The sequence below is a fragment of the Glandiceps talaboti genome, chromosome 2 (genome assembly GCF_964340395.1).
Source record: "Glandiceps talaboti chromosome 2, keGlaTala1.1, whole genome shotgun sequence".
NCBI lineage: Eukaryota > Metazoa > Hemichordata > Enteropneusta > Spengelidae > Glandiceps > Glandiceps talaboti.
In genome coordinates this window covers 7,456,856-7,528,100 of record NC_135550.1, presented here as the reverse complement: position 1 = coordinate 7,528,100, position 71,245 = coordinate 7,456,856, and the positions used below count along the sequence as shown (strand labels likewise).

The following is a 71,245-nucleotide window of genomic DNA, read 5'->3' as shown; positions in this document are numbered from 1 at the left end:
TTGCTCTAAAATACTAAATAAAAAGAACAGTAATGGCCATAAATAGTAGATTCAGTGACAGGTTTATTGAGAATTAAAAAAAAAAAAATTGCATCCTCGCACCACTTTAGACAGAATGTACTGACCAGAAGCAATACTGGATTATCTAGACTCCAAGTATTGCCAATGTTTGGTCCTTTTGTACTATTATTTTCCCATGAACCATGATTAATATGTAGAAATAGCTACACAGTTTTAGTTATCTCTACTCTTTGGTTTTCTCAATATTTTGGTTATCTGAACTGCTTGGTTTATCTGTATTCTTTTATCTGAATGATTTAGTTATCTGAATTGCTTGTTATCTGCACCTTTTGGTTATCTTGATGATTTGATTATCTGAACTATTACTGTAGTATTATTTTGGTTATCTGTATTGTTTGGTCACCCAAAAAAATTTGTTTATCTGAACAGTTTTGTTATCTGAAGTATTTGGTTATACGTACTGTTTGGATATCAGAACTCAAATAAAAAGAAAGAAAATAAAGACAGATTATGAGCAGTAAACTTTATAACTTCTTTACTCTTTCAGTCAATTTTGTGAAATGAAAGTTGATTATTGTCTATGAGTTTAATCAGTGAATTGATAAGAATTGTTATATTCCTGTTTATTTTCAGTCTATGTCGTGTGTAGGTTGGGAAATGATTCCCAGAAAGCTGTGCGTGTACTCCAGGACAAGCTGTCCGATTTACCAGCATTTGTTAGAGACATCAGAGGGGGGCTGATGGCCTGGGCTAAGAGGATTGATCCACAGTTTCCTCAGTATTGAGAAATTCACAAAATCACGTATTAGGAGAGGACACATGATGGTTGAGTCTGTCTTGCCAAACTGTGAACTGTGAAACAGTTGACTGATTGCAAGTTTAATAAAGCCCATTGAGGTGGGAATTTAGTCAGTGATTCAAGCCATTTTGTGTTCATTTGTTGTTGAGGAATACAATTCCTCCTTTGTTGTCATAGAAACCAGAAAGTGAAATGTGATATACTCTCGGAGTATACTTATTAAAGTGGCCATATGGATGAGGATTGGTATTTATTTTGGGGATTTTTAATTTACAAAACAATTTTATTAACTTGAAAATTCAATGTGAAACAGCATAGACTAAGTTTGTGTTGGTAACGCAATACATTACAAAAAGCTAAAAAAATGTGTAAAAGGTTTGTTATTGTACGTACAAACATTTTACATTCTTAATAATCTTCTGCAATTTATTGAGTTACAAACACAGATTTTGTCCATGTTGTTTCACATTGATTTTCAATTAGAAAGCCATGATAAAATTAATTTATAAATTAAAAATCCAAAATATATACCCAATCCTCATCCATATGGCCACTTTAAGGAAAATTCATTGAGATTTCAGACATCAAAATATATGATATATGTTTTTCACCATTAGTACTACTGTGTATTGACACATGACAAAATATTGAAAATACTTGCATTAAATCTGACAAGGTTCTTTTTGAAGACAGACGAGAAAAGATCAGAATGGTGGAAAAGTCACTATCTAGGGATTTGCACTAAAAGATTTATTTACCTTTCTGTCACTGGTAATCACCAGAACATTTCGGCAAACATGTATTTTTACCAACAAAATAAACTTAAGATCACTTTCAGATTGATTTACGAAACAGAATTTATCATGTAATGTACAAAACCTGTGACCTCCTTGGTTGACCGCTGACCTTTATGTCGTTTAATATAGAAGAAGACAACTAAATGATAAATCGCCATGGCTACAAGATGATAGCGTTTGCAGTGACAGTATATGTTAGTCCTGCCAACAGAGAGTGACAACTCAATTCTGTCAAACAACTCAGTTTTGTCAAATGAAGTTATAGTTGTCATGTGGTAAATATTTGATAACTCTTCATTAAAATTTAATTTACTCGATGGACTGTGTGTAATGTTTTTTTTGTAGTAGTCACATGTAATGGAATGTTCATTTCATTAATTTTTTTGCAAGGCATCCCATAATACTTGTCGCAGAGCGTTGTCTATCAGAACATTCTTCAGTAGTCGCTACTGTGCACATAGCCCATAATATGCGGTACACTGACATCAGGATTTCTTTACTCCAATTAACCATTCATACAGGACACAAGTTTCATTGGCTAATACCGTTTACTCACTCTGTCTCTCTTTTTCCTGGAATATTGAAGGCCACTATTCACATTCCACATCCAATGTTTTACACAACAAATATGTTATAGTGACATTGACATTGCATTTCAGCTGATGACTGTCAACTTGTCAGGATGTGGTTGACAACTTAATCTTTGATAAGATATTGACTAATGGTATTGACTTATAATACAACCCAGGTTTAATAATGGCTTACAAATGTCAGATATACATTTCATATGCAAACAAATAATGAAGGGGGGGGGGGGGGGGGGGGGCAAATTTTCTATCAAACCCCACCCACCCCAGGTCATGAATAATGACAACTCCCTAATAAGTGAGCCCCAGTGATAAATCAAAGAGTGCCAACAAAAGGGAAGTATTTTTGAGTTTTGGACCTGGCACAAAGATGAATTTTGTACCTAGACAATCACATGCACGTGCACACGCATATATGTATGTGCGTGCGCACACACACACACACACACACAACATGCACGCTAGGACTGGAATATGCACCAACACTATTTTTGACTTTTCATATGTAGGAACAATTTATCACAACAAGGTTAATTACAAGCATTGATATGTTTTCAGTTTTGAACATTCATTTTCACTTTGACATTATATCTGAAGGTGAATTCCAAAATAACCACAGATGACTTTATCAACTTAATACACATCTTGACCTTGTATCGTACATAGACAGTATATATGTGTTGATTTTGTAGATCATTGCCAACAACCTTCTATCACTTGTTCAACTAATAATACACACAATACTAATACAATCTCATTCAGACTTATGTTTTTGGAGAGAATCGACACATTGAAAAAATTTTTGCATTAAATTATTATTTTTTTGAGTATTATTTCCGAAATCATTGTTCAACATACATACAAATTACTTCCAACAGAGCAGTTTCAGTCTCCAATTTAATTTTTCTGATCTGAGAGAATGTGTCGGTGAGAGTGTGTCGATCCCCATGTAATTTAATCATGGCGCATTGACATATAGAGTTATAGGAACTGACACAAACAGTTTGCAATGTAGAGATTATTGAACGTATGAAGACAAATTTGTCCATTTACTGATTAGACTGGGTAATTTGACAGGAGGGAAAATTGTGCACTTGTCACTTTCTGTACAGTCCCATTCAGATTTAGATTATTAATGTGGTCTTCTTTTGCTCAGTAGATGTCAAACCAAAGTAACAGTGTGTTGAACTGAAACATTTACACCTCCTCACCCGTCGTAGTACAAATAAATGTGACATCTACAGGGTATAAACCGAGTTCATTTGTTTCTGGGGTGTAATTTTTGCTACATGTATGGTACACATTACTGAAGCATACTTACTGTCACTTGCAAGTGATTGAACTCAAACCCAGTATTTAAGACATGACTTGTAACGGATGATCGCACTATGTTATACAAGCTCAATAAACACACTTTGTTCATTTAGGGAAGGGGTGATTTGCTGAACTTCATTTTCGCACTTCTAACCAAATTTAGAACACTTTCACAGCTTCAATGATAACAGTTAGGTCCTGTGGTTATTATTCAGATGTTGATAAGTTCACAAAAATTAACTGCTAAAATGTGATATACAGTGCTGCGTTTCTGCTCATATTTTAATGTGTTTACTATGTTTTATATTGCATTGACCGTAGTGATGTGACTGCTACAATTTTCATCATGGTGACATCATAAACATGTTAATGTTGCACTTGTGAATGTTCGTTGAGGGGGAGGGGGTTTTGGTCAAAACAAAAGAAGTTTGTTTATTGAGCTTGTGTGACATTGTGCAGTCATCCCTAAATGATGTGATAACGTAATTATTCGTATTAGGGTGCCTGTACTTATAAATTCCATATTTCTCATTGTAACACCTTAAAAAATATGAGTTGGTCAGTCAGTCAGTTAAAAAATAAGTGTACTGAGTACATGATTGTGATACTTTCAATTCATAGTTTGAATGATGTAGAAATGAGAATTAGAATAAGGAGGAAACTTGACTCATTTTTACAAATAAATTTCAATTTTCGCTGAGATACATGCTCGTGGGGTTGCCATCTGACAATTGAATTGGTGACATTGAAAATGTTCTTCTGATTCTGCTATAGAGGTTATTGATTTTTATTTTTTTAAGTTCATAGGATTAAAGAAATATAGGTTTAGTCGGGTTATGAAAAACACAGAATTATTAAAAGTAAGGCCGCCTTAACAGAGGAAACCCTTAATCCGCCATCAACTGTTCAAACAACACCAGAAGACAATTGTAATGTTATAGAAGGCGTGTATTGACATTAACATTACTGTGGAATACTTTCATCAAGGTTTTGCATATGTCTTTTCACTCGATGAGTAAAAAATCTTCTAAACTCAATCAGCTTGTCCCACTATAATACACTTGAGAAAATCTAGCACATGCTTACTTCTTCATGATATTAGCTTGTTTCACCCTACGGCTATTTGCACCCAAATGACACCGAGTTATATTTTTGACATTTTCCAATTGCATTATCTTAATAGACTGACCTACTAATAACTAAAAGGTTATTTTGTAGGCTTAACTGTAATAGAATGAACGAAGTGAGTTCCTTAGCAAAAAAAAAAATAATATTAGAACAGGAAATGATAAAAACAACTTGTGATTCATCATCATCATCATCTCCTAGAATCAATACAGATTATATTAGTGTAAACATACTTTGCATTTCACCATCATTTGAAAGTAATTTTACAATCCTGCAGTCATGGATACTACTTTCACACTAAGTCAGAAAAAAACCCAGCTAGAATCTTGGACCAGTTTCACACACATAGCAGGCTACAAGTACTTTAAAAAAAAAAAATTTTTTTAGGTATCTTTGTCGTCAATCATTATTTGATATATCTCCAAATACCAAATGCTGCAGATATTGGAATGATAAAAACTGTGAGATGTAAACAGCTTAAGGGCCATCACGAAATAAACAGATTTTAATTAAAGTCATTTTTCCGGTGTACAAACAGCTGGAACAATACAGCTGAATTAATGTGACCACAATGTAAACAAAGTAATACTGAGTACATGCAGAGATCCTGAAGTTATTGATATTGAATCCAGGGTCTTTTATGGTTCAAGTTGTGACATACATATCATAGTTGTTCAATCTACAGTCCATGGCAATGCACCACATGACATATACATTTCAAGTCTTCGGTTCTATATGTCAGTTAACTGTGTTTTGATCATGTCAGTCATAAAATAGTCTAGATCTTGGTTTCATCCCAGCAAACATGTATTAATTACACACACAAAAAAATAAAATTACAAGAGAACTTGATGACTTATCAATCCAAAACAAGAATTCTTACTACCGCTATCTAAGCCACTCCATGTGTATTAGTTGCGCACTATAGGTATAGAGTCTATGGAAATAGCAATAAGTCTTATCACAATTTTTATATCACAATATCTTCACTGATATGGAAATCTCTGACATTAAAAATACCGCCAATGGCGTTGTAGCACAACTGTACAGTTTTTGAAAGTGTTTATCCATATGCTAGTCCATGCTAACAATAGGTGTTCATTTGCTGAATGACTATTCAGTTGCCTATCCAACCATGTTGCTATCTTTGCGATATATGCCATCATTTGGTTGTTGCTATGGGCGTAGTCATGTTGTTAGATATGTTTGCATACATTTTTGTATGTTTTTGCTCACTTGTGTATGAATTCCTGCTATTATCTTTGCAATATATGTGATCATTTGGCTGTTGCTATGAGCTTGGTCTTGTTGCTAGGCATATTTACATACATTTTTGAATGTTTATTCAATTGTCTATTAATCCCCATTGTTATCTTCACCATATATGTGATAATTTGGCTGTTGCTATGGGCGTGGTCTTGTTGCTAGGCACATTTGCATACATGTTTTGAATGCATATTCATTTGTCTTTCTATTACTATTGTTATCTTTGTAATATACGTGATTATTTGGCTGTTGCTATGGGCGTGGTCTTGTTGTTAGGCAAATTTACATACATTTTTTGACTGTTTATTCAATTGTCTATTAATCCGTTATCTTTGTGAAATACACGACCGTTTTGCTGTTGCTATGGGCGTGGTCATGGTTGCTAGGGTATTTGCATACATTTTTGAATGTTTACTCACTTGCCTACCAGATGTTGTTATTTGACCAAAATATACTGCCATGTTGCGTGGTCATGGTTGCTAGGGCCAATGTTTTGAAGTAAATCTGCAGAATAACACTTTCAGAAACATCTCACCAAGTTTCAGACTCATTGACCAAGTACTTTTTGAGATAGAAGTTTTTGACCAAAAACGAACATTTTTACACCTAATTTGCATATCACTCATGAAATCATTGTATGCATAATATTTCTTCGTCCATACATCCCTAGATGCATTCCCATTAAATTTCAGGCAAATCTGCTCAGTAGTTTTGGAATTATAGATTTTTAACCAAAAAGACACATTTTTAGCCCTAATTTGCATATTACTGATGGAATCATCATGTCATGAACAAATCTTACTTTACACCCCCTTAAGAATGTTCCCACCAAATGTCACACCAATCAGCCCAGTAGTGTTTGAGGAAGTTTTTTGACCCAAATCACACACCTGTGATGCAATCATTTTGATTTGAACAATTTCCCAACTGGACACCGAAGGTAATGGACCCACCAAATATGGCAATTTGTTCAGCGTTTTTTTACTTTAAGTTGTTTACACACACACACAGACAGACAGACAGACACTGGGTGATGCCTATAACACTACTGAACCTCAGTTCAGTTGTGTTAAAAAACCACATATGTATGTGTTTAATAATATTATTCTAATACATAGGTTTATACACATACCTATAACCCTCATGTCACAGGATATTGAGTCAAATTTATCTTTTGCAAGTATAAATAAAGTAAGTAGGTACAGGTCACATATACCAGCACCTACCAAGATCTACCAACACAATTCCAAATGTTTCACTAATTTTAAGCCATGGTCCAAATTTATAGACAAATTGTATCATCTGACTGGATTTCAAAAATATAATTTTGAGGTGGCTTGTTTCCATACAAGTGTCTCTTTATCAACTGGCATTTAGAGTGACTCATTTAGAGTGACTTGACAACATGGAAATGAAATTCAAACTTGGCACAAAGATGACTCCCATACTCTGTGGCGGCCATTTTGTTTTACAATTTTCTAGTTGACATTATTACGTCATTTAGTCCATCTTTGTCATTACGACTGAAGAACTACCAAGGTGTCATTTTGTTCATCTAGGAAAGTTGGATCTAATATAGTTCACAACACAAAATAAAGTCATTCAAGAAACAAAATTTCTGAACAAAGCACTTTAAAGACAAAAGAATACTGTTTTGGCAATTCTATTATTCCCTGACATCTTGAATTCACAACATTGTAAAAAGGTATTAAATATTCATTTTATTGCCTTCGCCCCAATTTCTTCAAGTTTAGCAGGATTTTGTATAATTTAATATCACTCACTTTCACACATCCCTGTCATGGCAATAAATCTATAACAAACACACTGGAAATAGGAGAATTAGTTGTTTTCATTCATTGCAAATCATCTTTTATACATTTTTCAATTGGGTTTGAATATTTTATTTGATTACAGACAAAGCAATCTATCATTTCCACACTTAATCATCTCTGGAATGTCAAAAAAACCTTTCATGAATGTGTAGGATTTTACTGTCAGGAGACCCCCCAAATGATGTGTATTACTTTGTAGCACAATGGATGGGTGTATGACCCCCCTAAGTGATGGATTTTACTTTGTGATGTACGATCCCCCGAAGTGATGGATTGTACTTTGTAGTGTGATGTTGTCAGAAGACCCCTGGTGATGTTTTACTTCATAGAGTGATGGATTGCTCTATAACGATGGATTCTACTTTCAGTGTGATGATGCATAAAACTGCCGTAATAGTAGTGGATGACTTGTAGCATGTCAGAAGACTCCCTAGTGAAGTGTTTGTTTTGAAGCACAATGATGTCAGAAGACTCCCTAGTGAAGTCTCACTTTGTAGAATGACAGTGCTGTAATCAAACAACAACAACAACAACAACAACAACAACACAATATATAATTATCAAAATTCTTTTTACTGAAACATTGGGTGATAAAGGGTGATTTTTGTATGGCTTACATTTAGATCTCTACACGATAATCTTGCAGCAGTCCACTTTAGAATGATTGTAACAGACGCTTGCATACTTGGTTACTGCAAATGTAACCACATAAACAACGTGAAAGTACAAAAATACTTCCAACAGTTAAGAGGTAAAAGATCAAACTCATTCAAATCTTCACATGTATAGAAATGAAGATGACAAACCTATATAAAGTAAGTTTTCAAGTACATATCAAAAGTACAGTAAGAATACATTTTAAGGACAAAAAAACCATGTTCTTGTAACTCAAAAATTATGACAATGCATGACGACAGCGTTACATCAAATTACAGATTTTCTATGCACAAATCGGCTTTACACCATTGACGACTTACAAGTCTTACTAAATTGCACACTTTATAATAGCTAGACTATACTCTTTTTTTTTTCTAAAATAGATTTACCACCTTGTAAAATCTTTTAAATAAATTTCCATAATAGAGCTGTTTAGCGTTGAGTAGTTTGAATTCATGGATTGGTTGGTTGTAGCAGTATAGATTGGTCCCTAGCTTTACTTCAAAGTTTGAACTCCATACTGGTCTGAGCTTTGAAATACCAGTTTCAGTCAGCTTGCACTTTTGTCATGGTAGAAATAACATTTTATGATCATCACAAAAATTTGGCCCAAGATTTGACATCAAGAAAGAAAGCAGCGTTGTGAAAGATTCTCATATCAAACAAGCCACATTAAATCTAAACACGACTGCACCAATATCCATACAATTTATATGATGAAACTTTCATTGTCGTAACACCATGTGCCTCTTTGCGAGAGCGATACAATAAGATTTTTTCATCGTGTCAACAGAAATATAATATTCCAACTTGAAAGAATGGAAAATTAAGGCAATTATGATCACTTTCAATTCACGTGTTAAGAGATCCTTGTCTTCAAACCTTTTTGTGACTCAAGATTTTGCTCTCTCTTTTGAAAGTAGTTGATAAGTAATATTCACTATATATTACTGTATTACTTTACATGTGAATTTATTCAGATACAACTTTTTCGTACTATTTTTTTTTTTTTAATTACATTTTTGCACTTTGAGATAAAATTTGAGCTTTGCACCCTACTTTGCATATCAGTGTCATGGACAATTTTGTTACTCGACTTTAGACATAGTTATCTGGAAACACATTATTTGGTACAAAAAAGTACTAAATGTTTTCTCAACCAAAATACTACAGATTTTTCTAAAAAGATTATATGCCATGATTAATATAATCATTTAACTTCTCTCATTCCCACAATGCAATGTAATGCAATGTCAGTAGAATCCAAATGAATTCTGGGAATAATTATCAGAATAATTTTAAACTGTACTGGTGGCAATGCTTCAGTTTTGTTTAAACACGATTTGAACTTACAGCATTTTTGTTGTCAAATACAAATTCTTTGGGTTGATAATGTCAGTGCACAACATGAAATAATTTGAACATCGTCTACGTACCAAAAAGAAATGTCTTTCGAAAATTCAAATTTCCTTTGACAATTATGTAGCTCATTTATATTTTATACATGCCAAAAAAAAATAAGTACTCCAAAACAATGTGGGGGGTGAAATCAAAATGGTAAACTGAACTAAAAAATAAAGTAAAACTGGTAAAGTGAAAATTAAACAAAGTAAAGTACTGCATGTTTCATGTTAGTGTTCACTGGCTCTGGGAATAATTATCAGAATAATTTTAAACTGTACTGGTGGCAATGCTTCAGTTTTACTATGTGCAGTTTCTATGCTACACTTCAAGCAACATTTACAGTAAGATCACAGTTTCTTGCTACATTTAGTCAGAAAGACAACTTGGCACAGACACGTCCGCACCAATGCTTTGATACTGCACTTGATGTCTGCATGATACTTCATTCATTTTGACAAAATCATGAAAATGTAGCAAGAAACTGTTATTCATTCATTCAATCTTGCTATCTTAAATTATAGTATGTGCAGTTTATTGTTGCATGTTTTCTGCATGGTTGTATCATACAGAGCCAGTGAACACTAATATGAAATGGGTTGTATGATGGACTGAAGATACAAATTTAAAAATAAACACCAATGGCATTGTAGCACAACTGTAGAGTTTGTGATAATTTAAAAAAAAAACTGTTTATCCACATGCCAATCCATCCTTGTTGCTACCCATGCAATATGCACTGTCATGTTAGTGTCGCTATGTGCAGTTTCTTAGTTGCTGGGTTATTATATATCATTTTAAAAAATATTTAGCTAGTTGCCTAACTACCCCTGTTATTATCTTTGCCATACACATCATCATTTGGTTGTTGCTATGGGTGTGGTCTTGTTACCAGGTAGACATGTATTCCACTTTTTACTATATACCTCATTGCCTAACCAATCTTGTTATTTTTTCAATATACACAATTGTCACTTGGCTGTTGCTATGGGTGTGGTCTTGTTGCTAGGCAAACATGGGATCATTTCTAAAATCCTTTTCATATATAAGTTTTGATCAAACTTGAGAGATTTTTAGACCTAATTTGCATATCACTGATTATTTGCAAATCACTGATGGGATCATCATGTCATGAACAATTCTCGATCTACACACCCCTAACAACATTCCCACCAAATTTCAGACCAATTTGACTCAAAATGCACATTTCTAATGCAATCATTTTCATGTGAACAATTTTCCATCTACACACCCTATGTAACATTCCCACCAAATACCAAGGCAACTGGTTGACATTAAGTCATTTACACACACACACACACACACACACACACACACACATCTGTGCACACAGACAGACAGACCGACATTTCACCATACCTACAGCACTATTGAACATCAGTTCAGCTGTGTTAAAAACAAAATGCAGCCATTGATTTGATTCAAAGCAAAGTACAATCGACTGAAGTGGTACATATCCTTTTTTAAAAATAGGTTTGACTTTGATTTGATTCTAAGTAGCATACATGTAGAAGAGTAGACTAAATGGTAATTTGTTTGAAATTACAACAAATGCTTATTTGCACTGACATACATGAAGCTTTTACGGAGTCCACTAAATCTATAAAGATATTGTTTGGGGTTGCCTTTTGAAAGGAGGCTGCCTACATAAATATACAATAAAAATATAACAATCACATTATATGTACATTATTGCCAAAATGTCCACAAAATTAAGAAAAAACTGTTTCACTGAATGATGCAGGCTTGTGATTGGTCTCCATGGTTACCGGTTGCCTTGGCAAAGCAGATGGCTTGCATCCACTCCTGTTGATCGTTTTCGTTTTCTGCATGTATATAATAGACTCTACTAGTATCCTTTGGCTTTAACCTAAAAACGTAGGGTTTCTTGTCAATGTGTGCTTCTGATATCTCCGTGCCATCCAAGGTAATGCATTTAGTGGCATTCTGCAAAATAGAAATAAAACAACGATTAATCTTTGGATCTCTCTGTCACATCTTGCGTGGACACTGAAGGATACAAATGATTTGTTTGTAACGATGTGTGTTTTCTAAATCCCCAGTGAAGGAAGAGAACTCGTGTATTCAATTTAAAACTAACTACACGCCACATGATATTTTTCTTTAGTTACATAAAAAAAATACAGCGCCTGTGTTCAAAAAATGAATGGTTTGACACTGGAATCTAGTAATGCTCCGTCAATGAAATTCAGGTCAAAATATTAGACAAATCATAGACAATTTTTTCCACTATCTCTGGACAAATAAAGACAGAACATATAAATCAAATTCAAATGACTGTCTCTATATCATGCTGCAAAAGTAAGGATTTGCGGATCTATTGTGTAGGATTTATGTCAGAACTTATGCTACCACTTGAATTTAGTCTAGCAAATAATGGGGAAAAATAATAAAGACAGCCACTAGTCACTTGAGCTTCCTTTCAATGTGTACTGAGTATGTACTGCACAGGTGTAATTTTAAATAGTGTAGATGAATGCAATTCACTGCCCTATCCTGCTGTGACAGTATACATGATATGCCCATATGAAATATCCTCTTAGTAAAACGATCTGCGACACATTACACTGTGAGCCATTATCATGCTAACAGGACAGTACATACCTACATACTAACATAACAGCACATGACACTAGTTCATCAAAAATTGAAACAACACCAGGACAAAAGTTTAATTTCTGGATGGAAAGGAGAAGTATTTTCAAATGCATGTCAGACAATGATACATAGCCTGATAGGACATTCTCGTGAATGTTCCAATGAAATGCGAGAAGTCACAGTGTTTTTGATTATGCATGACACAACACATACAACAATGCAATAATCTGAAGTGCAATCATAATATAGGTATCTCTTACGAAAGTGAAAACGGTTATAAATGTTTACAATAGTGGTTTAATAATTATGAATGATCCACATAATGTAGGCGCACAACTGATACTATTGATAAGTATTTCCTAAAATGTAAATGTGGATGTCATATTAAAGGCTCACTACCGATACTATTCCTGAAATGTAAATGTGGATGTCATATTACAGGCTCTGACACTACCGATACTATTCCTAAAATGTAAATGTGGATGTCATATTACAGGCTCTGACACTACCGATACTATTCCTGAAATGTAAATGTGGATGTCATATTAAAGGCTCACTACCGATACTATTCCTAAAATGTAAATGTGGATGTCATATTACAGGCTCTGACACTACCGATACTATTCCTAATTTGTAAATGTGGATGTTATATTACAGGCTCTGACACTACCGATACTATTCCTGAAATGTAAATGTGGATGTCATATTAAAGGCTCACTACCGATACTATTCCTAAAATGTAAATGTGGATGTTATATTACAGGCTCTGACACTACCGATACTATTCCTGAAATGTAAATGTGGATGTCATATTACAGGCTCACTACCGATACTATTCCTAAAATGTAAATGTGGATGTCATATTACGGGCTCTGACACTACCGATACTATTCCTAAAATGTAAATGTGGATGTCATATTACAGGCTCTGACACTACCGATACTATATCTGAAATGTAAATGTGGATGTCATATTACAGGCTCTGACACTACCCATACTATTCCTGAAAATGTAAATGTGGATGTCATATTACGGGCTCTGACACTACCGATACTATTCCTGAAAATGTAAATGTGGATGTCATATTACAGGCTCTGACACTACCGATACTATTCCTAAAATGTAAATGTGGATGTTATATTACGGGCTCTGACACTACCGATACTATTCCTGAAATGTAAATGTGGATGTTATATTACGGGCTCTGACACTACCCATACTATTCCTGAAATGTAAATGTGGATGTCATATTACAGGCTCACTACCGATACTATTCCTAAAATGTAAATGTGGATGTCATATTACGGGCTCTGACACTACCGATACTATTCCTAAAATGTAAATGTGGATGTCATATTACAGGCTCTGACACTACCGATACTATATCTGAAATGTAAATGTGGATGTCATATTACAGGCTCTGACACTACCGATACTATTCCTAAAATGTAAATGTGGATGTCATATTACAGGCTCTGACACTACCGATACTATATCTGAAATGTAAATGTGGATGTCATATTACAGGCTCTGACACTACCGATACTATTCCTGAAATGTAAATGTGGATGTCATATTACAGGCTCTGACACTACCGATACTATTCCTGAAATGTAAATGTGGATGTCATATTACAGGCTCTGACACTACCGATACTATTCCTAAAATGTAAATGTGGATGTCATATTACAGGCTCTGACACTACCGATACTATATCTGAAATGTAAATGTGGATGTCATATTACAGGCTCTGACACTACCGATACTATTCCTAAAATGTAAATGTGGATGTCATATTACGGGCTCTGACACTACCGATACTATTCCTAAAATGTAAATGTGGATGTCATATTACAGGCTCTGACACTACCGATACTATTCCTAAAATGTAAATGTGGATGTCATATTACAGGCTCACTACCGATACTATTCCTAAAATGTAAATGTGGATGTTATATTACGGGCTCTGACACTACCGATACTATTCCTAAAATGTAAATGTGGATGTTATATTACAGGCTCACTACTGATACTATTCCTGAAATGCAATACCACTTGGACAAAGACAAATAACGAGGACAAAACCTGTGTTGTGAATCAATGTTCATACTATCTCTACACACAGCAATATGTTGTCTATATGGTGAAAAAGAGGAGACAGTCTGATCTGTCATACATGAAATAATGTTGTAGTACTTGACAGAGATAATGTTCAACTTCTAGTATTTGACCTCGGAAGATAATATACAAATGTACATGTACATGCAGTAGACATCTATGTTCTCATCCTTCTAAACTTACTGTCATTTATTATCAGATGGGTAGCATGTGCAGTTTTCTAGATTCAAGTGATTTAGTAAGACATAATGGCTAAAGAGAGGCTTCTATTATGACTCATCTCAGCACACCACAGACTCAATTTACCAGGCCAAGTATTCCAAACTGGCCTCCTTATGGGTCCTCTGAAATTAATCTCCCGAAACTAGCAGGAGATATAATGAATCTCAGACGAATGAAAGTTATAAAAGATACTATACATCCTGTGGAGTGTCTGCTGGTAGAATATCCGATTAGGATCTCCATATTTTATAAGTAATCTATGGCTGCGATGAGACATGATACACTAATTACAAGTTCTTATGACCCAAATGCACCATAAAGACAGCGTCCTAAATTGATGTATTGCTACCTAATAGACTGTAAAGCCATCATGTTAAACCCCCTGTTGGACTATAAAAGACAACATCATAAAATCATTTATCCATTAGAGTTGTCTGTCTGTGTGTGTGTGTGTGTGTGTGTGTGTGTGTAAACCAGATGTGTGATGGCTTTCTGGGTTAGAGCTACCACTTTGCATGGTAGTATACACTAAGAAAAATGTACTAAGTAAGGGTAAAATATTGGTGAATAAAATTCTATTAAAAAGAGGAGCAGAAAAATGTCAGAAAAAAAGTCTTCTAATATGTAACTTTGGACTGTTGTACCAACGTTTTTCTACACATGTACATGTACTAAAGAAGCATTCTGCTTAATATTCTAAAAATCATCTTCACTTGAATGTTTTCAATCTCATACATATCAACCTGTGCCTACACTCAAAATACATAAGTTCCATTATTTATAAATCCCTATCGTTCAGAATGTTTTCATTTGAAATTAACACGTTTCACTCTTCTCCCTGCCTTTCATATGTGATTGGTTTATGAGAGTAGCACGGCTCTTCCGACTACAATCTATATACCGTTTACCTTGACAAATGACAGTAGCATGGCTCTTCCAACTACAATCTATATACCGGGTACCTTGACAAATATTTCAGGGGGGACTGGATACCTATGCTGAGGATAATCTGAGATAAAAAGGTATTAAAAATAAAAAACGAATATTTATAAACAGTGGATGTAAGCTACCAGAGAGAGAAACATCAGTATCTTGTATCCTAGGATCTGGACTGCTGACCTGTGTGGGTTCAAGTACAAAAATGTAGCAATGATAAAATTGTACCCCCCTCCACTCCCACTCCACTCACCCATATTGTAATGTGAACAATTGCAGACCTACTCCAACTATAGTTAACAATTCGTCCTTCACATACCAAATTTAGGTTTATCTGATCTTATAGCTATTGCTCATTTATCTGCTGAAGATTTCAATATAACTCTGCTGTACATCCTCGTCTCCTATAAAATTGTATTTAGGATGTACTAAATATATACGCAAATTTACAACTGTCACATATTTGATGCGACCCTAAGTAGTCGTCATAGCAACAGATGATCTCATATGTTGCTATTTAGATTGGCGGAAAAAAAACATTACTTTGCAATTGAAATCTGAAAATCAAATGTCAAGATTTGATAAATATGAAAAATTGAGAGATGGCTATCAATCATATTGAGAATGATGCTACATCCATTTGTATATATATGCTGTAATAGGATAGCATATGTTACATTTGTGTATGAGATGAGTACTCACACACACATGCTTGTTCTGCTTGTAGACTGGTTACATCAGGGGTGGAGTGGGGTACATACCTTGGAAAATTTGGGGTATATGGCTAGAGAAACAGCAAATCGAAATGTTTCAATCAGGACAATGGTGGGAACTCCTTATCTGACAGTCCCCCCATCCCCATCCTTAACCCACCCCCATCCCAAAAAAAAAAAAAAAAAAATTTGGATTCACAAATGCGAAAAAAGTAAACCCCTTGGCAGCACATATATCCACACATGAGCAACTTTTTCAAAGAACCCCCTCCCCCCTCCACAGGATTACACTTTACAGCCTTAAATTCTATTGAATGACAGACAAAGGCAGGAAAGCCCCTCTATAAATCAACTGCCATCCCTCTTCCTCCATACTGAGTATGAAAAGTCAACAGTCAACAAATTAAACAAATTGTAATTTCTTCTGCAAACAGGAGAGCTGTACAAAATTACAACATGATACAAACAAATGTCATCTATGGTGGTAACAATTTCTGGTTACTAACTTGCACAATTTCAATCTGAAATAGAACATTACTGCCTAGGCACATCATAAAAATAACGAATATTTGATTTCTTGGTTGACACCGTAACTTCCGCTCCACGGAGACATGCTTGACATGCATTACTATAGGTTTAAAATGTTCTGTGTTAAGAATTTGTGATATATATTAGTGTGCAGAAAGATGAGATTGCCTTTGACAATTTAATTTAAACCTGTGATACATGGTATCTGACAAACAAGGATTCTACTTTTAAATAATAATTAAAAGTTATCAGAGTTTCTCCAAATATTCTACAAAATGGGTTGAAAACAAAAATATGACAATTGAAAGTTGAAGAAGCAGTGTAAAGGAGGAAACAGAGTAAACATGACCACTTCCCTATCAGAATATCCCAGTATCTGTATCGCTGTAGATATAAAATCCTACTACACAGTATGTACAGGAAAATGTCGTTTGTCCAAATTTCCCACTCTCTTTTACCAGATATTAAATCTGTCAGAACATTGGAAGAACTTACAGGAAACTAAAGCAGCAAACCATGTCGGTGTAAAGTACACTCCCAGTAATCAGTGTAACATCACCACTGTGTTATTAAGATGATGAAGTACTCCATCGGAAATGAATTATTCATCAGAAAATATTGCACTGACTGGGTATTAAAAGAGTGATTCATTTATTGAAGGCATGTCTCTGTGCTTGCCCTAATGGGCACAATGAAGGACATGCTTTGTTAACTTGTTCATAGTCAGTAGAAGCCAGACCATGTTATGGTTTCGTAACTTTCTGTGATTAAAAACAGTTGGGGGTTTGATGGTTTCTTTCCTTGTGCCTGACTATAATCGTATGATCAACTCAATATTTATAACCTACTCACCAAGTCAATTACTGGTTGCGAAATACATTTGAAACCCTGAGTCTATTAACACAATGAATAAAAGGCAAACTATTTTCTTATTTGGGTTTTAAATAAACTGGATTTGGACAATTTGAAATATATTATGGATATTAATTTTTGTTGCCTGATTTGACACTTTAGTTAAGTGTCATAAAAATGAAATATTATTTCGATTTCTTGATCAACACTATGATTTCCATGCCACATGTACAATGCATGAAGCATACAGAGAATTAAAGTTTAGATATTTTGAGTCCAACATTTTAGTAAAATGCTATTGCAGGTATCAATTCAGCCATTTTTAACACATCAAAACAATCAGAAATTATTGTACACTGCCATGACAAGTGCATGATAACAATTTTCATGTCAAATGTCGTTATTAATGGTATTACTATTGTTCTTATCAATAGAAATCCTTCAGCATGGCCCCAGATTCCAACCTATACTGTTTAATTCAGTGCTAACGCTGTCATATTTGAAAGTAAATCAGTTGGTGGGTTGGCCTCTACATTCCATCAAATAACCATGCAAACTCTTGCCATTGTATCTACAAATTGAGGTCTGTAAAATTATCATTCATGTCATTCACATTTCTAAAAATTTTAATTGCTATAATAATAATAATATAAAAACATAATTATATGAACATAACAACAGTTTTGAAGTAAAGAATAATTTCTATTTTTATAAAAGTTTTATTTTTTATTAATTAATTTATAATTGATTTTAAAAACTAAGAAATAGGAAATGATGAGTACACTCTTAAAACAATTAAAATGAATATTTGTCAGACAAAATAATAACATTTCAAGTAAAGAATTGTTTCTATTTTCACCAAACTTAATTCTTAAAAGAAAATATTTTTTTTTTACAAATACATACACATCTTTACCAGAAGTAAAACAACATATACCTTTCCTGACAGATACAAGATAGATGTAAGATCATCCAAAGTAATGAACTATTTCTATTTTATCAAATTCTATTATAGGTTTTTTTTTAAAACATATATAAAACAGTAGACATCCCTAACACAAGTGAAATTACAAATCTTAAAATTGAAGACTTGTTTCTACTTGTCAAAATTTTACTTTTTAGAGAAATTAAATTTTAGAAAGAAAAAAACACTGTGTAATATAATTTAATATCATATATATATATATATATATATATATATATAATTGACTGGATGAGTGAGGACTACGCACCTCACGAAACAGTTCTGTAGGGTCTATAGCATATAATTTGGTTCAAATTTTCAAAACCTATATATATATATATATATATATATATATATATATATATATCTTTTAGGAGTATACTCATCATTCTATATATACATCTCTAACAGAACTAAAATGACAGGTATTTTTCCTGCCTGACAAATGCTATCATTCTGATCAGGTAAATAAAGGAGAGGCCAAACAAATTTCCAGATATTTAAATTTTCAATCACAAAATGTCAAGGGAGTTGACCCCCCTTTTTATCTTTTTGGTGTATTGCCAGTATTAAATAGGTTGGAGACATTGCAGGAAATGAGAGATATGATGTCAGATGACAATATCCAATACGCACCACTCCCAGTATTATCAACAAACACCTTGTTAATCTATCCATCATCCACTGCTTGACTAGGACAAGCAAAACATCTGTCAAATCAAACGATTAAAATCAAACCTGATAAATCCCCTTACACAATGTCTTACATGACAGTAATGTCATACCACTGTCGTAAACCAGAGCCCCTTTTACTACACCATCTATGACACACTGTCAAGACCAGGGCTTGATTTTTTTTTAATGTTTCACAAAAGAAAAATAAGCTCTGGTTTCTGTATACTATATTTTACTGTTTGCTATATGTCATTTATCTTTATACAAAATTGTTTCATTAATTTTTCTATATATTCATATAATGCTGGCACATCAAAAGAGAATTTACTAAATTTTCAAAACAAAATTGGTAAGAAACAGTAACATCAGTAAACACCTGGTATAGGTAAACAAACATGTTAACATTTATTCTGTGATGCCTGGCCTACTGTAAGTACTAAAAATCAAAATTTAGAATCTATAAAATAAAAAAATCTTTTCACGGATATCAGAACTTGTATATATCTGAAAGGAATTGTATGCTCTACATAGCATAGTAGTGTGTGGAACATTTAGCATGTTGAACTATAAATCTGAGCATGCATGAAATGTGTTCACTCACTTACACACTAGAATGCAAACATACTAATTTCATGAGTAAACACATGGTATGACATTTAAATAACAAAGGGGTTGAAAACATTAAAATTAGCAGTACACCTGAGGAGTGAAATATAGTTACCACACTGGCACTATATTCTAATTAATATTAACAGAAAATTTCACAACTTATGAATTATATTTTTACTACTACTGACATAACATTTATACTGTATGCTGTAATAACATGAAGTATTGAATGCTATTACATATATTATTACTCCTCAAAGATTGTTGTTGTTTTTCTAAGAAAATATCACAGGCATCCTGCTACTACAACTTACAAGTGTATCAATAATACCCTCTATACTAGAAGATGATGGGGGAAATATAATCAAAGTCAATATGTTTGTTATATCATGGATGTACTAATACATCCATGGTTATATTTAATCTGTAAGGCTGGAGAAAAGGAAAACAAATATACGAAATGCTACGCGCCCCTATGGTATTGAACATGATTTGAACGTTGCGTGGTGATTGTGGTGATGGGTAGTGATAATTATCCGCGCTGATTACATGTATTTGCACAGGCAGCACAACTATGTCTACACATGTTGTTTATAATGTAGTATGACGTTGGTATACACCCAATGTTCGCACATCGCAACGTACGTTGACACATAGACCCTCACCACATCACAGCTATATGAAAAAACATGGTGTTCTCAATGCTGTAGATAGATAGCGTACAATGGCCCACGACAGTTTAAATGCGATCACGCCACGGGTCAGTTGACATAGTAGTTCAGTGGCACGCTTTACTGAAGACTTTTGCCTAGAAACCACGATACAATTAATAAAGGTCGGAAATAGATTAGGTAATTTCATTTAGAATGATATCTCCAATAAAGCATTACGGGAACTAAACTGTAGTGGTGTCGCCCATAGGCTAGGCGGCATATCAATAAGTGTACGTCGAGTGTTACTTACGTTTTCCGTGCATCCGTAATGCAACTGCGTTTTCTTCAGGCAAAACCACTGTCGCTCCCATTTATGTGTTAACTTCGTCCTTTTCATCAACCAGCCAGACTTTTGGTATTCTGGTTCGGCAGGTTTGTCTTCTGCACTACTGTTTTCGCCGTTCACGACATCGTTTTCACCACTTTCAACATTAGCAGCAGACGAAGCATCGTTTTGTTGTTGTTGCTCCTGTTCCGCCATCTTGATTTGTCCCTGGGTGGAGCTGTATGTTTGTTTGTGATTACTGTATTTGCATGATATCGCTAGCGTTGTAACCGTGGAGGTGCGTGTAACATCATTTGATGATGATGACTGATGACGATGATCGCTGATGCAAAAGGAAAAAGAAAAACAATTATTAAAAAGTCACATATATCAAAAAAAAAAATGACCAATGAAATCAGCCCGAGATGAGATACTAATGAAGAGGGACGAGGTAACTTGTATCAACATATATTGTTTTCAGGCAGTAAGCTTACAGAGGTTATTAGTACTACTGGTGCAGCCAACGGGCAGATTTGTGGTTTTCATTAATAATAATTACGTTGTTTCAGACCAAAAATGACGATTTTCATAGAATTGCCCCCCCCCCCCCCGAAAGTTTCGAGGTGGTTAGCTGTTCTTCTTATGTACCCTGCCACTGCTGGTGAAGGATATCTGCCCTCCCTCTATAGCTCTCCCACTGTTTTTCAAATTGCCCGTCAGCCCATTGCCTGTGCCACCCGATATTGTAATTGATTTATACCCATGGGCCACTCCCAACCAGGAAAATTTTTGCGCTTTCCACTATATATACATGCACCAACAATTCATTTTGATGTACACAATGTATATTTATACCTTTACATGTAATACATACATTATCATGCCCCCCCCCTCCCACACAGTCAAAATCAGCTTCCTCACCCCAATTCCTCGATCCCTGTTTGCTCCACTCCAGCTACCAATCGGAAAAACAAAACTTGCCCGCCCACTGAAAAATTGCACAAGAACAGCTTTTTGCAAGAATAGTTTCGTTGAATGCACCTGTACGTTCTATCCTGTGGTTCATGAAATATTCATTTTTTAAGATTATTTATTCCAGCTCTTCATAACTTAAGAATTTCAACGAATTATTAGGTCGTTGCATTTCATCATATCATGTAGGGTTAATTCTTTTAATAATAATATTTTCGAGAGGAACTTGTGAGTCAAATTAAAACGTGGTTATGAAACCTTTAGTAATTTTAATTACAAAAGCTCCGGTAGCAAACGTGCGTGCCAAGTTGTTTGTTTCATCAATTGTACTTGTAATACTGTACAATAAAAGCAAATTCGAGTAGACCGTAAACCAACGCAATAATGTAATGCAATCACACATCGGTATGCACCACTCGTGGGTTTATCATGTAAGCCTAAGCCGAATACCGTTTATTTCCAAGGACAGAATTTTCAAGATATGTCAGTGACAACATGTATGTCGGAGTGTGTAGCCTATAATACTTAAAACCGATAACAAAAAAAAAAATTCCCCACGAAAACAAACCCGTTTGACTGAGAAAGTCGGTTTTAAGTTCCTGGCAAGTGTGTTTCATACATCTATAGCTTTGTGAACTTTAGCAGCAACCAATCTGTAAATTTACTGTCGCATCATAATTGAAGAGTTTTACACAAAATATTTTCATGGTGTGGGTTCTCAATACGAAGATGCTGAGTATATTCAGTTGTACAATAAAGTATGACGGTTAGAAGTGGTCGGTGATGTAGCTATTCATCGGTATGTATTAGCACAAAGAGTTCGGGCTTAATTAGTTATGTATTTGAAAAAAACCCACACATGCTTATATCAAACAAACAAACAAACAAACAAACAAACAAACAAACAAACAAACAAACAAACAAACAAACAAACACACACACACACAAAAAAAAATAAACAAACAAACAAACAAACAAACAAACAACAACAACATATAAGCACTCACAAACATGAACGACATGATAAAAATATCAATATTAACAATGTTTCTATACAACAAGAATTACAAAATGTTTTCCTATGTATGAAATGGTCACTACTGTCATACCCCTGTGACATAATTATAAGATTTGAATTAACCCTCGGTAAAGTTTACTGTTAAATTTATTTTTTACAGATGTAAAAAAAAGAGGACTACCTTTAAAGTGGCTTATGAAAAGTGAAAGACAATATAACTTTTTAAAATGATCGTTTTAAAAATAAATTTCTCTTCTTTAATAATAGTTTCAGCGTGCACGCTATTATGAAACCGGTTCAAAACTGCGTCACGGTGAACGCGGTACGAGAAAGAAGTATGTTGTACCGCGCGCCGTTCGGTCTTGTACCAGTAAATTCGTTGCAAGTTATTGCTGTAAACTTCATGAGATACACGGTTAGAATGGCTGGAGACGCAACGGTCCCTCTGCAGTCGCATTTCCCGGCTTTTTCCGGGCAACATTTCACAGATGTTGATAAAGTAGCTGATGACACTGACGATTGGTTAAAATGTTTTGAAGAAGATATTGGAGCTGAACTGACCGTCAACTCGACAGTTGGAGACAATTTCATGGTGCCAGATAGCACGACAATAGCAGACGACACCAAAGAGAAAGTCATACATTGCAGGGTGTGTTACCGGATTTTTTAAAAATTTGTAGGCAATGAGCAGTAATATATACACCAATGTTGTGCATCTACGGTAATAATATGAGAGAGAGAGAGAGAGAGAGAGAGAGAGAGAGAGAGAGAGAGAGAGAGAGAGAGAGAGAGAGAGAGAGAGAGAGAGAGAGAGAGAGAGAGAGAGAGAGAGAGAGAGAGAGAGAGAGAGAGAGAGAGAGAGAGAGAGAGAGAGAGAGAGGGGGGGGGAGGGAGGGAGGGAGGGAGGGAGGGAGGGAGGGAGGGGGAGGGAGGGAGGGAGAGAGAGAGAGAGAGAGAGGCAGGCAGACAGACAGACAGACAGACAGACAGACAGACAGACAGACAGACATAAAGAGAGACTGATTCCTAGGCCTTCTACACAGCTTCTTCTTTTTTAAATCCAAAGTTAAGTCACAGGCAGCTTTGATAGAATAACTTACGTTTAGTATTTCTACTTAAAACCATTTTAACTTCATTCAGTATACATTTAGTTGTGTTTGAAAGTGAATGAAACCGGTTGCCTCTGGGTTTTGAGACGCAACAATTTGATCATCGATGAAGCAACTTCTCATGTTGCATTTGTCAGTGAACAATAATAATCACATGAAACAATAAAGTACTAGTATGGAATGAAAATAATTGGTGTAAAAGTGAATAAACAATAACAAAACTTACATCCCCAAACACTAGTTGAAATAGAAAAGATATACGTGTAAAGGGAACTCCAGGATTATAAAGTAATACTTGGAGAAAACTTTAAAACTGTGTCAATTATATATAAACGAAGTATTATTCGTCGCTCCATAGTTTTTTTTACCATTTAAAATTGAAGAACTCAAGTGGATGAATCGAAAGGCTGGCTGGCTGTCTGGTTGGTTGGTTGGTTGGTTGGTTGGTTGGTTGGTTGGTTGGTTGGTTGGTTGGTTGGTTGGTTGGTTGATGAGATATATGTTTGATAGAAACTACCGATTTGCTAGGTGAGACGATTGCTAGTTGTATGTGCCTCAAGGCTATTGGTCGAAATGACGATCAAATTTCGATCTACATTACAACTCGTTTTTGTCGTCATTTTCAGGACACCTACACAAGCTTGTTATCAACTAAAGTGTCTCGGTATCGAGAAAATGGGAGAGAACAAACAGTTCAGAGAAGGAACACAGTCGTCCCCTTTAAACATGTTAAAGTTTCTAGTCGAATGCATTCCTTACAGTCGGACACAGCCATTACAAATGGGCATTCGTATGCTGCGAAGCCAAACTTTCGGCTTGTACAAAATAGTAGAACAGAAGTCGTTGGAGTTCAACAAAAGAATGCAAGGACAAGAAGAGCCGAGGTGGTCAAACATGAGGATGATTTGAAAAATGTGTTCTCTAGCTCACTATTAGAGTCATTTGAAGTTGCACAAATTCTTATAGATTTGCCAGAGATAATCAAAGAAAGAGATAAACTTCGTCTATCGGCCAACAATAACAACGTAAACAAACAGGTAAGTATGACTACGAATGGTAAAAAGGTAAAAAAAAGTTTCTGCACGTCACAAAAGTTCAGGGTCGTGGAAATAATGATAAAGAGTATGTAGGTATTTTTTTTATTTAACGAAATATCACCATGACCATATGATGTTCATGTTAAAGCATCTTGTACTTCGAAACATCATATGGTCTTATATCTAATGATTTCCTCGTTGTGTTTTATGAGATCGCCGTGTTTAAAGTTCCGCCTTATCTTCAAAATGATCTAAATTAGCACTTAGCCCATACAATAGTTATCATTAATTTGAATTTAGTAAATCGAATACATTTCTTTCTCGCAGGATTCAACTACAGGATTCAGCAGTAGGTTGCCATGCCAAAGTACTAGTTCTGATACAAGTGGACCGTCCTACCCAGATACATGTACAAGCTTAAGTGACACCGATTATATAAATTGGTCACCGCATCCAAGTACTAACTCTCTGGGTACCGATGGATCACCATGTTCAAGTACTTCTGCTGACTGTGGGTCCCCCTGTCGAAGTCCAAAGAGTACAGGACAAGGAGGGCATTTACCAAGATTTGATGAAGAAATCTTTGACAGCATTGTCGATATGATTCGATACCAAGAAGGTTGTTATGAAGAACCAAACGAACCGGAGGAATATCCCAATTGGATAGATGCAGTTAAACATTCCTACAAAGGGGTTCTCCTTGATAAGACAACAAGAGTAATTTATGATAAAGAAGGGGGACTTGAGTTACAGAATGACAAAAAAGGCAAACGGAAAGTAAAACGAAAGAAAATTTTCGATATATAACGCTACTGGCCATGGTTTGATGGGTAATGCGAAGTGGTACTAGCGTCTCTACTGCGCCATCAAGTTCGATCTCAGACCACAATATAAAGTGATTTCGCTAGTTTGGTCCGAGGCCATTCTCTCAAACCAGAGCTGTTATTTCTTCGTGACACTCCGTGACACTGCGAAATCTTGTGACGGTGAGTTTTGGACGGTGCCGTAAAAGAGGCCATATAGTTTACGACGATGCCCGAGGCCTGATAGTTGAGATAGAATTGAAACAGCGCAATACTGTAACAAATGAATCCCAGATTGGGATAAAATAATTTATTACTAACTATCATTCTATAGTGTCTCGTACATTTTGTCATTTGTTTGTTTGCGAAGAGTGTACATGTCTTCATCTTGGTTGTACAATACAAGCTTAGAAAACTTGATTATTATCTCTCATATTAAAGAGAAATCACCGTGACGTGGTTTCATACATTAAACACATGATATTGAAATATATATAGATGAAGATACAAAATAAAAATATATACACGATTTTGTCTTAAAAACGAAATACGAACTTTAAAAGACTCCCAATATACACAATTAGATACACACTACAAATTACAAATTTACCATCTTCTAAGAATTACACTGCTTAGACCACTGTAAAGTCAGATATATTGATAAAACAAAGCAATGTAGAGTAAATATATATTGTAAATGCGTACATATGAACAAATATTCAATTTAGAATCATTTTAATTATTTTGTTTGATATGAAATAGCTTGTTATGTATCTTTCGGTATGTTTCATTTGTCGATACGGAACTTCCAGTAACACAGTAACACAGGGTAGAACTTCAAGCACACATCATGAAGAAGAAAAAAAAGACAAACGACATTTTTGCCCAATATTTGTATGTTAGAGGGCGCTAATCAGTTTTCCTCAAAGAACAAAGGGTCAACTTGATAAATACGAGACATTCAGAATGAAATATTGAATTTGTGTTAATTCCACTAATTTTCGATATTAAATCATAGTACATGTTGGCAAGTAAAGAACATATTTTTTAGATGACAATTAATGCAGCAAAGTAATTGGAAAGTAGGCGGTAAAAATTGCATCCAAATTTGTGGGAGCCAAGTGGGGATGGGTACGGGAGATCGAGATTCAAGGACTAATTCTGGTGCTATTTTAAGGACTGGTCAGTTTCTCCAGCCTGGGGGCGGTGGATTCTTAAATCGGGTCGACAAAAAGTCACTGACCCCCCTCCCCCCATCTGTAAAGCCAAAAACAGGCTGACCCCGTATTAATTCTAAAACATGAGGACCCCCCCCCCCCATATAATATTCACATGGCGGGTATTTTTTGACCATGACTCAGTGTGGACTGCTTGACTGTCTTGCAAATACTTTATAAGATCCCGGGATAGCACTATCATATAATTATAATTATTGACTACACAGGGTAAATATATTCAAAAAGGAGTTAAATAGCATCTTGACAGTGAAAGGTAGCTTGAGAAGGGAATATGTACATCTCTTATGGGGGGTCTCCCCCTAGAAGCTCTGGAGGATTTTTACTCTTATTCTTATTAAAGCCAATATCAGCACATCTATAATGTTAGTATCATTTGTAGGGGAGATTTGAAGTTTAAGGCAATTTAGACGATCTTGGCAAACATTTCACATCTTTAAAAGACAACATCATCTCAAATTAGAATTGGGTGAAAATATTTAAGAAAAGTTTAATATGACAGTAAAAAGGTTGTTGGTGCATCTGGTTGTTGGTTGTCAGGTTGAATGCATGAGTGACCTCTGGGGGTGAGGGAACAATCCAAAACACAATGACCCCCCCCCCATCCACAATTTCCAAAACAGCATGACCCCCCTACTGCCAATTTCAAAAACAGGGTGACACCCTACCAATCCACAGGGTCCGCCAGGCCGAAGAAACTGGCCGGTCCCTTAGCATGTCAAGGTAGTAACAACACTAGGTAAAATTTGAATCAAGCTACAAGGGAGTAGTGTGGAAAGTATATGGGAAGATTTATTCCCTCTTCAGGGTCTAAATAGTAATCCAGTTCTGGCTATTATTTGAATCTAAATTTTTATGTTGGCTTGACGTGTAATAAACGATGACGCGGAAGCTAAATTAATGTTAACCTGTTACCAATAATAACATGTTTTTCCATGACAAAGCAAATTTTGGTAGAAAAATCGCCTCCGCCCACAACTGCCTCATGCTTGGAAGGCCTATACCATAGGGGCGTGTAATATTTCATAGATTGTTGTTTTCCAGGTCTACAGACTAAATATAACAACCTTTTGACTATATATTCCAACCTGTAAGGAGAAAAGAGTAATATTTCTACTAGTATAGAGATTGATACATTTGTAGCACTAGGATTCGTACGATATTTTCCCGAGAAGACGGAAATTTAAGCAATAACCTGTGGTCTGTACAATTGGCCTGTACCAATTCTCTCTCATACGTCGTCATACCCATACAGCTTTGAAATTGCCTATTGTTCAGATCATGCAGGACTGGGCATGAGTGGGGTAGAGCCCTCAACGGCAAGAGTCTGGGTAACCGAGACTCATGACACATGTGACACTGACATGACAGAGCATGACCGAGACCGGGGACCGAGACTCGGACTCGACCCAACAACGTGTACGTGTAGGAGTTACACCACAAACGCTAGGGTCGGGTACAGAATACGTACGTGCATGATTGATGATACATGCAGAATACTTGTACATGTTGATCAGGAGCAGGGGGACCCACTCGTTGCCATGACGCTAGACGATGCAGAAAAGTAATTATTTTGACTGAGATGCGCTGACCCATGAAAGTAGAAAGTGTAAACTGGGTGAATACCACGTTACTTTAGTACGTCCGTGACCCGATTCAAAGCCACAATGGTAAATTTAACATTACGTACGAAATTTCGGATAGTTCTCGCCACGGGCATGTTGCTAACTGGATGTATTAATACTTTGACAAAGAAAGCCCAAAATGACTTCGTGTAAGTATATTTTATAGTATTAGTTTCAGAAAAAGGAGCGTGTAATAAATTATGGAGAGAGGGTTGGTTGTCGGCGTTCTAGCTGTTGAACCACAGGGGGCTCAGGTTTAGTTAGTTATGTTATGTTTACGAAAAAACAAAATAAATAAACAAACAAAACCCACACAGCACAAACATATAAAAACTGACAAACATGAACGACATAGTTATTACTTATCGATATCAACAAATGTTTCACATTCACTGTGCAGATATTATTTTCATCATCATATTATACATATGTTGTAGGTCAATGACCTGTTCATAGTAATATTGAATGTTACATAGTGAAATCAGTCCAGTGCATATTTTCCTGTGTGACGGTATTGGAAGTAAGGGTCAGCAGGATAACCGTAGAGAAACGGTTTTGTTGTCCAATGCCTGTCCAATCTTGACTTGAAATAGTTAATGGTGGGAGCATTTACTATATTGTCTGGTAAGCTGTCCATGGCTTGAGAGGAAATGACGTCGAATTTCTGGAGAGGGTGTCGTTTGTTTCTTTAATTTATATGGGTGACCTTGAGTAACCTGGTTGGTATCCAGCTTCAGTAATGTAGATGAGAGATTGCATAGACCATGAATTAGTTTATAAACTTCGATCATGTCACCTCTGACCCATCTGTAAGTTAACGTCGGAAATTCCATTGAACAAACTGTCTTTCAGGGTATGTCAAATCATGTAGCCCAGGTATTAATTTACTACCATTGCAGGAGTTATATAGAAACGCCTGTGATCAGAATGTTGTTTTATCAGTGTTGGACAATGAAAGCTGGCTTTGAAGGTGCCAAAAAAAGTCTACTTCTTATCACTATCAAACTGACAAACATTGATACAAAACCAACACCGGGCCCCTCTGATGTAGGTTCATGCACATACATGTACTTGTCTGTGGTTCACGCGACTCTTTTATCAGTTTGTCTGTGTCTGTGAAAGTTAGTCATGTTGTAACGAGTGTAAGCTTACATAATACAACATAATAGTCTGTCTGGTCCTAAAAATAAACTTTCAGTGTATGATAGATTATACGTTGAGTTTTGGCTGAAAAATCACCAACACAAATGACAATACAACAAAAAACATATACACGGCATTCAAGTCTGCTATGAATAATTACAACAGATGTGATTGTGGAGTTTGTATTTTAGCAACTCTGCTTGTGTACGGTCCTTTTCGAAATCTCTTGAACGGATTTTGAAATCTAAATGACAGAAGTCATCTGAGTAAGAACTGGACCTAAACAGGATAATTGCTCATCACAGAAATGGGTGCTAAAACTTTTCGTTTGACCATATCATTTCAAATAAGGAGGTCTATGTAATGAACGAGCCGTCTACCAATTTATTAATTAATGTGTTAATATTTAATAATGATAATCTTTATTTATACTGTATAGTTCTTTAAGTATATAAACACTTGTGTCCCTAGAAGTCCAGTGACGGCCATCCCTCATGGGTTCAGTGTTAATGCAGGAGGAAACCGGAGTACCCAGGGAAAACCTGTGTTGTTCGGTAGAGTCAAAATGAACGACACACTTCTTACTTACAGCGTGGAACCCTGAATGGGGTTTGAACCCCGACCGCAGTGGTAAGAGGCAAGTGGTTTAACCACCCGGCCACTGACAACCCTATTTAGCTTTTTACAATTATTAATACAATTTTGATGATAATTTACAATATAGAGTGGCTTTAATATTGAACCAAAGCTAGGCGGACATGAAATATGATGACACCTTCAAGTAGTGGTCGTCTATTTCAATATGGAAAAAGCCTAAATGAAGACTACTAGTATCATTCGTCAACAAATAGTTACAGAATTGGAAGTCTGTAGATGTGACAAAACATTACTGGAGTGTGTTGGTAGTTTTTCAAGGGTAGTGGAGAAAATGTCTGTCCATGTCACTACAGGAAAGAGTGTGTGGACAAAATTTTGTGAAATTGGTGAATTCATGTGAAATTGGTGAATTCATAGACCATTGATGGATGGTCTATGTTATAGCATATTAACGATAGAATTCGACTTTAGTGCAAAATTCAAAATTAATCAATGAGCTTACACTCGAATTTTGTGTTACAACATGACTAACTTTCACAGACATAAACAAACTGATAAGAGAGTCGCGTGAACCTACATTGTACATCAGAGGGTGTTGATTTTTGTATCAGTGTTTGTCAGTTTGGTAGTGATAAGAAGAAGACTTTTTTCGGCACCCTCAAAGACAGTTTTCATTGTCCACCACTGATAAAACGACGCTCTGATCACAGGCGTTTCTAAATAATTCCTGCAATGGTAGTAGTTGCACATCGTTGCACAGACTCGATGGTGTTAATTTGATTAGCCTTATATGGGGTCCAAACTGAAAGAGCATATTCTAAGTGAGGTCTAAACAATCCACCATATTAAGAAGAGAAAGATATCCTTATCCAAAAAGTTGAAAGCTTTGTTTTAAACATAACTAGCTAAGCCTGAGCTCCCTGTGGTTTGTGAGGTTAAAATTTTTATTCGTTGAGCAGGACTCTGTGTATGTGTAGAGTATGCCCTACCAAAACAATTATACAGCCTAACCAATAGTCTTGAGGGATGGCCAATGTTATTACAGCAATCACAACTGATGTTTTTAATTTTTTTTTTTAATTTTGCTAGTTAATGGGGATGAGCATAAATTAAAAAAAAAAAAAATCAAAATGGCAGTTAGGATAGCTGATATTAGTGTTAGTCCTTCAGGTAGGCTACAGGTAAGCTAGCTAGTTAAAACTTATATAATTCCTCATAGAGTCATACCATGCAAAAAGACTACACACTTACCAATATGTACCAACCAAACCATTTTGAATGGTGTATATCATTATACCAATGTTCATGCTATCAGGAGTTCATTATAAAGAGGTTATGTTTGTATTATTTACAGGTTACCAGGGGTTGCTATGCCAATAAGTACAAACAGTTCACACTCAGAATCAAAACCACATCCATTTGATCATCCTTGGCTTCAAACTGGTTTCTTGGTTGTAGGTAAGAATGTTGCTATTAATTCTTGTAAATCAATCAATATTTTTTTCTTATTTAAAATCCCCAGGAATTATCTTGAGAATGATCATTGGAAGTGAGCTCAACCATGTGGAATATCATATGCTTTTCAATTAGTAAATAGAATAAAATGAATAATTCTGTACTGAAAAAAAAAAAATTATGGTGTATCTGTGTCTTGGCAATCGCGCAAAACTTGCGATAATCGGTGTCAAATCATGAAATGACTCCAAAACCTATCATTTATGGAAATACCTTAATTTCTGGAGTGGCATTCCCCTTTTACAAGAAATTATCTATAATCTGACAAAATTGGTCTCAGATTCAGAATCAGATTCTTGTTCGAGGGCAATATGAGGCTAGTATCATATTGAGTCTCAGATTGAGTCTCATGTACATGTAGTCTTATACATTGTATATGGAAAATCACAATGACATCTGCAGATGAAATCAGCCAAACAAGGATTATTACCATTGAGACTACATGAAATGGTCCCACTTTCCACCTACCATAAAATATTACTTCTACATCACATTACAGACTTTTAAATAAGACTGAAATCTTTCTAAATGGCTGCATCACAGATAAATCATCAGAATTACAACATTGGTTTGATTTTGTTAGTTTTAATATTTGAACAAACAACTTATTGATGGACTATATTCAAGCATCATAATTCAAATTGTGTATTGTTTTTCTATTGAAGGGGAAGCTATTTGTTTTGTTGCTTTCTTGGTACAAAGATGGTATGAAAGAATTAATCATAGAAAAAAGGTAATGAAAACTGTTTTCCATTTGTTAAGGATAACCTTATGACTCTGATGGTGACAACATCTTTACACCAATACAGGGTGACTTACTATTGGGTAGTTTGGTTTACATCAGTGCAGAAATAAACCCTCATCAGTCTCTTTGTTAAGGGCAGTGGTATAAGCAGGTAAATTCTACCAGGTTCCGCAGTAAATTTACGCGGGTTCTACAAACAAAATTATGGTACATTGTATTGGAAATTATTCAACTTTTACCCATTTCCCTCTTTTTGTTATCAGGGTTCCCAAACTTAGCAAAAACATTGCTCATTAATAGTCACACAAAGTATAGACCTGTTGCCGGTTCCAAGATGCATTGCGTGTCTCTCCATACAATGCCATGTATTGTGTATGCGCTGAGAGGTTTGTGTGCACTACTCAGATGGTTGTCACCTGACCATACCCTGGGTTTACCTGTAAAATCACTGTCTGTCACGATGGTGTTTAGTCTTTGTTCTATAAAATCACTCATAATCAAAGAGGTCAACATGTGTTTCCATAATTTCCTGATGAAAATGTTATTTCAAACGTAATATAGACAAAACAAGACTAAATGTAACAACATAAGCGACATCATCTTGCTCAATGCATCTTGGAACCGGAAAATTGACTATACTGCAAAGTTACAGAAAGCATAAGGTAAACTTGGATATTTTCACTTATTTTGTGAGAATAAAAATACAAAAACAAATATTGGCTAGTTCCCTTTTTGTATATATGAACACAATGTACCAGTATTGTAATGAGTGAAAATTAGTCTTTGAAAACTAGCTGAAGACTGTAAAATCAAAACATTTTCTAGTTGCAAAAATATGTAGATTTACATTATTTCTCAATCTTCAATTTGATTCTACTTTTAGTATACATTTATTGCAAAACAACAGGGCAGCCATTTGGTTCTTGGAATATTGCATTGCATATAAGTCAAAAAAAAATTGTTTCTGGTCAGGACAGTTCATCTAAAATGGTGTGACGCATTTTTTAAAAATAAATTCTCAACAAACCTGTCACTCAGTCTACTATTTATGGCAGTTACTGTTCTTTTTATTGAGTACTTTTGAGCAAGTGTATGTGGGGCAGATGTCATTTACTTGTTCATGATTGGCTCTGCAGTTGTCTTCACTGAAGTAGGGAGGGTTATTTTTGTGTTTCCCCACAGATATGCAGACTGCATTGGCAGGACCAAAACACACACACAAAAAAAGACAGATGCAGGGGTATTTAAGTGAAGCGCGCTGACCAGAAACAATTCTTTTTTTTTGGCCTAACTGTGGAAATAAACTTTTTATTTTTGTCTTATTTAAGTTTCTTGATAGTAATATTCAAGACACTAGTGAAGAACTGTTGGCAGGAACAGTTACACCATTCAACCAACCCAGGTATTAGTAAATAAAGATATCATGCTTATCACAAAAATAATGAAGAAAAAACCACCCCAAAACAATCTCATAGATGCAGTATAGCTGTAAAATAACTTTAAAATTCTGGAAATGAAGAGGTTATGATCAACCTAAATGTTTTGTACAACTGTTGCCTGTAATTTGGTGGTCTCAGTGGAACACTTTGCATTAAACATTCATGATTCCTAAAGAGCTCATTTATATTCATTCTGCATCTAATGAATAATTTTGTCTGCAGAGACCCATAATGCAATGGTGCATCACTAAAAGAACAATAGAGGTGAAGAAGAGTTTCAGTTTGGTGTTTCTTGGCAACAGCACAAAAATTATGTTTTGGTGAAATCATGAAATGACTCTCCAGAACCCAATGTTTATGAAAATACAGGTATTTCCAGGAGTGGCAGTGACTAGTTGAGAAGTCTACATCATCTAATAAGATGCTAGTTACATGTAAGGATTCTTAATCCTGAAATCAAACACTATTGATGGAGTCTCAATTTGAAGCTCTAGATATCATAAGATGCTAAGTACTATGAAGAAGTCTATAACTAATCTACTAGTTAAGGAGTGTCAATCTTTGAATAAGATACTATCCCCACATGAAACATTAGATAAAGAGTGTCAGTCCGGAAATTCAATACTTTTGGTTTCAGTGTAGTCAGTTCAAACTCATGTTTCCTATCATTGACTTTATTTCCAGAATTTGTCAGCCTGTGATCTTGATACCAGCTGCTCTTCACCTTCTATCTAATTCCCTCGGAGGTAAGCATGTTTACTATATCTTCCATTTCCATATAATACAACTCCATGATTCAGTTGTCCACAGCTCTTGAGCTGCAAGAAGTCTGTCTCTGATCATTCATCAGCAAGCCTCCTTGAAAATATCCATTACATTCTTTGGAGTTTCAAATATTTGTCTGTGAACTGTAGACATCTGTCCATGAGCTGTCTGTGATCTACAGACATCTGTTAGCAAGCAGCAGAAGTCGTTTTCCCAAAATTTATGAACCCAAGAAGTCTGTGAACAAAATTCTGCACCTTGACAGCTTTCTGAATGTCTGCATTTGAGGTGTTGGTAGTCTGGAACAAAGCTTAAACGAACATGTGACAACTCAAAACTGAGCTTTCAGATTGGTAAAGGATGCCACCAAAACATCTCTTCAATTTGAATAAAGCTGTTGGAAGAGTTCCCAACCTGCAAGTTGATAAATGCCATTTGATCATGTCATAATAAGCCATGGGTAAAATGATTAATTAAAAAAAAGTGTCTACAGTGTGTTTGACGTTTCTGGTATCATTTTTTAAGTAGTGTTATTTTCTTCATTTAAAAGTAACTATCATTTACTAATAATTTCCTGCAGTAACACACAAGAAAAAGAATTCTTACAAAGAACATAATGAATGGTTTCAAAATGCAAATTTATTAGTTATTACAATATTCTATCAAACTCTGTATATCTTTTAGTTGTGTCATTGTTAATAATTACATGTATACTTTTCACAAAGATTTATTTTTTGGTGGAAAATATTTGGTTATATTTGTAGGTATTGGTTTAGTACTTGTCAGTGCTTATGTTTGGCAGATGTTACGTGGCTGTACCATTATATTCACAGGGATATCTGCAGTAAGTTAGCAATTCTATCCTTCTTTGATCCTGTGAGCATCTCTATCTGAGGATTCTGTTCAACTCTTGTATTAAAGGGAATATCCAGTCAGTTCTGCTTGTAGTACACTTGTATCGGTTACTGCTATTAACATACATGTTTTTGGGCAATAAAATAGCACCTTGGTAACTTTAATACTCAACTTTTAAATCTTGTAAGAATCCCAACGGCACTTGACATAGGCTCAGCCATTTTGAGGGTCTTGTAAGAATTCCAACTGCACTTGACATAGGCTCAGCCATTTTGAGGGTTTTCTGCAAGGGTTTATGGGAAAGCTAGGTGTGATGACATCATAAAATACAACATTATCTTTGTCTTCACAAATACAAAGATGTCTAGATTGTAGTGAGTAAGAATTAAACTTGATACTACTAATACTTCTTGTCTCTCATTTACAGAAAATTTTCCTGAAGAGAAAGTTGTTTTGTGTTCATTGGAGTGGAATGGTGGTCACCATGGTAATAATTATTCCTCTTTTTCTTGAAGGACTAACATTGTATAAACTTTCATTTCAATAGTTCACGGATTTAGAGTAAGGAAGCAAATGTCAAATCTGTGTTTTCAATCCAATTCAGAGTTGGACTTTTCAAGTCAACTACACACCTGTCAGCTTCAGAGTTTTTCATGTTTAAGCTGAGTAACATAGAAAAATAGTTTATGGAATCTTGTCCTTTTTAGTTTGGACTATGTTTGGTTGGATTATCTAGCATATTTGAAGAGGATAATAGCAAAAAAGCTCATGAAATTACAATAGGTAAGCACTGGTCAAAAGAAATTACAGTTTAATTGGAAGCTATCACTACTCGTATCTTGTCTGTGTATGGAAATGAAAGACTTTTCTTGCTTTAAAACCAAAAGTATTTACCAACTAGTTTGTACACAGTTGAGTCTATACTTACTACCTTATTTCACTGGCATTTTTTAGTCATTACCTTAATACCCTCTTTGCCCCTCATATGCTTGTTGAATATTTGTATTTGGAATTTAATTTTCTTTTCAATTATGCCTTATCTTTCCTATGAGATACGACCATGGTTTTGGTGTTGATTTTTAAAATGAATTCAATACACAACATCCAAAGCAACCAACAAAATTACAATCTTAAATATAACTGATGAAGTGTGTACTAAACATTCCTGTCATACACTCATTTTTAATAGCCAAGTTAAAGGTTGCAAAAAAAAAAGTCTTCATACAAGACATACCCCCCCCCCCCCCCAACTGGTTTGTTGTATGGTAAAGTTGCAAATTTAAATTTGACCGTGAAGATAAAGGTCAAGGTCAAAAGTCTCTGAAAACAAACATGCTTCAAACGATGTGGGTGTACGCATCTGAATGGTGTCTCTTGTTATAAAACTTCCAAGACCATTGAAAAGTCAGAGAAATGAGAGTGCACAGATGGATGGATACATACGGTAGACTACACTGCATTCTTAGTAAAATAAAGATATTACACACATCTTAATGTACAAATTTGAAGTTGAAGTTGTCTTTTCCACAGGCATTTTTCTTATACTTGCTTCTCAAGTCATCCAGGCTTTACAAATGACACTTGAAGAAAGTGTTCTGAAAAAGAGAGGCTATCTACCTTTACATGTGAGTATTGAACAATAATCTTTGTTTTATTTCTTGTTCAGTTTTTGGACTGTTGTATTACTGGTTAAGTGTCCCAGTTCTTAATATGCTTTTTGCAGAGGTAGGGTTTTTAGTCCCCAAGGAGGGTTGGGGGAACTGTTACGATTGGCTCTGTCTGTCCTGCCATCTGTCCGTAATACGTCATTTCTCAGACATGCAATATATGATTTCTTTTAAATCAGGCACAAAGGTGACAACATATGGGCCATATGTACATGACTTTGTTTCACGACATTTGCAAAATTGACCATATGATGGCCATATTTGTAGCTAAAAATAAATGATTACAGCATAACTCAAAAACTGAAATCCATAGAGACTCCATTCATGTGTCTAGCCCTCATAATCGCGTGCAAGCTTTTTTTGTAACACAGTGACCTTGACATTCAGGTCAGTTATCAAAATCAAGCCATTTCTTGTATAGACAGTCTGTAGTATTTATGTGTGGCTAATATCCTTGAAAATCATGTCTAAAGATAATGCAGAACAAGATAAATATACACATGCATTACATTTAGTGCTTATAGGGCATTATCTGACTGGTGGCCATATTTGTAGTGAACAATCATGATTTACTGGATACTTTAATACATACAGACTCCATCAGCCATATTATTAGGAGTAAACTTTCCTTTGAGACCTTGACCTTTGACCTTCAGGGTCAGTTATTGAAATCCGGCCATTTCTTGTATATCAGACACTTGTTAGTATTTACTTGTTGCCATTAATTTCTTTGAAATCATGTCACATGACTGAAAGTATTTGAGGGGCTGTGTTCTACAAAGACCTGTTGAACTCAGATTATGAAGTTTGCCTACTTCCTCAAGTAAATTTCCAACTGTTCATTTTTACAAAATGACAGACAGTAGTGGAAAATCACAGACAGTGAGACTGAAGGTGGGGATGGGTAGTGAGACAATTCACTTGAAAAAACATGACACCTCTCCCATATGCTAGTTGTCATCACTTCATGTTTTAGATAGATGGAATAGTATGTGTGTGATTTTTTACTTTTTTTTTAGTTATCACTTTTTGTAGTAACACTAAGAATTGATTTTTCTTTGACTTACCGGTAATAAACAGATAGTGAGCATGAAAGGAATATATGGTATGATCCTCATGTGTACGGTAAGTCACATGTCAAATTTTGTCTTAATTTCACTTATAATATTTTAATAATAAACAAACATATCCTAATTGTGCAGTATTATATGACTTTTATACCATAGACCCTACACGTATAGACCCTACACGTGTAGGGTCTATTGTTATACATGTTATCCAGTGTCATCTATCATTTGCCAAATTATAACGGTTGTCTACATTTTTGGAGTGAATTTTATATTTTGACCAACTTGCTTTCTTTGTCATTTCTGTTTCAAACACTTCTACCAATCTTTGTACTACATACCATACCACAGTAGATACAGCCATCGACATGTTTGTTGTTTTTTCAGATAGTTCTATCAATCTTGTATATCAGACCACAGTAAATGCTGGTCTCATTCCTATATGACACGTTACGATTACAACGATGACATCTCCACTCATGTATAGGGAAAGTCGTTATTCTAGCACAGAAATCTGTGCTACCCCCGACTGTATTCATATAAACGTGATGATGTTACGCATCATCTCCACATGATTTTAGTTTCAGACTGGAGAGGTAGAGTTTGTTTAATGAGCAATTGTCTAAAGGAACTAACCACTTTCAACTGCCTGTCAATTTGTGATGGATTACTTCTGACTTGTCGTTTACCCTTCGGCCAGTGGGGGTAGTACAGATTTCTGTGCTAGAATAAGGACTTTCCCTATACGCGAGTGGAGATGATGGCAGTAATTGTAATATGTCATATAGGAACTAGACTAAGTAAATACAGTCATCGACATGTTTGTTGTTGTTCTTTCAGATAGTTCTACCAATCTTGTACTATATACCAGACAATAGTAAATACAGCCATCGATTTGAAGACAGTGTAGATGCCTTACTTCAGATACAGAGTGATTACAGACTTCTTGCCCTATGTCTTGGTTATATATTATCAGTTGCCTTTTTTAATTTCTTTTCCATGAGTATTACCAAGACCATGACTGGTGAGAAAGTTCTCTGCTAGTACTAACATTTGACTCATTTCATTAGATGTCGTTGTAATGTTTGGATTTTGTATGTTTTAAAAAGAGCATCCAGAGTGTGTTTTTACTAAAATCTCATGAAAGAATTGGCCACTTTTTACCACCTCTGTACAACGTCTGTACATTCAGATACATTTTGTATTTTCCAGAGGAAGTCAAGTTGACCTTGTCATCATCATCTTCATGATCAGATAGCAATTGTCTCAATACCTTCAGGAAGTTTTATACCTAGAGCCGTCAATCATATCTCTGTACCTTAGTCCTACATTTATAGAAGTAAACTTACAAACTATGCACTACTGTTTGACCTTGACCTCCCTCTTCCAGGTTAAGTTCAATTATTCCCTTTGCAATTGTTCACATTGGTACACCGTTCAAGTGTCTACACCAGCATTACCACTTTGTGATACTAGTATTTGTTTATATTTAAAATTTAGCATAATAATGGCCTGTATTGTCTGTATACTGTGTATTTGCATTGAATTATAACATTTTACAAATTGCTAGTGATATATTTTGACACCAAATATTGATGTCATTTCAGCTGTACATGGAACTTTGATTGATGCATGTAGAACCATAGTGGTCTGGGTCGTCAGTTTACTTATCTTTTACTTCATTGATGAAAACTTTGGTGAACCTTTCAACACAACCTGGGGAATTTTACAAAGTAAGTCTAAGGTTGCCATGGTGATAACTTTGCTGAGATTTTCAACTCAGGTATTTTACAAAGTAAGTCTGGTGTAGTCTATCTGCTAGACCTCAGATGTTCTTCTGATAAAATACGACACACGGCCGAACAACACTATCGAGGATGGAACATCCAAGGTCTAACAAATGTCATCAGGATATAAATAACTGCCAATCAGAGAACCGTATTAGCGACAAGCACAAACAGAGGACAATAGCTAATTTTTCATGCATATTCATCTTAAGGAGGGACTTGTAAAAATAACCACCAATGCGTTAACTGAAATGTGTGAATGACAACGTCTACACACTCATCAAACTCACAATTACCATAAACCGATAAGACATCGTAATGACGTAAATGTGTTTGTCAATACTTGCATGCAGAGATTCCCCGCCATAGGTTAGTCTTGCTGCTAGACATTCAGGCTTTTCTTCGATACTACCATGGCATTGACTATGACTGAACGACTCAGGAAAGCAATCGAACACAGCAAAACAAAACATTCGCTGGACATCTTAAAGGAGAAGCAGATTACAGCCATCACTGCCTTTTTGCGAGGTGAAGATGTTTTCGTCAATCTGCCAACTGGCTATGGAAAGTCTGTCATATTCCAGATAGCACCCTTTTGCCACGAAGCTTACCACCAGACGAACTCCATGGCTATAGTGATATGTTCTTTGGTCGCACTCATGAAGGACCAAGTACATGCCCTCCAAAGACGTAACATAGACACCGTCTATTTGGCAGACTGTGGGTCAAATTTGTTGAAGGAAAAGTTGGCGGAAGGAAGATGCCAAATCATCTTTGCAAGTCCAGAATCTCTTCTTGAAAACACAGACATGCGAGATCTAATGCAAGCACCACCATATTGAGATATGATATGCGGAATATTTGTGGATGAAGTTCACTGCATCGCTAAGTGGTACAGCCCTCACTGCGAACTTCGTTCGCTTATAGTATCGAAAGAAAGCATGACTAAGTCTGGGGTTGCAATGGTGATAACTGCCAGATGAGGAATTTAACAAGTCGTTACCAAGTACATGTATTTCCATATTGATAACCATTGTTTTGTTCTCTGTGAAGCACTCACATTATAATGAAATGGATAATTAATTCCAACTCATGGACCACTAAGCCTCAATATTAACATGACATTTTCAGTTGTCACTTTACACTTGGAGAATATATTGCTCATGGTTCCAAGAATCAATAGAACAGTAATATATATTTTATTTTGGAATCATGGTAAATTTAGATCAAATGAATCGTTTTGATCCATCCAATATGGATCTTGAGCATGCAACGATTTGATTATTCATTGTTCATGTGACTCTCAGTCAGTTTTGGAGAGAGACATTAATGCTGAAAGTTAAATCATTGCATGATCAATGTCTGTAGTAGATGATCAAAATGTTGCATTTGATCCCAACTTACCATGATTCCAAAATAAATATTTTTTACTGCCGGTCCTATTGATTCTTGGAACCATGAACAACATGTTCTCCAAGTTTAAAGTGACAAATGACAATGTCAGGTTCTGTTCCAAGAGAAAACTTTTGAATGTCACAGTCATTACTGTTCCAAAGTAAATATATTGTACAGTCCCACTTTTAAACTTGTTTGGAATTTCTCAGTGACAACTGACAAAGCACCCAAGTAAATAGTTTACTATATGCATCAGAACTATATGATAAATGAGAAATGTCATGATTTAGAGATCTGTTGTCATTGAATTCTGTTTTGATTTATGATACCATTGATATTACAATATCATATTACAGCTGTCATAGAATGATTTCTTCATAATTTCTCTCCCACAGTTGATGGATTTGTGTTTCTAGTGATAGGCACACTACTCTACAATGAAGTACTAGATACTCAGTGGATCCCTGGATGTCGACGTAACAGGTCACAGGAGAACCAATCTACCAATGAGAGAACAGATCAGAGTCAATCTACCAATATGGTAACAGAACAGAGCCAGTCTGCCAATAAGGGAACAGATGACAATCATGTATATGTAAATCAGCAGATTGAAAACCCAGGTGTTGGATATAGGAACACAATGAATGTCAATGCAGACATAGATGTTGAAGATGATGTTGCGTTGCTGACCAAGTGATGTAATGATATTGTAACAATGGGGATACTACTGTTGTGATGCTGCCCCGTTGCTGTGGTAATGAGGTGGTAATGAGATGGTGACCCGTGTGCCCTCTAATGACAGCCAAATGTGTTGTTATTGTGAGTCAAAATGATAAAAACTGATTTCTTGAGTCACCCCATAGTAAGAGATAGGGGAACACCAAATTTTGGTGCGTCACTAGAAATTGTGTGTGCGTCAGTGGTGTGTCAAATTGGCTTAGAGGGCATACTGATGGTGACAGTGTTACAGTAGAGAGAGTCTATTGTCATGTAATGGTGTGGTGATGGTGATGATGGTGACAATGACAATGACAACATCGATGATGATGGTAGTGTAACCATAAATGTACACTGAAGTTGAGTAATGGAAGAGCTGTGTATATTAACAGCAAAAGTTAATCTTGAAGCCAACTTGCAACTAATAAGGACTGGAGAAATAACTTAAACACAGGGCACTCAGGCTGAGTGAGTTTTGTTTACGAAAAACAAACAAACCAACAAACAAACAATAATAAATGAATAAATACTGACAAGCATCAACAACAGAGTAATTACAAATCATTATTTGTAAGGCGATGCACTCTATCAAATGCTTCAAGGCATTACTAACTGATGGCTTTGCAGGACCCCCTAGCTCAGCCATTTTGCATACTACTCAGAGCCATGGTTGAGGGCGCTGCCCTAATTTCATTACACTATACATAAATATGTGTTGAAGTGACAGAAGTATGTGTACATTGGACATGACTAGTGATTACCTGTATTTACAAAGTTCATTTACAAATCGTGTACATACGATTACAAACTTTGTACAGTGTAAGATTTTTTGCAATTTTATGGCGTTACAAATACAGACTTGGTCTATGTTGTCTCACATTTTTTTTAAAGTAGAAAAACAGTCATTTTATGAATTGAAAATCGAAAATAAATTGTACCAGATGACATACCGCCCCCAGTGGTCATTATGGGGATAGTCTTGATGCTTTAGTTCAGATCAGGTAACATTCCAAAGCTTCTTTCTTTTGTTTTACTTTATCAATTTTCAATTACATTTTAGAATTATTTTGGTCTAGGAGTAAGTTAACTAAATCTAAAACTAAATCTTTCTCTGAAGCAATGTATATTCAATTCAAGTCTTTTTTCCTATACATATCTAATGCTTTATTTGTTTGTGTCAAAATTGTTTTTGTTATAATAAAATGTCTTCAGGGTAAATATCATATACCAATGTCGAGTTGAGTACATTATAGCCTGCGAGGTGACGTTAATTTATTCAAAATGGTGTTGACTCATTAATAATTCATATAACTTAAGCTTAATGCACTGGCCAAGTTCAAAAATGCTGAAAATTTGATAATCAGATCACAGTTACAGACGAGTTCTTTGGCCAGGGGACTTAACTAAAGTAATAAACTACAAATTAATGTAAACTTCAATGTGTAAGGATATTATTCTCATCTTGAAAAATTAGTGTAATGTATGCCTCTTGAATTGTTGTCATATTCTATTTGTATAGTCTATATACATTATAACAGGTTTTTTGTACTTTTCTATTTGTTTTATTTTACAAACGGTATAGTCAAATCTATGTGAATACTTTGAAAAGAAAAACATACAAAAAAAACCTGAAAATATAATGAATATTTTATTGAGTTGATGACATACTACAAAGTTAAATTCAGCACATTAATATACATGAGAATTAATGTGTCGTCAATGTCATCAATGTATACCATAAAAACCTGTATTCAAAATGTCTGAGTAGCATTTAAGGTAGGGTAGGTGTATTCCCCCACTGCCAACTCCTCCCAACTATTTCACTTGTGCCCTAAAGCTATGCTCTACACAGGGTAATAAAGTATTAACAAATCCAATATATTCCTTTAAATATCCTTCATCTTAAGTCTGTGTACATTCATTCTCACACTAGGCATATTTGGCAAGATGATTACTATGCATTTAATGAATGAGAAAATACTGGAAATAACATTGCATTTACAAATATACTATTGTACATCAATATAAACTAGTTTTTATCATACACGACATATATCAAAAAAGGTTACTTCTTCCAACAAACTAAATATTGAAAATTCATCTGCTACAAATTTTCTTTGTTTTGTTTTCTAATGACATACCTCTATAAATCACATAGGTCATGCAATACAAACTTATCTGTATTGCATTCTAATGCCACACATATACCTCTATAAATCACAGACCATGTAATACAAACTAACTGTAATACAAGATATGGCTATACCAGTCCTATAAACATCAGACTTCATGTACTAGTATATATATACTGAACATGAGTAAACTGGCATACCTGCATATATATATATATATATATATATATATAGTTATTACTTGACATATGATAGAAATCAGTTTCCCATTGTTGTAGATCCTACTTGAACTGCATGTACTTCCTGACAACTAGTAAGCTATGTAGTGTTTGTCATGTGGGTCATGTCCTGGTCATGTTTGTTTGTCATGTGGGTATTTCCTTACCAGTTGTCTTAACCTATCAAGGTTTGCAGCTCACTATTTTGAAATATTTTGCTGATGGTTATACATGTTGATGTTTTGTACACATTATGCAAAGTAAGAGAGATGTGATTGCGCATGTTCTTGTTACTTGTGTTTGTGATGTCAGCAGTGTTGAATTGTGTGCTCAATATTATTGTATTGTCAGTGTCTTTTACATTATGTGTAGCTGTGTTAATGTGTTGTATGGCAGGTTGAAGTGGGTTGATTTCAACAAGTGTCTCTACAGTAGTAGTTTATTTCCAAACAGGATATTCAATGTGGACTCAAACACTTCTCTTTCTGTTGGAGACAAATGAGGAGGCAATCCGAATTTCAAGTAGTGGTATATTTCTACCACTGACTGTTAAAGTAGTCTCTTTCATTCAACCTCCCCATCACAATCTTTCACTAATTTTTTATATGTTCTAGGGACAATAACAAACTCCTTTATCTATCTCACTTTTAATTGTTTCCTTAATTTCTGTATTAGTTCTAGTCACTGGTCCTCTAATGTCTTTTCTTCCATAGGGTCTACATATTGCTCGCCTTGGTTTTCGGATTGGGTTTTTATTATACAGGGTAAACTTCTTGACATCGATACCACTGTCTTCTAAGAAAGACTTGACCACCATGTTGCTTGTAGAGCCACCACTTATTCCATGCCTTCTTGCAAGGTCACTAAAATTAATCTGAAAACGTCAATGAAAAAATAACCAATGATAAACAAACAGTGTAGCTCCTTTTTAATTCATGGGTGATAGAATGTAGCACAGTTACAATGTAGACCCCAAGTCATGTGTGATCAGGTACTGTTTTGCCAGGGTGGCATTATCCTTTCAATGTTGGAGTACCCAAACTCTCAATCAATAAAATATAATCTTCTATGAAAATACAAAATGACGTCAGCTTCAAATTCAAAACAGTAATTCGTTATTACAATTTTATCTTTTATGATTAGTAAATTATTCAGTTTTCTTACCTTGTCACCTTCTTTGTAGTTCTTCACCTCACTCAATAAGTCTTCTCTGTTGAAGACCATTTCTTGCCAATCAGAGCAATGTTTTTTCTTCTTAAGTGTGCCAAGTTCTTCCTTTTCTTTCCTTCTCTTTACTCTTTGTTCAGCTTGTTGCGGACTCTCAAAGTACTGACTCAATCTCTCTTTACTTCTCTTACTATACGACTCATGTGATGCTAAAAATGTGTCTGCATCATTCGTTTCCCACTTCCTTTCAAGGGCTCTTGTCGCTTCTCTTAACACAGCACGCTTTGCTTTCTGTTTCTGAGCTCTACTCTGCTTTAGTGTCACACCCCCTTCTTCAAAAGGTAGTGCAATTAGAGTATCTAAGGCTGTAGTACCTGACTTATCAATAGGTTTGTTCAACATTCGCATTATGTCTCTACCTATGTATTTCACTTCTGTCATACTTAGACATTCAGGTGTGCAATATTCTTTGTTTATCCACTGCTGAATCATGTCTGTGTTCTCTGAAAGACTCCCCTTGGAACCCTTGACTGACTCACTTGATTTCTTTCCACTGTGCCTCTTCTTCTCAGGATATAGCTTGTGATAGTAACGGTGATGCTGTTCACACATCTGACACTGTCTCAGAGTGTGCTGTGATTTTTCAGCTGTTGGCAAATTAGACCATGCAGTCTCGGAAAAATGGCCCATATATTCATCCAACTCTGACTTTCTGTGAATATTCTGCTTTCGCCATAATGTGAAATCACTGATTATCTTCTTCCCTCTCTTTGTGAATGTGGAATAGTTAATGTCGAATGACGTACATCCACTGAATATTGACAGAAAACGCTGACGCCTTTTCTCCCAGTCAACTTGCCTATTATTGCCAATGCCTGTATACCTCACAGCAGCCTTCGCATACCCACAGTTGATAGCTTCACACATGATACTACAACAGGTTCAGAGAAACAGCAAATGATGGACTACAGTCGACTAGTCATATAGATACGACAAAACTGAATTTGCCACGCACCCGACTGTAATAATGTCACATGTGAGGGATTCATTGGCCAATCATAGGCAAGGGATTTCAGAGGTTGTCCAATTTTGATTTACCCGTTCGTCAGGGTTAGCGTAGCTGAAATCTTTGCTAATTTTCGCACTTTGTCATGGAATTCTTGTCAGTTGCTGGTGGCTGTTATTGAATATATTGTTTATCTTATTAATCGATGGTGGTTATATGATCATATTTTAAGAAGTCTGTCTGTATATGTTAATATGGAAGTCTATCCCACTAGGTATCGAATAACGAGTGTGAAGCTACCATCATATTCATATTCATATTCATATTCATATTCACTTTCAAAAGTTGACCTCTAGCTCAATGTGAATATGATGATAGCTTCACACGTTCATCACCAGATTCGAAGTCTTCCGAATGGGTACGAACAAGCGTTCGGGCCGCGGCAAATCACACAAATCCTTCATTGGCAGGTTGAAATCATGTGATTGTAGTTACTTTTCACTTGATTTACGTGGATTTGCCAGAGTATCCAATTTGCACCATGAATTATTGTTGTCATATAAAAAACTAATTCGGATGTTTAGTATGCCTTCCCATATCTTTGAAAATGAAATATCAATATTTGGGTGTACAAAAAACCTGTATGAGTAATGTAATAAAATACGGCTTGGCTGGGTGTGTTTTGATTTCCCGCAGTGTCGCTATCTTTGAAACCCTACTTAACACTTACACTGGTGAAATTTACACAAAATAGTGTTGTCAAGACCACAATTATCACAATGTATGTAGTTCCCTTGATCGGGGAGGGTCAACGCAATCGATTGTAAAAATTATGGTCCATGACAACAATAATTCATGGTGCAAATTGGATACTCTGGCAAAAATAAGAAGAAAGCATGCAAATCCACGCAAATCAAGTGAAAAGTAATTACAATCACATGATTTCAACCTGCCAATGAAGGATATGTGATTTACCGAACGCATGTTCGTACCCATTCGGAAGACTTCGAATCTGATGATGAACGTGTGAAGCTATCATCATATTCACATTGAGCTAGAGGTCAACTTTTGAAAGTGAAGATGAATATGAATATGATGGTAGCTTCACACTCGTTATCGAATATATTGAAAATTGCTCACCTTTACTTAGTCCTTATTATACCCGGGATCACAGGCATTTGTTTCCCGAGTTATGTCTCAGAATATTTCTATCAGAATACAATAAAATGTCGAGAATAATGTCGCTGAGAGCGAACCTGCCCGATCACAGAAACAAGTGTAATTTTACTCCTTTCATATATAGTTGGCTATAAAGTGCGTCAATATTTACGATATTATCGACATTTTAAATTTAATTGTAATTTGTACTCCGGCTGGGCGTTAAATTTTCGACTGACAGTTACAAATGAGGCTACATAAAAAGGATTTTTTTCTTCCATCACAATCCAAAACACAATACCCCCCCCCTCCACAATTTTCCCTAAGTGTAAATTATTGAGTTTGGTGTTGTTTTTATACTTGTACTCCGGTTCGGCGTTAAATTTCGACTGACAGTTACAAATGAGGGCTATTGACCAATCAGGGGCCGAAACTCAATAATTTACACTTAAGGAAAATTGTGGAGGGGGGGGGGGTATTGTGTTTTGGATTGTGATGGAAGAAAAAAATCCTTTTTATGTACCACATTTCGTCCGAAATGTGGTACATGTTTGTTCTTGTTCTTGTTCCTGTTTCTTACATCAATTCTTTAATACATTAATGTATTACTTCACGTAGAGTTCAAACATAACTTTACATATACATAACATGTATTACCTAGCTACCACACTACTTACAGAACATGTCATGTAAGTACTTGGCTGTTTCTCAATCAGTACTTATATTGCACTTTGGGGCAATAGCAAACTTGAAGGTTTCGTAATAGTAATCTTCATAGATAATTTATAAAAGAAGTTAATCTAAATTGTTCTACTCGTCAGTATGAAATTGTCAGAAGGGATTAATATGCTTTATATTTCGGACACTACATGTTATCGACACTACAGATTCCAGTTTCTATTATACACTAGGTATGGCCACTTAAAGTTCTACTAACATACCAGTGACTTTACATGCAATATTGATGGCCCTATACCAATGTTACAGGCTCACTTTTATGTGACATGGAAAACTCATTTAAAACTTATATTTACGTTAGCTTTTCAAAGCTTGGAAACATTGCCTCAAAGGCTATGAATAATCTAAACATTGCCTGAATAGAAACAAAAAAATGCCTGATCTAACCAGGGGGAGAACTCCAATGACTCCCTCACCCCCAGAGGTCACTCATGCATTCAACCAACAATCAGATGCACCAACCCTTTTACTATCATAATGGTATTAAACCTTTCTTAAATATTTTCACCCTATGCTAATTTGAGATGATAAGACTTATTGTCTTTTAAAGATATGAAATGTTTGCGAAGATAGTCTAAAATTGCTTTAAAACTCCAAATCTCCCGTACCAATGATACTACCATGAGATGTGTTGACCTTTTCTATAATGATGCCATTTAACTGTAAAGAAAATATTTCAACCTAGCTCTGGATTTATACGCTACAGGGGAGTGGGAAAAGACGTGTCGAAACCCCGTAGCGTATAAATCCAGAGCTAATTTCAACCCTATGTAAGTTTTATAAAGAATAGTTTCTGATATTTTATGGTGCTTTCTTGTAAATCTTGGAGGTTTGCTTGAAAGGGTCTGAATAGCCTAAAATGGCTTTAAGAGTAAAATGCCTCCAGAGATTCTTGGGGAGACCCCCAAGGACCCCCCACATGAGGTGTACACATCCCAGTCTCATGCTCTTCCGCCTACCTCTTACTGTCAAGATCCTATCAAACTATATTTCAAAAATATTTCAACCCTATGTAGTTGCTTTTTACATGTTGGTGCTGTCTTGTAAAGCTTGGAAATTATTGTCTGAAAGGGTCTGAATAGTCTCAAAATTGACCTTTTTTAGGGAAAAACCTCCAGAGCTTCTAGGGGGAGACCCCCTAGGACCCCCCCCCCATGAGGTGTACACATCCCAGTCTCAAGATCTCCCCCCTACCTCTTACTGTCAAGATGCTATCAAAGTATTTTTCAAAAATATTTCAACCCTATGTAGTTGCTTTTTACATGTTGGTGCTGTCTAGTAAAGCTTGGGAATTATTGCCTGAACGTGTCCGAAAAGCCTCAAAATGGGCTTTAAGAGTAAAAAAAACTGTAGAGCTTCTAGGGGGAGACCCCTAGGACCCCCCCCCAAGAAGTGGACATATCCCTATCTCTTACTGTCAAGATATCGATGTCAACTCTACGTCTGTATGTGTAGTTGCTTTTTGCATGTTGGCGCTGTCTTGTAAAACCTGAAAAATTATTGCCTGAAAGTGTCTGAATAGACTCAAAATTGCTCCAGGACTTCTAGGGGAGACCCTAGGACCCCATAGAGGTTACATATTCCCTTCTCAAGCTTCCCCCTATCTTTCACGGTCTAAATGCTATTAAACTCCATTTGAATAACATAAAAAAGCACTGCGAAAAAAACAAAGATAATGTATGTCATATAAAACGTTTGATAAAAGGTGTACGCACAGATCATTACGTTGAAAATAAATCAGTGACTAAGCTCAGTTATGAAATTTCGAAATACAACGACCATCGAATTATCTGAATTATATGGCTTAACGATCTTTACGCAATATTTTGACGTAAAAATAATAAAGTGGCAATTACAAGTTACGGGTATACTCCTTGTCCAGCCTTCTAGGAATGGAGAGATATTAGTATTGAAAGATCGATAATCAGCTTTCTGTAGTATTAAACTTAAATAGTCAGAGTGAGTGAAGGCTTCAAGCACAATGTTTTTTTTCATTAGATCGTCGATCTAAAATTCATCGCTAACGTAAGCTAATGATTAGTTTATACTGAGCTAGTCGTGCCGGCTGTATCATAAAATGTTGCCGTTTGTTAATACTCCCAACAAATAAAACTACATAGCGGCAAAATGTGTTTTCAATCTTTTGAAGAACGGGCCCTAAGTCCTACTAATACATGAAGACTGTAACTGTGATTTACCTGTCGAGCAGCATGTAATTACTATATATTGATAATAACAACCACTCTATACCATCACAAAACTCTGTAAACAAGCCATTGAGAATGACATAGTTCCCGCTATGATTGGGTTTTAAGGATTTATCACTACTCTGATCACGCAACAACACTTGTGAACCTAAATCAAACAGACTTAGATATGTTGTGTCTGCTTGTTGGACATGGAACATGCCTACAACAATAAAGGATTGGTCGGGTGTGGTGATCATATCACGATGAAAATGGATATGCACATGTATGTCATAGAACACTGTCCTAATACCAACTTTGAATGTGATCTGTTCAAGCATGTCTGAGTTATGGCTTTGGACATTGAAAAATCGCAAACAAAATGGCTGCCAGGCGGCCATATTGGATCGTATTACAACAACAATGAATATGCATATGTATGTCATAGAACACTGTCTCAATACCAACTTTGAATGAGATCTGTTCAAGCATGTCTGAGTTATGGCTTTGGACATGGAAAATTCACAAACAAAATGGCTGCCAGGCAGCCATATTGGATCGTATCATGACGAAAATGGATATGCACATGTATGTCATAGAACACTGTCCTAATACCAACTTTGAATGAGATCTGTTCAAGCATGTCTGAGTTATGGCTTTGGACATGGAAAATTCGCAAACAAAATGGCTGCTAGGCGGCCATATTGGATCGTATCATGAAACAAATTGATGTGCATATGTATGCCATTGTATGTTGCCCCTGTACCAAGTTTGAAAAAAAATCAGTCCAGGCATCTCCAAGAAACGGCTGCGGACGGACGGACGGACGAACGCACGGACGCACGGACACACGGATGCACGGACAGACGGAACCCAATCCATAAGTCCCCGTCCCGGACTTCGTCCGGCGGGGACTAATAAAGGACTAATAGAAAAAAGAAGACATTCTCCAGAATCATTAGGCTACTGAAATGCCTACCAACCTTAGCTACTCTAGTTGTAACTTTAACGTTTAATTTAATTTAATTTAATTTAATTTAATTTAATTTAATTTAATTTAATTTAATTTAATTTAATTTAATTTAAATTTATTTTTTAATGTGTGTTGTTTAAATATAATGACTTTAATACTCATACTATCGTTTACTCAGAACATGTAACAATATTAAATCCCCTGTGCTGTGGATAAACATATTTGCGTTCATCATATACACACAGTATGCTGCAATCTATCCAAACAAAATGATTTTTGGGTCCGCACCCAAAAATCGACACCCCAATGAATCATGATTTGAATTACTATACTTTTTACTAGCTAAGATAAAATAGACCTCTAATTGACACATAGGCCTACAGTGTCTAATTATTGCTAGCGTTGGTATAACAATTTTCAGTGACTATTGTTTCGACATTTTTATACCCTGGTTACAGCTGTACAGTTTATATATAGGCATAACCTTATTACAATAAAATTGTTTTGTTTATAATAAAATTATTGTACATGCTTTACATGTAAGACCTTTCAGGACACTAGCCCAGGGTGTTAGATTAGTTGTATTATTAGCTTCGGTATTCAGAAGTTACTGTGTAACTTAGTGTAAGTAAGGAGAGGAGGTGTTAATAATATGTTGATTTTTCTATCATATCGTATATAATTTTATTAGTGTCGGTTTCGTAGTAATCTAGTTCCTATACGGTATCACATCGTTACAATTTACACCTCCACTCCATGCTTTAGTTAGAGACAACGTCGTTGGCATCCAAACTACTCTGTTACTAGTTTCGTAGTTAATAGTACACGCCTGTTTGTTTATTCTCGAGATAAGAAACAACCCACAAGCTTTCACTAGTGTCATATGTCATCAAAATGGCGGCGCTCACTGTTCAACAGATTTTACTAGCTATTGGCATGTTAGTAACTGGTAGTATCAACACGATTAGTAAAAAAGCACAAAACGACTGCAAGTAAGTAACATTACGTCATACTATATTGCCAGACAACAGCATAAACGAAAATCATTGGCAACAGTCAGTAGGTTGTCACACGCGTTGACATGTCGACAATGCATGGCAGGTTGACATCACGTGCTTGTCACACGTCCTTGTCGGGTCAGACGTAGCGAGTAGAGCAAACACTAACTCAGGTTATTGTCAAATATCATACACGTATTTTTTTGGGGGAGTAATGTAATAAAATACCGATATATCGAATTTTGTAGACCAAAATTTGATTACCATTTCAATTGTGATCGATCACCTTTGGAACTAGTCCTGCTTCCATGACGGTGCACGAGTCTGTATTACTGACTTGACTCTAAACACCGTCATGCAAAGAGCAATAGAGTTTGCCTATTACTACACCGCCAGCAAAATGTACCCGCGCCAATTGCAAAAGAATTACCTACCGACCGATCAAATATTTGCAACCGATCGAATATCTACGCCATTTCGATTCCTCTGACGGTAGTATTCCCTGCTCAGATCACAAAAAGCGTCGAAATCGGACCTTTTCAAGTGCGAACTGCAACATTCAAGTAACCCTCGTAACACCGCCACATTTGATATCGTCGAGTGAATGAATAATTACCCAGAGACACTTGCGCCGACGTACGTAAGGAGAAGTGATTAAATTTACGATAGAATTTGAAAAGTTCCGATTTTGATAGTTTTGGTCATCTGCTATAGGACTTTTGCAGTCAAAATGAGGTAAACCGACTAAATAATAGATTTATTGCTAATATTTGACCACTGGGCGATTTTATTCCTTAGTTACCGGCATTTTTTGTAAGTCCGTATTTCACGGCTGGCTCTTCGCAGGACGGAGGGGGAGGGACAATTGTCAGAATCGAGTCCCGAATTCCTCCGTATGCAAGCAGGACTACTTTGGAACGAGATGCATAATGCCGCAAATGCGGAAGTTCACACACAGGGTGCTCAGGCTCATTTAGTTCTGTTTACAAATATAAACAAAACAAAATAAACATACAAGTAAACAAAGAAACAAGTAAACAAACAAACAAAATAAACTGACAAATGAGTAGATACATACATGAGTCAAACCAACGAACAACCAAACACTGCCCCCCCCCCCCCCCCCCCCCGAAATGGTCACATATGGAAATAACCCACGGTTATTTCCATATGTGATCATTTCGGGGGGGAGGGGGGGGGGGTAGTGTTTTGTTGTTCGTTGGTTTGTTGTCGTTTACTCATGTATGTATCTACTCATTTGTCAGTTTAGTTTGTTTGTTTGTTTGTTTGTTTTTGTTTGTCTAATTGTTTGTTTATTTTTTTTTGTTTATATTTGTAAACACTAAAACAGAACTAAATGAGCCTGAGGGTGACGGATCAACTCGTCCCAATTTCAACTCGTCCCATTGCAACTCGTCCCACTCAACTCGTCCAATTTTCAACTCGCCCCAATTTCAACTCGCCCCATTTTCAACTCGCCCCATTTTCAACTCACCCCAACTCTTGCAATATAATTGACCTGTGCATATATGAAATCGAAGCTAGTAGTACTCAGTTTGGAGGGTCTGTGGTATCTCGTATTCCACTAATGAAGTACCACTTGCGCTGTAAACACATACTACAATACTTAGTTGCGTTAACTAGGGAGAGGAGACATGTCTCCAAAACCCGTACGCGCGGAAGTCGTAAGCGTGTCAGTCACTAATATTCTCCCTGGTTATTATCATTATTATTTCTTATTTGGGTTGTAAACATTAAGTCCTAATGTGAAAAGTGATATTTGATGACTGAGGAAATTTAAAGTTGTTGTGCAAGTATAAGTTCTAGATCTACCAAACACTTAGCCAAAACCCACACCTACGAAATGTTACATTTGCTACGCTTCGACTGGCTACGTAGATAAAATCATGTAAATGTTTCGGTCCCCGTACTTCGAGTCCATGTATCGTTTAGATTTATTAACGTTTCCTAGTGTTGTTGGGGCGAGTTGAAAATGGGACGAGTTAAAAATGGGGCGAGTTGAAATGGGACGAGTTGAAAATGGGACGAAGTGAATTGCAATCGAGCCTGAACACCCTGTGGTTCACAGCCTAAATTAAAAACTAATTGGCAAATGCAGAGAGGATGTGTAATGTTTGCAGCATATTTAAATGTGCCAAAAACATGTTTGACACAAATGATATCCCCTGACAGGTCAGATAACTTGTCAGTAATATTGATCCACCATAAATTATCGAAATACACTGCACATGCGGTGTAGGCGTGCACTCCCCCGGGCCCCCCTCCCCTTAAATAGATCTATTCAAGCTAGGGAGCTCAGATTAGGATTAGGAATAGGGTTGGACTCCCTAAGATAAATCTAATTAGTATCATTTGCAATGCCCACTGCAGTGGTATGAGCCATTCATATTTTATATTCATGAGTCCTGCTGATTCATTTTGGCAGACAAACAAAGTTATAGTCAAGTCAGTTAGCCAAGTCACAAGTCACTGTGCTATACTTTCAGACAGTATGTCAAGTCAGATAGCTTAGTCTCTGGGCTATACTTTCAAGCCGATATGAACAAGTCAGATAGCCAAGTCTATGAGCTATACTGTCAAGCCACTATGTCAAGTTAGATAGCCAAGTCTATGGGCTGTACTGTCAAGTCAGATAGCCAAGTCTCTGGGCTATACTGTCAAGCCAGTATGTCATGTCAGATAGCCAAGTCTCTGGGTTATACTGTCAAGCCAGTAATAGTATGTCAAGTCAGATAGCCAAGTCTATGGGGCATTATACTGTCAATCAAGCCAATGTGTCAACTCCTGACATGAGTTTAACTAATTAATAAATTATGTGTACATCAGAATATCTGTCGGATGATTGGTATATGTTCATTTCATCTTTCTCTCAGTGTGACAGGTATTGGAATACCCAATAAGAATGGAACTTTGGTTTACAAAGAACATCCATTTGACCATCCATGGTTTCAAACAGTCATTATGTTTATAGGTGAGTTTTGGTTTTATCCTAGCAAAATATGTATGATGAGACTGATCAATAGTTTCTAGTAAACTCAGTGATTCATTGTGTATACTCCTTTAATGCTGTGATTGATTGATTGATTGATTGATCGATCAATTGGTTGGTTGGTTGGTTGGTTGGTTGGTTGGTTGGTTGGTTGGTTGATTGATTGATTGATTGACAGGTTGATTTTATTTGGCAAATAAACAGAAGTAATATCTTTACTGAGAACACATAAAGTCAAAAAAAAAATTATTTCCATTGTGGTCCTCCAAAAAGAATGTACTAAAAGATAGAACAATATATGAAAAAAACCCCCCAAAAAACAGGTAGGGCTACAAATGAATGAAACAGAAATAATTTAATCTATTGGAAACAAACAAATTCACATTTTTCTAATGTCAGTAATTTAACTTAATGGTTAGCTCATGGAGTACCAATAATGATTAATCTGTCAATGCAAGGATTGAGGGATTGAGAGCAAAGTCTCTAAGTTTGCACTTCAAGGTGAATGGTGTCTGTAGGTGCCATCATGAGCTATGCTAGTTGTTGACTACCATCAGTACTGAACAGAGTCAGCCAAGGTTATACATGGGTTAACCTTCATTTATGCAAATTAGGATGCAGATCAAAATAGTCCACCCTTCACCCATGTGTCTGTAAGTGTCAGTTTGACAGTGTCATTAAGGGGCCTTCAAAACCTTAATTTTAATTTCTCACTACTGATAAAATCATTGAACTTGCACCCACACTGAAAATCATGGTTTTGTGATCTTACAATTTGGAAATCCCTATTGTTTTTTAATGTTTTCATTTGAATTTTCATAATTATGCAGTTTGCCACTCTCCCTACTTTTCGTATGTGATTAACGTAGTCCAACTCTGCTGACTACAATGTATATACCTCAGGTTCTCCCAAGCTTGAGAGTAGTCCTGGTCGCTAATTAATATTCATACTAATTTGCATAATCAATATTCATGAATAAATTAATGGTACACTCAAAGTACATGGTGTATGGTCAAAGTTGCCAATGAAAAAGTTAAAACCAAGTTTTCTTTCTCTACTGATTTATAACTCTAATCTCAATCTTTGCACATCAATTTTTCTCAATCAACAGTTTTTGATTAGTTTTCTCAGAAAAGCTAAAGTTGTTTCAATCAAACTAAATATCCAAAGAGTTTCAAAACTCTAAAAAGTTGACAAATACTTCAGGTGGGACTGGATATCTATGCTGAGGATAATAAGGTGTTAATTTAAAAAGAAAGTTAATGAATATGTATAAACAAAGTGGATGTAAGTTATGAGAGAGTCCAGTTGGTAACTTGTGTCCATGGCATAACTGTCTTGGCATGATGAACTGTATGTATGAGTGTATGTATGTAGACGTAATGATGATCAGATCATGTGTTGTAAATTTCTATTCAACAGTTGTACTAGTTTAGTGATTATGTTATATTGCAATTATTCTTTCTAATTTATATTTTTTTTGACAGTTTTCGACATCATGCATCAGTAGAGCTTCAAACATATGTGTAGGACAATATAGAACCAGATAAAAACTGAAAGTTTGAAAGACTGCACATTATTATTACAGATAAAACTGTACACCATTTTGCTATGCTTTGGTCCTCAGTACAATTTGATACGTGTCTTTCATGATGACTAGAACAACACGTGACATATTTTGCATGTGGAAATAAAATCGAGTGAAAGGAGTAACGGATCATTCTATATTTAATTAAACTATGGCAAAGGTTTACCAATTCTACGGTTTTGCTGCCTGATATTTTATAGTAGTCTAGTGCTATCTGTGGCATCAATTCTCAAGAACTCTCTTTTCATCTAGCTGAATGAGATCCTGAGATGATATTTCAAATTCAACCGAAGCCACCCACACAGTCATTAGCGTCATGCCTTTGTAAGCCAATCACAGAATTCACTGAGCTCAATGAGAAGCTACCGTAGTGTATATTGGGGCAGTTTATTCAGTTACATAAATTTTGTCTGAATATGGTATATTCTGTCAACTCAGGATGTTACTTATACATTATTTACATCATTCTAACAGTTGGTGGTTTACTCATTTGCATGAACAACTTTTGGTTCATGATTTCTCACTGAGCTAGACGGGGTACAGAAATGATTCAATACCCCAGGTAGCATCTAGACTATTTTATCATGACTAGCAGCACGTTACATAGTTTGCGTGACAAAATCATAATGAAGCAAATGAAATGAATAATATATGCTACATTCATGAAATACTTTAAATTCTATACTTGCAATCAATTTTATATATTGTGGGATTTTAAATTCTGTTCTTTTACTGTGACACAGGGGAAACAATTTGTTTGATTGGACTTGCTATCCACAGACGAAGAGAAAGGAAAACATATCGTAAACAGGTAAGAAAAAGGAGTTTTGTTGAAAATGATACAAAATTGAATCACATGAAATCAAGTGAAATTATATTTTAGTTAGGAAAATTTCTATTCACAGAGTCAAAAATTATATTGTTATGATCTGGCCACTCTAACCATTCCACAACCATTATGACTCCAGTGTTTGAAAGTCAAAGTGATTTTAAATGATACAAAGAAATCTTGTCAATAAAAGGCCGTCCAAACAAGTGTGCCTATGTTCATAGAGATTTGACAATACAGGATCACATATCGTCATGTATTCATGATCCAAGGTCAACATCTTTGACTAAAAAGTTGAAAAATGTCAAATACTTTTACTTTCAAATATATAAATGACTAAAGCTTTTCAACTTCAAATAAAGTCATTCAGTTATTTGTATATTTTCTGTCATCCCTAGGTAATGATTAACATACAAGAGACAGTAGACTATTCTGAACCAATTTCAATTACAGCTCCTTATCAGCCAAGGTAAGTGTTTGTATCAAAGTGAACTTACCTTTGTAGCTCTTTATTAGCCAAGGTAAGTTATTTGTATCAGAGTGAACTTACCTTTATTACTAAGCGCCTTATCAGCCAAGGTAAGTTAGTTGTATTAAAGTGAACTTACCTTTGTAGCTCCTCGTCAGCCGAGGTAAGTGTTTGCATCAAAGTGAACTTACCTTTGCCACTCCTTATCAGCCAAGGTAAGTGTTTGCATCAAAGTGAACTTACCTTTGCCACTCCTTATCAGCCAAGGTAAGTGTTTGCATCAAAGTGAATTTACCTTTGCCACTCCTTATCAGCCAAGGTAAGTGTTTGCATCAAAGTGAACTTACCTTTGCCACTCCTTATCAGCCAAGGTAAGTGTTTGCATCAAAGTGAATTTACCTTTGCCACTCCTTATCAGCCAAGGTAAGTGTTTGCATCAAAGTGAACTTACCTTTGCCACTCCTTATCAGCCGAGGTAAGTGTTTGCATCAAAGTGAACTTACCTTTGTAGCTCCTTATTAGCCAAGGTAAGTTATTTTGTATCAAAGTGAACTTACCTTTGCACTCCTTATCAGCCAAGGTAAGTTATTTGTATCAAAGTGAACTTACCCTTGTAGCTCCTTATCAGCCAAGGTAAGTTATATGTATCAAAGTGAACTTACATATGTAGTTCCTTAACAGCCAAGGTAAGTTTATATCAAAGTGAACTTACCTTTGTAGCACCTTATCAGCCAAGGTAAGTATTTGTATTAACATTAATTAACTTACCTGTTAAGGCACCTTATCAGCCAAAGTAAAATCAAAACAAAATACCAATTTTTTATCATAAAACTTTATTTGACTAACTATACTGTACAAACACCTGAAGAAATGCATACAACTTTCTTTCATTTTAAAAATCAAAATGACATGTTCTTATGACCTTATTAAACCTGACATTGCCTTTTAACAATTTGTTCAGAGTTGTAATTTTGTTTTTGTTTTTGATCGCAGGGTATTTCAGTGGATATTTGCCATACCAACAATATGTGATCTGTTTGGAACAACATTAGCAGGTGTGTAGTTGTTGATATGCAGTGTTCCTGCTATTAAAGGCTTATTTGCACGCTACTTGTGCAAGGTCTCCGTCTGCTCTCACAGTCAAATTTCATGTTTTGCGCAACCTTATATCCAAGCATCAAGAATGAAAGATAATCAATGAAAGATCGCATAACTGATTTTACTTCCGTGTTGATTTTGATGCGAGTGAACCTTATGTATGTAAACATTTTACACTGTCTATGTCAAGACACCAGCACAGCATACATGCCAAGCACAACCTGACGTATATACAATGTACATCATTATATGTACATTGTAGCTCTATATATACCACGTATACCGCATGATACAGCAGTCGACGTGGTTGGTGCATGCTTTAGTTTGACTGAACCTAGTAGTAGTAGTATGAAAAGAAAAGATGTTAGAGCCAGTAAGGGTCAATTTCTATGTTCATGGGTAAAATTTGTTGGCGAACATTGCATTTACGGTTTAGTTAGCAGCTCAGTAACATGCGAGTAAGTAAGCTGGAATAATTGTACCATTTGGTTCGGTTTTGGGCTGAATTTTTTTTGTGTGTGCTTTTTTCCGTTTTTCGTTTTTTTTGGGGGGTGGGAGGCTCTGTGGATGTGACATTTGTGTGAATGTCATGATTTCATGAATGAATTAATCAAATTAATCAATGTAATATCATGTATAAAGTGTTTTACTGATCAATTGTGTGATTGTATTTCATCCTATAGGTATTGGTCTTGTATATGTCAGTGCATCAGTATGGCAAATGCTACGAGGATCCATTATCATATTTGCGGGTATATTATCAGTAAGTTGATATTTACAAGTAATTGCTTTCACACGTAATTTTACACATAATTTTAAGTATATTTATTTGCTGGTATCTGATTTCATTTTGTGTAATTGTACTGGTAGTTGTTACTGGTATATTCAAATTAGTAGTTGTTACTGGTATAGTCAATTAGTCTCGTAGCTCTATTGTACTATAACACACTGAATGCTGTCACTTAAAGGGGAGTGTTGGGTATAAAAGGCCCCCTAACTTCGCGGGGGTTATTGTCAAATTTGAATGCAGACTGTTAACAACGTCTTGATTCCTCTCTGAAAAGCCGTGATAACAATTAGCAGCTGGTGATTTTCGTAATAAATTTGGTATGTGTAGACTTGTGAATGTCTGTTGAATGCAGGTGTGGTCACAGAAAGGTGATATTTAAACATGGTAGAGACAATTTCGTACAAAACACGGTCAAACTGGGTCTGTTCGTTACTACTGAAAAGCCGTTACTTTTCAAACCTGGGATTAAAACGCCTGCCAATCACACTTGTTCAAATATGGGTACGTAAATCCACGAAAGTTTGTGTAGCAATCAACGTTATCTTGAAGTAAACATGATTAGTAATTAGTACCTCTCCATGCCCAAGCATAACGGTACATGCAAGTTTGCTTTCATGAAACATTGAGTTCACATTTACGATGTCTATGCATAAAGTAGCGGTGCTGAAACGAAATATTTCAAAAACATGAATAGCGAACACTACTACAAGTCACTACGATTGTAGGCCTATAGAGTTGATTGTAATGTTCAAGGAAACACTATTTTTTCAACAGGAATTTTGTTGATAGTGTTCACACTGAGCCGTGTACTTCCCTGATAGTGTGATACATAACGTGCAGGGATAGTCCTGGAGTTGTACTAATTGTCAAATTAGAATAGTAAATAAAGGAAACTTGTTTCGGTATACGGCATTTCTCTTTTGGGGATATGCAATAATTTCGCACACGTTGCATGGCAAATTACAACGTTGTACTATATATAACCAACGTACGGTCGTATCGTAAGACGTATGGAGAACCCATCGATTCGATGACGCGCTCTGATTCACATCTCTTTCGACAATACCAACCATTCGCATTAGACGCCCATTTACTTTCAAGTAGCGGTCGTTTCTTTATGCCCCACGTCTATCCATGAGGGGCCAATACTTTTTATACCGGATTTTACGGAGAAAGATATTGTGATCGCGTGCTGGTTGACATATGCCGAACCAACTACATACCTGTGAACTTGTCAGAGATATGATAAGCACAGGCAGTATCTGCAGACATCTGCCGCGATACGTTGAGATACATGTATAGTTCTGGTTCAGAGCTGGTTATTTTGACTTGGATCTTCAGGGCGGTCGGTTGACCTGTCAGCTATATGTAAGCTCCCAATCAAAAAGGCTAAAAAATGCCGCCGTGCATTGTCCTTTGCTGACTCGGGAAATTATGGTTTGCGATTGTTTTTGTGGAGACAGCAGGACGCCAATATGTGAAATATTTTACAGTTTACAACGAAAGTGAATAAACGCTAATTTTCACTCGAAATACAACACGAGGTAGCTTTTGCTTTCATAAAATGACGCTATCTCGAATATTTGTTGCTTTCGACCGGAAAATGAGATACAACTTGTTGAATCTCTCGATAACCAGAAGGTTTCTCAACGTGTCTGCGTCTGTATCTTGAGATTAGATTAGATTACATATTTGTTGCCGTTTCTGTTGAGATGTGAAGTAAGGACCGTTTAAAACAGCCGACCTAACCACATATTTCGTCGTTTATGAATCTTTGGGGCGTATGTATCATGGGTAGGATTCTTTATTTTTATGAATTACAATATTATGGGCAATTGTATGTTTATATTTGTTTCCCCATGTATCTACCCGTAGTTGTGTCATGTTCGATTGAATGTCGACCGCCAACACATATGGAACATGTACTAAAATGTTGTATAGAACACGCAGGCCGGTGGTGATAATTGGTCGATCAATTATACATGTCGTAAGTGTAATGAGATGATAAACAAGTGGTCCCCACATATTGTAGATTTCCTGTGCATTGAAATATAAACACACTTTCCCACAATGGAAAAAATTATCTCTTGAGTAATATAAAAGTCAAGTGTAAACTTATAAAATCTTCCTGGTCCTAAAATAAACTTACAGTGTATGGATTATATGTCGAGTTTTGGGCTGAAAATCGCCACCGAACATGACCTTACAGCAGGACATAGAAACGACATTCAAGTCTTCACTGAATAATCCCAACAGATGTGCTCGTGGAGTTTGAATTTTAGCAACTACACCTATGCACGGTGCTGACTGGTTGGGAGAAATTTTTTAAATCTCTTGAACGGAAAAAACTTCATTGTGGACTCGGTTTTGAAAGCTAAACGAAAGAAGTCATCTGAGTATTTCAGAAGAACCGGATCAATACCACTTAGAAAGGTGTCAATCGGCGGTCTTTCGACGTGGCGTATTGTAGTGTCTATGGTACCTGTTGGTTCTGACAGGATGCTCTTTCATCACCAGAAATAGGCACTAAAAGTTTTCGTTTGACCACACCATTTTATGTCAGGGGTGATATGTCATGATCCAATCGACTGCAAATTTATTAATTACGTGTAATACTTAGCTTTGTACCATTATTAATATAATCTTAATGATAATTGACAATAGAGTGGCTTTAATATTGAACCAAGGCTAGATGGACACCAAATATGATTTTTCGATCGAATTCGATTTTATGTTACAACATGACTAACTTACGCAGACATAATCAAACTGATAAGAGAGTCGCTTGAACCATATACATTGTCTATGATTGAACCTACGTCAGAGGCCCTTGGGACACGGTGTTGTTTTTGTATCAACGTTTGTCAGTTTGATAACGGTGACAAGAAGTAGACTTTTTCGGCACCTTCAAAGCCAGTTTTCATTGTCCACCACTGATACAACAACGTTCGGATCAGAGGCGTTTCTATATATAACTCCAGAAATGGTTGTATTTGTGACAGCCCGGAGTGTACGAACATGCAACAGTTTAATCGATCAGACTGTGTAATTATAACTCGGTATGCACACTCGCATACTCATATACACCAATCGTAATAATAATTTATTTTTTTCTAGTATTCATGGGGTCGGCATGCTCAACACTATTCAAACTTGGACAAAAATATTTTTATTTGTATGTCATAGTTTTGGTCGGTAGTCTTTTGGGAGACTCACAAAATTACCAAATGTCCATCTTGTTATGTGTTGATGATCTTGTAGCCACATTGACGTTGTTACACCGTGTGCAGGGTCTACGGTCACACGGACGTTCTCTGTACGTTTGATTCAAACTACTCAATGCAAATTCTCGAAGTTTCTTGTAATAACGATACGCTCAGACATCGAAAAGGCTCATCAAGAATAAAATCAAACAGTGAAAAAAGATAAACGGCACTCAAGTACACTTATTTTAGGTGACAATTGAGCATGTTAGCGATAATCATGATCAGAACCTAACACTGGATATTTGCGCCGCGATACTACGACATGTGATCGGACTATAGGAACGCATATTATAGGACCGCGAGAGCTAGATCAGAACAGGCCACAGTAAACAGTCGTCAACACGTAGCTCAGTAGCATGTGTTTGCGATATAATTATTGGCTCGGAATGTTTTTTTTTTTTTTGACAAATACGTACATGGCACAATGTCTTGGAATATTTTTGGTCAAACTTTGAAAGGTAAGGTGGAGTAAAAAACCATTTAGTGTTGCGTACAACACAGCTGTGTGAATACTCGAGTCACGGGACATGCAAGTACATTTACAGTTTATAAATTATATAAACACACAGTATACAATCGTGTATTCAACTCATTCAGTATATTTCAACCTGGTATGGTAAAACATTAGTTACTCTCGGTAATCCAATTCAAACTCCTTTGTTTTATTTCTTTTGTCTTACGTCTTACCACTATTTACCGAGAAAGATAGTGATTCCCAGCTTGGTCGTTAATTATTCAAGATTACGTCGTTTGGGTGGAGAAATGCATAATTACATGCAAATGAACCCGTGTGATTAACTTACTCCCCTAGTTTACTATGTGATAACATAACATAATAATTACATAGACACATTATTTTATGCAAAGCTGTACTATCTTTTGCATTATCAGTTGACTTGAAAAAATGCTTAAAAAACTGCAAGGTTGAGATATAGCATGAATTTTCAAAATATTTGAAAATGGAAGATTCAATAAAAAAAAACTACCTTGGTGGTAGTGGTACATTGACATTAGACGTCACCGCAGCCTAGGAAGTTAAATCTTTGAGCAAGAGTTTTTTAGGATCAATTGCTCCAGGACTGAATTTTACATGTAAAGTTTGAGAGCAAAATGCTTCTAAAATTAAAACTTTTGGAGCAAAGTAAAATAATATATATCAAACTTTAATTCATATCAACATTCATTGTCACAAATGCCATATTTATCTGTTGAATACAAATAATCATCTATGAAAATAGTCAATATGCAAGTGGGCTTCAAAATTTGTCCATCAAATACAGCTAAAGTTGAAATTTCACCTGCTAAATGCCTTTAAATTTAAAATGTCATCTGCTGAATGCAGGCATTTACAGAAATTCAGTCCTGCATTGGACCATTTATCACCTACAAATTCAAGTAATTACCAGAAATGTTCAAGGCTGAAGTGTAGTATAGAAATGAGTTTAGAATCTGAAATTGTTTCTGTGTGTGTGACAATTCATCCTGAGATTCTAAAAACTAAATCGCTTGAATTTGCTTTCTATTGCTGTCTAGAAAATTTTCTTAAAACGACAACTAAGGATTGTCCATTGGAGTGGAATTATCGTTACCATGGTAAGCTATGTTTAGTTTTCAAATCAAAATGAGAAAAAATGAGTATTTTATAGTATATGTTTCACATTGTGAACATTTTATATGAGGTTTTCAAGTCAAGTTGTTTTAACTACATTTTACATCATCCACATTCATTTTGTGCAGCTTAGCCACCTGGCCACCTGGGGTCAAAGGTTAAGATACTGTTATTTTATTATACAACCTGCAAAATCTGTATTTAGAAAATGAATTTGAAGTGATTATTTGTGAAACTAGTCCCTGAAATAATAGTATTAGAGTAGTAGATTTGTTGTCAGTGTTTGTATGGCTGCTTCTACATTTGAACAAGAAGACCATATGATTAAACTGCCAGTGTGTGTGTTCTGTTTTCTTAGTTAGGTTTAGTTTTAGTTGGTTTGTCTGATGTCTTTGAAGAAAAAAACCATAAAGATGCTTCCAAGCAGGCTTTAGGTAAGTTTGTATGTTGTACTACTTTAAAATTGATCATGAAAATATCATATTAGAAAGATTAAGCAGAGCTTATGAGAACAAGATGACAACGAGAAATGGCTTCTCATCAGTGTCCCCTCGTTATGACAAGTGATTAAACAATGCTTCCGAGATACACGACTATTTTCAAGTGACGAATTTGGCAAATTTAGTGTTGCATCAATTCTCTAGTATTAATCTCTAATTAAATTCCCCTCTTCCAAACTAAAAGTAATTCAGACAGAAGAATAACGTGAAAAGGTACAAACGATTGACAGTCCCACAGACAGTCTAGCCTGGTCATCCAATTTGCACCCTTGGCATGCATGTGGTGCAAGTTGTTTATGTGCACTCACCATGATATTGAAAGGAAATCGATAGAATGGTATAAATTTGTGTTTTCAAAAATATCAATTTTGAAACTGAACATAACCTGTGGCTGTGAGATCATGAAAAATTAATTATGCCGAAATATACTCCTGGATTCACTTCCGATAAACTTGCTGGTTTCTCATCAAAAACGACTCACTGACAAGAATTTTATGTCTTATGTCTGCAAGTTTTGATGACATGCAGCACAAAATAATGTCACTTTTTTTATCGTTGTCTTGTTCTCGTTAGCTCTGCTTATTCTCTGTGTTGAAGAGATCAAGTGATAACAATCTCCATGTTCACAGTTCACTTGATGACTAACTTCGTGTTTCAGAGTTCATAATGTTGATGCATGATTTTGCTTACCTCCTTGTAGGAATTGCCCTCATCTTAGGGGGTCAGCTTGTCAGTGCCAGTCAGATGATTATAGAAGAGACATTCCTTAAAAGTCGGGGCTTTCACCCCTTACAGGTATGAAGTGTGTATCAGAGAGGTCCAGTGTTAATGATAATAATTGTAACTCCTTATTTCTATGAGTTTAACCCTTTCAGGACTAGAAACTTTCCCGCCAAAATTTTTGAACAAAAATTCTTGTTTCTCTGTAATTTTTGGAAAAAGATCAACTTTATTTTAGACCAGAATTCAAGAAATATTACTTCCCAATGAAGTAATATTCTTAAATTTTAGAAAATGTTCTTACAATCAAGTTTCTATTTATTCCAATGTCGTCTCTAGGAATGAAAGGGTTAACAAGTCAGTATTGGTGTCTAATGTGTCAGTTAGGAATAGTTTTGGGGTTCGCCCTTCTGAAGCTTATTTTTCAATCATGTGTAATAGAAGACTCAACGTGTATATATATATATATATATATATATATATATATATATATAATATAAAATAATATAAAATATTTTATGATATACATACAATGCAAGACACCTTCCAAGAAAGAAAACTACTCACCCTAGACTAGCACCAGTCCCGTGGGAGATTTTTTTTGAAAGTCTCTCATATTCTTAAAATGTTTTGTGTTTGTTATTTGTTTGTAGTAAAGGAAAATGTCCACAACTGTTTGTTTTGCCAGTTACTAGTAGTCACCTCTATGGACTTTATATGCTTTCACCTGACTGTTTGCAATCACTCACACTGATCAATATTTTACACAAAAGAACACACCTGAGTTAAAAGATTTTTTGAAAAATTTTTGAAAAAAAAAATCCTGAGGACATGAGCAAATGTATACTCAACCTGTGTTCAATAGAATACATCAACCATATTCACTTATAGTTCTACGGGGCAAGTACGGCAAAATATTTATGCATGAGTATCAAAACCACTCTGACTGAGTTGGACATTATAATAGTAGACACCACATATCATTATTTTGATGTGACTGACTTTATCTGAACATTTCTGTTCTAGGTGGTTGGTATGGAAGGAACATTTGGTGTATTCTTCATGAGTTTGGTGAGTCACTGATCAAATATCAATTTTGTACACGGCACTGTGTGTCACAGATTTCTGAATTCAATCAGTATTGATCTGACAATATATATTGATTTTCAATCTAATTCTCGCTATCTGCAATACAATTCTATGCATCGCTAAGGAGTCAAATGGAACGCAGTCTCGCGACCGCGCTTGCATTTGTCGACACCTACACTTCTGGTCGCCTCTGTCAATACACGTGAATGTTTCTTCCAAACAGTTTAATTTGTAACAAATAAGATAAACGCAAGTTTTAAGCTCATATAATTATGGAGGTGGGAAATTTAAATATGTACAGTATCTTTCCAGAGCAAAATTACAAGAGATGTCTACAACTGAAAATGGGAAAGAAACATTCCTGTGTATTAGCATAGCCGACCGGAAGTGTAGTTGTCGACATTAGAACGTGTTGTCGCGTGACTTCGTTCCATTTGACTCCACAGTGATGTGTAGAATTGTATTGCAGGTAGCGAGAATTATTGTACCATAATAATATCCTGTCAATTTGACTGCTCTTTGAAATCGACCACCCACAAAGCCTTAGAAATGTAATTATTTTTCGAATCCTTACATTTCGACCACAACTAAATCAAATTGAATGTATGTATTTATTTATTTTTCTTCTTTTATTTCGACCACCAAATGTAACCATCGATTGGGGGAGCTTTTAATTATTTTTACGAATCCTGAAGAAACTTAAAATGATTGATGAAGAAGAAACTGAGAATATTTGACTCACTTATATCTTGCACAATTTGACTGGCAAAATTGCAAATTAATTTTTATAAATCAAGTAATTCGATCACAAACAAATAATTGTAATTGTGAAATTCTTGCCAAATTGATGGGATTATTACAGTACATTTGATATTACTTGGAAAACCATCTTTCTCTGCGGTACAATACACCTCGGGGACAAATTTCCCAGAAAATCGGAGGTCTCATATACTACAAATGTGTTCCTGCTTTTTTTGAAATCATAAAAGAGAAATGTTTGGGGTTCACTGTTTTGTTTTCAAGGAAATCATCAACATTTTATTTTCCCATGGAGTTAACACAGTATTCGGCGGCCATATTGGATTCTGAAATGATGAAATTTTGATATCATTTGAAAAAGAGTCTGATCCAATTTCAAGTGTGTAGCAATATTAATCTGTCATTTTGTGTTTTCCCATTTACCTTGTAGATCATTCTACCAGCACTCTACTTTATACCAGATGACACTGCCCCCAGTGGTCGTTATGAGGATAGTCTGGATGCCTTGGTTCAGATCAAAAACAGTCCAAAGCTATTGTCTTTTGTTTTACTTTACCTGATTTCGATCGCATTCTACAACTATTTTGGTTTAGCAGTAACTAAATCTCTTACTGGTAAGCCTCAGATATGTCTACCATATGCTTAATGTGTGTAAACGTGTCTGGTTTATGTGAGATTATTAATTCAACCAAATCTGCTAAGCTATGGATATCTCCTTCACCCATGATGGTTGAAAAGATATCACATTCAAAGTAAAAAAAAAACCTTTTAAATAAAAAAAGAAATTGGACGGTGCTTTCTCAAATAAGTAGCACAACAAAATAATCATTTTCTTTACCCTACTCCCAACACTTTTATGGCCCTCCTTTATGTTGAACCCAAGGTGAACTCAGTGAATTCTCCTTGTCATTATCATTATAATGGAAATAATTGAAGTTTTGATTTTGATGTTGAAGGTACAGCTCTGTTTACAAATTCAGAGCCATTCTTTGTCTTATTAGGCCAGGAAAAATGAAAAAGCTGTTCAACCTACCCATATATTTTTTTTGGTGATGGGCAATATATCCTCATGCGGGCTTCGCATTTGTTTCAAAATTAAGGATATTTCTTTATATTTTCGGAATAGTACATGTAACAATATACATTTGAGTCTATTCCAAATTATATAATATCTTATAGAGTGGTTTACTTGGCTCTGCTGATGCATACAAGCATGAATTGAGATTGAATTAAGCTGTTGCATATCCAATGTGCAATAAAAAGAATAGAACAAAAGTTTACGACCATGGGAGACTCCGAGTGGGCTGAACAGTCATAGGGCCAAAGTCTGGAAGTCTTGAAATGTTTTGCTCTTCATTCACGATTTTTGGAACCAAATTAAACTTCAGGAGAAGTCATTTACCAAGTGCACATCCACAAAATATCTTTCAGCTTTGCCACAACAAAATACACTTCCAGATAATATGTAATGTATAGCATATTTGTTTCAATTCTGGTATTTTATTACCATATTCAAGTATTGTAAAACTTTAAATTTATGTCTATGGTTTGACATTTTATGCCTCTAAATGGCCTCCTACACTGTCTTATTTTCATTTTTTTTCGCCTTTGGAGTTGTCTCTCCAATCAGTAGCAATCAAGGTGATAATTGTCTGGTGTTGGATGGTATCTGGCTAAGTACCTCCCTGTATAGGTTAGAGCTAATTAGAGACATCTCCGTATGCGTGTGAAATCCACATCCTGTGGAAAGTAATCTCATTCAGAGTATTATTGTAGTTGGCTATCACTGTTATTTTAATGTATCATATTGTACCACATAATTTTATATCTCCACTTTAGTGTGGGTGACAGAAGGGGTGGCTAAAATAATGCTTGAGTTTCATTTGGCGGGGCTTAACATTTTTTGAGAAGAGAGGGTGAGGGGAGCTACAACATTTATTTTACTATGAATTGTGTACATTTCCTAACTGAAGCTTTGCAGACAAATTGCAAGAGATGGTATCAAGATGACTGAATAAATTCTATCTAAACCTAAACTCGACCTGAAATATTTGGCTATCATTATAATATGTGGTTTGTCAAGCATTGTGAAAAAATGAAGTTCTACGTACCTACCTACCCAATGTGATGGGTTAGGTTGCCCGTTGACCATCTTTTTTTATTTTTTCTAGCCTTACATATGATATTTAATTGTGTATGCTAAAATATATATTATGTAAATTGTATGCAAATTTATGTAAATTAGTCACTTTTCTAAATTTTAAATGCATGATTGCACATAGACAAAGTTCTGCCCCTGAAAATCTAGTAAAATTTCAATACCTTGTAGCATAATGTTGATGGGGGACCCAGGTGAAAGATTTAGGGAAATTAGCTAGATTATTCCTACTTACCTTCTTCCCAGTAAATC

General features: G+C 35.6%; 4 protein-coding genes across 4 annotated transcripts in view; 3 read left to right on the top strand and 1 right to left on the bottom strand.

Annotated features, from left to right (window-relative positions):
* The window catches only part of LOC144453440 (adenylyltransferase and sulfurtransferase MOCS3-like), a 19,209-nt gene extending 18,135 nt beyond the window's left edge, over nucleotides 1–1,074 (top strand). Inside the window, exon 12 of the mRNA XM_078144734.1 lies at nucleotides 655–1,074. Within this exon, the coding sequence (XP_078000860.1) occupies nucleotides 655–806 (152 nt within the window). The 3' untranslated portion in view covers nucleotides 807–1,074. The remainder of the gene's footprint in view (nucleotides 1–654) is intronic.
* Nucleotides 1,075–11,242: 10,168 nt separating this feature from the next.
* On the bottom strand, nucleotides 11,243–21,256 carry LOC144453760 (PH domain-containing protein DDB_G0274775-like). Its single transcript, XM_078145102.1, has 2 exons — nucleotides 21,026–21,256; nucleotides 11,243–11,773 (listed from the first exon to the last, which is right to left on the bottom strand). Exons 1-2 carry the CDS (start codon nucleotides 21,254–21,256, stop codon nucleotides 11,555–11,557), a joined length of 450 nt encoding a protein of 149 aa, XP_078001228.1. The 3' UTR covers nucleotides 11,243–11,554.
* Nucleotides 21,257–28,633: 7,377 nt separating this feature from the next.
* On the top strand, nucleotides 28,634–43,644 carry LOC144453756 (solute carrier family 35 member F6-like). The gene is made up of 13 exons (XM_078145099.1): nucleotides 28,634–28,988; nucleotides 31,934–32,037; nucleotides 32,760–32,827; nucleotides 34,168–34,241; nucleotides 34,963–35,024; nucleotides 35,808–35,887; nucleotides 36,326–36,385; nucleotides 36,606–36,681; nucleotides 37,429–37,523; nucleotides 38,646–38,690; nucleotides 39,473–39,656; nucleotides 40,240–40,365; nucleotides 42,210–43,644. The coding sequence occupies exons 1-13, from the start codon at nucleotides 28,882–28,884 to the stop codon at nucleotides 42,509–42,511; spliced, it is 1,383 nt and encodes a 460-aa protein (XP_078001225.1). The 5' UTR covers nucleotides 28,634–28,881; the 3' UTR covers nucleotides 42,512–43,644.
* A 9,359-nt stretch (nucleotides 43,645–53,003) lies between these two features.
* LOC144453834 (solute carrier family 35 member F6-like) overlaps nucleotides 53,004–71,245 on the top strand; it is a 20,087-nt gene continuing 1,845 nt past the window's right edge. The window contains exons 1-11 of the mRNA XM_078145200.1: nucleotides 53,004–53,101; nucleotides 56,002–56,099; nucleotides 58,450–58,517; nucleotides 58,934–59,004; nucleotides 59,998–60,059; nucleotides 60,786–60,865; nucleotides 65,692–65,751; nucleotides 66,126–66,201; nucleotides 66,968–67,062; nucleotides 68,014–68,058; nucleotides 69,266–69,449. Of these exons, the coding sequence (XP_078001326.1) occupies nucleotides 53,004–53,101; nucleotides 56,002–56,099; nucleotides 58,450–58,517; nucleotides 58,934–59,004; nucleotides 59,998–60,059; nucleotides 60,786–60,865; nucleotides 65,692–65,751; nucleotides 66,126–66,201; nucleotides 66,968–67,062; nucleotides 68,014–68,058; nucleotides 69,266–69,449 (937 nt within the window). The remainder of the gene's footprint in view (nucleotides 53,102–56,001; nucleotides 56,100–58,449; nucleotides 58,518–58,933; nucleotides 59,005–59,997; nucleotides 60,060–60,785; nucleotides 60,866–65,691; nucleotides 65,752–66,125; nucleotides 66,202–66,967; nucleotides 67,063–68,013; nucleotides 68,059–69,265; nucleotides 69,450–71,245) is intronic.

Coding starts and splice junctions, on each gene's coding strand:
- LOC144453760 (XM_078145102.1), bottom strand. CDS start 21,256: ATGGCGGAACAGGAGCAACAACAACAAAACGATGCTTCGTCTGCTGCT. Junction 11,774..21,025: donor ATTACGGATGCACGGAAAAC/GTAAGTAACACT, acceptor TCTATTTTGCAG/AATGCCACTAAATGCATTAC.
- LOC144453756 (XM_078145099.1), top strand. CDS start 28,882: ATGGTAAATTTAACATTACGTACGAAATTTCGGATAGTTCTCGCCACG. Junction 35,888..36,325: donor TATTCACAGGGATATCTGCA/GTAAGTTAGCAA, acceptor TCTCATTTACAG/AAAATTTTCCTGAAGAGAAA. Junction 36,386..36,605: donor GTGGAATGGTGGTCACCATG/GTAATAATTATT, acceptor TGTCCTTTTTAG/TTTGGACTATGTTTGGTTGG.